Source organism: Onychomys torridus, chromosome 9 (genome assembly GCF_903995425.1).
Source record: "Onychomys torridus chromosome 9, mOncTor1.1, whole genome shotgun sequence".
In the NCBI taxonomy this organism is placed as follows: domain Eukaryota; kingdom Metazoa; phylum Chordata; class Mammalia; order Rodentia; family Cricetidae; genus Onychomys; species Onychomys torridus.
The window spans coordinates 57536322-57608410 of record NC_050451.1 but is presented as its reverse complement, the minus strand read 5'-3'; the positions used below and the strand labels follow the sequence as shown (position 1 = coordinate 57608410).

Sequence of the window (72089 nt, the reverse complement as noted above, 5' to 3'; positions counted from 1 at the left end):
CCTGCTCTTAGCTGGGTGTTGGATACATTTTCCATAATTCTTCTGAGTATCTCCTTCTGTGTCCTCATGTGTTGATCAGCATCTTTGTGAACACTGGAAGGGTTCCTTTCCGGCTATCCAGGGTTCTCTCTTTGTGCGACCATTTCCTTTCTGATGGTCTGGTTTGTGAATTAGAACCCCTTTGGTCTCTCAGCTTGTTTTCTTTGATTCAGGCAATCCTTAAAGCTTGTCGGCCTCTCTTTCCTACTCTAGTTGGAAAAGGAGGGTGGTTCTGAGCAACATCAACTAAAAACCAAGATGAAATCCAACTTCAGGACTTGTGGACAGCAAAAGTCCAACCAGACCTCATCTCCTCCATGTGCTATTGCATCCTTTTCCCAGCCTGGTTCCTGTATCTTCGTAAACTTCCTTTAAAAAATTATTCTTTTTTCTTTTATTGCAAATAGATTTCCTTCTCACATAATGTATCCTGATTATGATTTCCCTTCTCTCCACGTCCCCTCAGTTCCTCCTCACTTCCTCTTCCGTATGGATCCACTCCCCGCTGTGTCTTCCACTAGAAAAGAACAGGATTCTAAGAGACGATACTAAAATATAAGAAAATAAAATATTACAAGATAAAAGAAAAACTATCATATCGAAGTCACAGAGCAAACCAACAGAAGGAAGGGAACCCAAGGGAAGGCACAAGACTCAGAGACCTACTTATTTACACACTCAGGAATTCCATAAAAACCCAAACCAGAAGCTGTACCATATACACAGAGGACCTAGCGCAGAGCCCTGTGCATACTGCCTCAGTTTCTGTGAGTTCACGTGGGCCTTGCTCATGTTGATCTAGAGGGCCTTGGTTTCTTGAGACCCTCCATTCCTCTGGCTCTTAGGCTCCTTATGCCTCCTCCACTACTGGGTTCCCTGAGCCCTGACAGGAGGGATTGGATCCCCTTTAGGGATTAGTGTTCTGAGGTTTCTCACTCTCTGCATAATGTCTGGCTGTGGGTCTCTGTATTTGTTCCTGTCTGCTTCTTTGACAATGGCTGAACAGGGTCTGGAACCATGAGTATAGCAGAATATCATTAGGAGTCATCACTATATATTTTTTAAAAATCCTTTTATTTTCTTCTTTGATTAGAGAGAATTAGTTTTATTTTAGGTCCCTGGGGATCTAATCTCTGGTTCTTTGTTACCCAAGCAGTGTTGGGCATGGGATGCATCTTGTGGAGTAGACTTTAAATCAAATCAGTCATTGGTTGGTTACTCCCATGAGATTTGTGCCATTATAGTCCCAGCATGTCCTGCAGACAGGACATCATTGTAAATCAAAGGGCTTGTGACTGGCTAGGTGTCTGTGTTTCTCTTTTGGTAGCATGCAGAGTACATTCCTATACTAAAGATGATAGGACATAGGGGTAAAGGCTATCTCTACATAGGCACTAGCTTGACCTCGCCATGTTCAGTGAGCTCTGCAGGTGCTGTCCTCAGCAATGGGGCTCCACTGCCAGTCTGGAGAGAGTGACCCACTGTTCGGGGAATAGCCTGAGTTGTCTGGGGATTCCTATGGGACACTGCCCCTCCAGCTAACAGCTCAACCAGATGTTGCTCAATGCTAGACCTGGAAGATTCATTTGGTGACAAGAGATGTCTAGTTGGAACTGTGTCTCCCCATTATTTGTTGATTTTATTTAGACTGCCTTCATAGTTGTATATATTTTAGGAAGTTTCTACTGTATTACATTTCCATACTACCCCTCAAATGAACCTCAGATTTTAGCTGTTTCTCTCTGTATTCCCTCCCTCAATCCCATCTCCCTTTCCCCTCTCCACTTGATCTTCCCATTCCAGATCCCCTATCCACCAATAATTATTTATTGTATTCCCCTTTGCTAATGAGATTTATCTGTTCCTTCTAGTCTCTTTCTCTAGACCTACCCTCTGTGCAGATTGTAGCTTCATTATCATTGCCTTAATAGCTAATATCCACATACAAGTGAATATATGCCATATTTGTCTTTCTGTGTCTGGGATACCCCACTTGGGATGATCTTTTCTAGTTCCAGCCATTTGCTTGCAAATTTCATAAACAGAACAGCAGTGACCATGGTTGAACAACTGTCTTTACAGTAGGATCAAGTGTCCTTTGGTTATATGTAAGTATTTTACTGAATATTTTAACATCTATGTTCATAAGGGAATTGGTTTGTAATTTTCTTGGTTGGGTCTTTATGTGGTTTGGGTACCAAGGTAACTGTGGCCTCATAAAATGAATTGGGAAATAAATGTTCCTTCTGTTTCTGTTTTGTGGGATAATTTGAAGAGTATTGACATTAACTTTTCTTTGAAAGTCTGATAGAATTCTCTGCTAAAACCATCTGGCTAGGCGCTTTGATTGGTAGACTTTTAATGGCTGCTTCTATTTCACTAGGGTTATAGGTCTGTTTAAATTGCTTATCTGATATTGATTTAACTTTGGTAAGTGTTACCTATAGAGAAAATTATTCATTTCTTTTAAAGTTTCCAATTTGGTGGAGTACAAGTTTTTCAACTATGACCTCACGATTCTTTGGATTTCCTTGGTGTCTGTTGTTATGTCCCCCTCTTCGTTTCTGATTTTGTTAATGTGTGTATTCTCTCTCCTCTTTTTAGTTAATTTGGGCAAGGGTTGTCTATCTTGTTGATTTTCTCAAAAACCCAACTCTTTGTGTCATCCATTCTTTGTAGTTTTTGTTTCTATTTTATTGATTTCAGCCTGATTAGTTCTTGCCATCCACTCCCTTTGGGTGTGATTTCTTCTTTTTGTTCTGGAGCTTCCAGGTATGCATAATTTGAAAGTATGAGATCTCTCTCTCTCTCTCTCTCTCTCTCTCTCTTTCTTTTTTGGTTTTTCGAGACAGGGTTTCTCTGTGTAGCTTTGTGCCTTTTCCTGGAATTCACTTGGTAGCCTAGGCTGGCCTCAAACTCACAGAGATCCACCTGGCTCTGCCTCCCGAGTGCTAGGATTAAAGACATGCACCACCACTGGCCAGCCCCCCCTTTTTTTTTAATGTAGAGATCTAGTGCTGTGGACCGTGAGTCGGATTCCGATTTCAGATAGCTCATCCTATGTTTGTCTCTTTCTTCTCTCTTTCCTCAAGGAGTTGATCCTGATGATTTCAGCCCATGCATTAAACAGGAAACAATAATAACTGTAGAACTGCCTTCATGGTGTCTCATAAGTTTGGGTATGCTGCGTATTCTTTTTTTTTTTTTTTTTTTTTTTTTTGAGACAGGGTTTCTCTGTGTAGCTTTGCGCCTTCCCTGGATCTCACTCTGTAGTATATTTATTTTCATTCAAGTCTAGAAAGTCTTTGATTTCTTTCTTAATTTTGCCTTGATCCATTTTTCATACATAGAGAGTTGTTCAGTTTCCATGACTTTGTAAGCTTTCTGTTGTTTCTGTTATTGTTGCTATCCAGCTTTGATTAGCAGTGGTCATGTAGGATGCTGGGTGTTATTTCAATTTTCTTGTTTCTTTTGAGACTTGCTTTGTATGTGGTTAACTCTGAAGAAAGAGGTTCATTTGGCTTATAATGCCAGTTAGACACAGCATTTCTTTACTCATGTAATTTTTGTCTGGATGGCCTGTCTTTTGGTGAGAGTTGGCTACTGAAGTCTCCCCCTATCAGTGTATAAGGGTCAGTATGTGATTTAAGCTCTAATAGTGTTTCTGTTACAAACTTGGGTGCCCTTGTGTTTGGGACATAGGTGTTAAGAATTAAAGTGTCCTCTTGATGGATTTTTCCTTTGATGAGTATGTACTATACTTCCCTATATCTTCTGATTAGTTTTGGTATGATATCTATTTTGTCAGATATTAAAATGACTACACTAGCTTGCTTCTTAGGTCCATTTGCTTGGGATATCTTTTCCTCCCTTTACCCCAAGGTGATATCTATCCCTGATGTTAAGGTGTGTTTTTTGGGTGCAGCAGAAGGATGGATCTTATCCATTCTGTTAGTCTGTGTCTTTTTATTGGAGAATCAAGACCATTCGTATTGAGAGATATCAGTGACCAGTGGCTGTTGATCCTTGTTACTTTGTTGTTATTGTTGTTGTTTTTGGTGTGTGTGTGTGTTTCCCTCTTTTGACTTTGCTTGTTTAAGATTATTTATTCCCTGTATTTTTTTGGCTTTTGTTAATCTTTTTAGGTTGGAGTTTTCCTTCTAGCATCTTTTGTATCTGTAGCTAGATACTGGCTAAATTTGGCTTTATCATAGACTATATTATGTTTTCCATTTATGGTGACTGAAAGTTTTGCTGGGTATAGTAGTCAGAGCTGGCATCTGTGGTCTCTTAAAGTCTCCAGCATAGCTAGCTAAGCCTCTCTGATTTTTAGAGTCTCCATGGAGAGGTCACATCTGCTTTTGTATGTTATTTGGTCCTTTTCCCTTGCCTCTTTTACTATTCTTTCTTTGTTCTGTACACTTAGTGTTTTGATTCTTATGTGCCAAGGGAATTTTGTTTCCTGGTCTGGTCTTTGTAGTGTTCTGGATGCTTATTGTACTTTGATAGACATTTCCTTTTATAGGTTAGGGAAATTTTCTTCTATTTTTTTTTTTTTTGTTGTTGTTGTTGAAAATATTTTCTGTGCCTTTGCCCTGGGTTTCTTTTCTTTCCTCTATTCCTATTATTCTTTTATTTGGTCTTTTGATAATGCCCCAGATTTCTTGAATGTCTTGTGCCAGGAGTTTTTTAGACTTAGCATTATTTTTGACTGAGGTATCCATTTCTTCTATTGTGTCTTTGATGCCTGAGAGTCTTCCATCTCTTGTATTCTGGCAGTGAAGCTTGCCTCTCTGGTTCCTGTTAAAGTTCCTAAATTTCATTTCCATATTTCCTCCAGTTTGGGTTTTCCTTATTGATGCTCTTTCTACCTTCAGATCTTGAATGGTTTATTATTCATTTCCTTCCACTGTTGGCTTGTGTTTCCATAGATTTCTTTAAGGGATTTCCTCATTCCCTCTCTAAGGACCTCTATCATATTCAGAAAGGCTCTTCTGAGGTCTTTGTCTTGTGCTTCCGCCATGGTGGAGTACTCAGGGCCTGCTGGAGTGTGGTTGCCTGGCTCTATGGAGACATGTTGTCCTGGCTGTTATTGACTGTGTTTTCACACTGGCATCTATGCATCTGGGTTCAGGGTGATTATAATTCTAGGAGCTGATGTCTGGTCTTGTCTTTGTTGGGTGGGTGTTTTGTTCCTTAGTTTCTGTTTCCTCTCTGGTTCTCAGGAGAGTGTGGTGGCTGTATGTTGCCTGATATGAAATTCTTCTGGGGTTCTGATATATGTGGTCAGTAGGGGTTCCAGGCAAAATGTGCTTTTGGATATTAGGGAGCTGACACTTAGGAATAGGGATGGACTGGGTTGGGCTAAGGAGTCCACAGGAGCGAGGATAGCTGGGTGTTCCACCAGGATTTGCTTAGTCCTTTGGGAACAGGGCCAGAAAATGAGGAGAACTACAGTAGAACATCTGCTACAGCTCTGGGGTGAGACTGGGGGTTTGGACTTGGAGGGATGGGGGAAGAGATGAGATCTGCATGTAGCTAGTCCACTTTATTCCCTGGCCAGAGTGGTCCTAAACTTCTTAAAAGACTTGGGCTGTGTATAAAAATGAAAATGAAGGCTGGAGATAAAGCTCAGAGGACTTGCCTATATAGATGAGGCTCAGGGATTGCTCTTCTATACTTTAAAACAAAACAAAAACTAAGGAGATTTATAAAGACTAAGTCAGTAATTCTCAACCTTGGATGTCCATTAGAATTACATGCTGTTATGGTTTGAAGATGAGATGTCTTCAGAGGCTCATAATTTGAAAGTTCAGTCTCTGGCTTATGGCATTGTTTGGTGGCCTATGAAGACTTTAAGAGGTTGGACCTGGCTAGTGGAAGTAGTGGTGAGCCTTTAAAGGTCATAGAGCCCTAGTTCTGGTTTGGGACCTGTGTTGCCTAGTCTGCCGTTATGTAAACCCCTTGTTTTACACATTCCCATAAATGGAGTCACGTTCATTGCCATGTCTTCCCCTAGACTGTGAACCAAAATGTTTTTTTCTTCTGTTCATTGTTCCTGTCACAGTGATACAAATATAAGTAGTACAGGGGAGTCAAAGAAAATGCCCCAAGTGATTGATTGGCCTGGGTGTGACCCCAGCTTTGGAACTTTGAGTACTTCCTTGATTCAGATGTATACCTGGGATTGAAGAACTGCATTGGGCTCTGCACCTCATTGATTTAACAGGAGGAGGCTAGGATTAAAGTTCATGCTGGGGCAAGAGAGGGTTCCCTTGGTTTTCTGTATGCTTTGGCATTCACATATGCTGTTTGGGAAGGCTGAGTTGGGATGGGATAAGGAGACATGCTTCCATTCTCTAAACTTTCCATTGCCACAATAAAAAAAAAAAAAAAAAAAAAACAAAAAAAAAACTTAAACATATTATGAGATAAATCACCAAGGAGGTACTTTGTTTCCAGAAAGAATGGAATTATAGCTGTTGATGCCCTGTCTGCTGTGAGGGTGAGCATTGCCATATTAAAATTTTTTGGGTGTAGGAGACAAGAAGTCAGTAACATGGAAAAACTACGGTTGCCAGATGCAGCAAATAAAAATATAGAATACATTGAATTTGGAATTTATGACAAATCAGGGAAGCATTTTTAGTGTAGTCAAGTCCTATGTGTGATTCGGGACACGCTATAAACATATACCAATAAACTGTAAAGTAATTTGTTGTTTATCTTAAATTTAATATCATTGGAAACAGAGTAGCTTTTAGTTTTTGGCAACCATAGGGTAAAACTACTCATTAAAGAGGAGGACCTGTAGCTAGTCAGAGAGCCGCTCCAGGAATCAAAAGTCCTGTTTTGACTATCCCCATAAATGGGCTGCCATTGGCCTTCCTCCTTGGGATTAATCTGGCTTTTAAAGAAAGAGCTGAAAACTAAGTCTCTCACAAAGCTGTTTTAATGATATGATCTCTTACATTGGCATCACACATGTGAGGTTCCAAAGTGCCTTCAGAATGCATTCCCTCACCTCATCTTTCAAGCTACCAGAGGCGAGCAAACAGAGGCTGCAATTTGACAGTGGGAAAAATAACAAGGTCTAGAGAAAAGATGCGATTCTAAAGTTACCAAATCAGTTACTCTTAAAGCAAAAAATGGAGTCTTTTTCTTTTTCTGTTTCTAGTCCATAGTCATCTTTATATAAACAGTTAACCATCATTTAAAATGGAGGTGGAGGCCGTAGAGGCGACTCAGTGGTTAAGAACACTTACTGCTTTTGCATAAGACATATGTTCTGTTCTCAGCATTCACATGGGGTGGCTCACAACCACTTGTAACTCTAGGTCCAGGAGATCTGACACTTCTGGTTTCCATGGGCACCTGCAGTCACACACACACACACACACACACACACACACACACACACACACACTCATAATTTAAGTTCCAGGCTGGGGTAATGGCTAAGTTGGTAAAGAGCTTGCCTTGCAAGAAGACTTGAGTTCAGTCCCTGGAATCCATATCAAAAAGCTGAGTGTGTGGTCCAGGGAGATGGCTTAGTGTTTACAAATGCTTGTTGCTCTTGTAGAGGACCCGGATTCAGTTTCTAATACCCACATGGTGGATCACAGCTGCCTATAACTTCAGTTCTGAGGTTTCTGATCTCTCTCTTTTGGCCTCTATGGGCTCTTGCACACATGTGGTATACATCAATTCATACACACACACACACACACACACACACACACACACACACTACAAAAATAAAATCTGAGTGTAGTGGTGTGAGTTTGTAATCCCAATGCTGGAGCATGTAGACAGATCTCTGGGGTTTGCTGACTGGCCAGCCACCCTAGCCTGCTTGGTTCTGAGTCAGTGAAAGAACTGTCTCAAAAAAAAAAAAAAAAAAAGTGGATGACATCTGAAGAATGACGGCTGTCCTCTGGCATCTCCGTGTATATGCATGCACCTCCATACACTAGTACACCTACTCTCACCCATCAATACATACAGAACTTAACAATCACAAAAGAAATGCCTAAATGTTTGGATGGTGTATGTGTGCATGTGTGTGTATGTACCTGTGTGCACGTGGACTCCCTGTGCATGGGACAAGTAGTTGAGTTGGTTTCCCTAGAATGGAAGGAATGGTTAACCTGCTTAACACATGCCCATGCCTGCGATTCTAAAGTAGACCACTCTTCCCACCTCAATGCACAGCTGGGCCACCATTGAGGCTGGTCTTGGGCATCATTGTTCTGTTGAAAATGTTCCTTCCATGTGTGACTGGCTCCAAGTGTTGACCCACTACAGTTTCATGACTGTTATACCCTAAGGCCTATTTAATTGTCAAGCTACTAATAAATCTTATTATTCAGTACTAATACTTCAGTTTTATTTATATCTCTTTTTCCTTGCCCCTTTCCCTCTCAGCTTTTTCTCTCCTTACTGCTTTTTTCTCATCTTGCCTCTCCTTTTCCCATCTTGAGCCATTTGGATGGAAATAAGAAAAAAACCCAAAAAACCCATGGAGGATAAAGCTCCACCTTGCAATATTTCACTCTTTTTCAGTTGGTGTTGATTGTGCCAAAAACTCAGCACCCAGCCAAATCTGGAGATGTCCCTGGTAGGAATGCATTCTCATCAATCATTCTGAGCTAAGGATGGAATGAAGTGGCTGATAGAATTGGCCCCGACCCTGAGGAAAAACCCAGACTAAAGCTCATCATTGGTCATCAGGCAATCAGTTGTATAATGCTAAAAAGATTCTTGAGTTGGTCTCTTCAGGCGCCCCTTCTGGAGAGAATCTTGAATGTCAGCTAAGGGGTCTGGACTTAGCTCAGGGTAGAGAATCAGCCTGATTCTAAATGAAGAGCTGGTCTTTCATTTGTATGTTCCCATCAATATAACTACATGACATTATTCTCAAACTATTCAAAAAAATCCTCTTAAAAATTTTAGGAGAAAATCAGGTCCCCAAACAGATTTTCTTAGCACATATTTCTGGGTATAAGCAGAGCACCAGGGACTCAGAGATGCTGAATGAAGTGGTCAGGACAGAGCATCACTTGGGAACTTTGCAATGAGCTTTGGTTAGAGTCTACTTATTCTTTTTTAAAAATATTTTTTTATTTATTTATTTACTTATTTATTTATTTTTGGTTTTTTGAGAGAGGGTTTCTCTGTGTAGCTTTGGAGTCTGTCCTGGACTAGCTCTGTAGACCAGACTGGCCTTGAACTCACAGAGATCCACCTGCCTCTGCCTCCTGAGTGCTGGGATTACAGGCGGCGCCACCACCGCCCGGCTACTTACTCTTTTTTATTTGTTTATTTACTTATTTTTTGTTCTTTCTCATTTCACTCAGTGATGTTCGGAAGTTTTAGGGAGATTGGTGGAAATACTCAGTGGAAAGTCTGTGTTTATATCCTATTTTGGATGAGGTTGATTTTCCATCTGGGGGCAAAATCTAGATTCCAGAATGTTCTCAGACTAGCCACTGCATGCTCACCATCTTTAGTACTGATGGTGCTGTCTACTTGGTCAGTCAAGTGCCCGACTGCTCACTGAACACTGCCATGTTGTGCTACTCTGAATCTCTCCATGTCTTTGGAATGGGCTCCTCATGCTGTTCTTTTTACATCTCAAACCTTCTCAAAATTCTGTCCAGATGCTGACTTTTTAGTCTTCAAACATCTTCCGGTCTTCTCACTGCTTTTGCCTATAGTGTTCCTTGAAGATGTATTACACATATTCCAAATTCCAGGGTGGGCTTAGGGGATGGTTCAGTGAGTGAAGTCCTTCCACACTAGGACCCCACATAAAAGCCGGGTGCATATCTGTAATTCCCTATCTCTCTCTCTCTCTCTCTCTCTCTCTCTCTCTCTCTCTCTCTGTGTGTGTGTGTGTGTGTGTGTAGGTGAAGATAGGTGGATCTCAAAGCTTATTGGACAACCAATCTAGTTGATTGGCTCAGTGAAAGTCCTTGTATCAGGAAGTAAGGGGACGAATAATTAAGGAAGACATTTGAAATCAATCTCTTGTCTTCACATGTACACACATACATGTGCACATGCACATATACATGCAAACACATGCCTATACCACACACATGAACATGCACCTATAAGCCCTGCCCCCACAGACCCACAGGGCCCCGAATGATCCAAAGGTTGCTGGCTGTTGTGCTAGCACAGGGTTCCAAGAGCCCCACTCTGTGAACAGAAAGAAAGCGACACAGCATTAGGGTTTCTATTTGCTACCAATAAAGAGGTGTTTTGAAAGTTCGAAGTTGCCTAGATATAATAGCCCATAATAGGTAGAAGCCATTCATCCATATATTGTCTTATTTTTAAATTGTCATCACATGTGTAAGTCCTCCATAGTTGTAGGGTTAAATATTTATTTTAATACATACATACATAAGACCATCCAGTCTGGGGCTTCTTAACCTAGTATTTGTGCTCTAAGGGAATTGATAGCTTCCATCAGATCTCATATATATGGGAGACACACACATACACACACACACACACACACACACACACACACACACACACAAACAAAAACAAAAACCAACCCCCCCCAAAAAAAAACCCAAAAAACATGATTTATTTGATTGTTTTATGTGATTGGAAAAGTTGCGTCATCCTGCATCTGGAGAGTCAGAGAACCTGATGTCTGCTCAGTCCAAGAAGCTGGAAACCACAGAACTAGAGGACCAATGATTCAGTCCTCATCTGAAGCCGAAGGCCTGGAAACTCCCTGGAAGCTTACTCTGAGCGTCCCAAGTTGAAAAGCTGGAGTCTGCAGTCTCTGGGCAGTGACAGCGACAGAACAAGTTTTAAAGGAGAATGGAACTTGCAAGTGTTGGCTAGCTTCCTGCTCCTTCCGTGGTCCACCCAGGCTTCCAGCAGATTTGACTGTGCCATCAAATTATCCCACCTCCAGTTGTTGTACACACCTTTCCTCTCCAGAAACACCCTCACAGACACCTAGAAGTAAGCTTTACTTCTCCTAGACATCACTCAGTCCAATCCGTGTATAATAAAGATTAACCACCATAGGGACCAGTGATCGCTCCCATTTACACTCTGTGAAACTATAGCCAAGGAAGGTTGAGCCTAGGTGTTGTCTGCTGCCTGCTATTTGGTTTTTTGTTTTCTTACTGAAAGTACCCTGAAGGTGCTGTGTGATGCCATACTGACTGGCTGATTGAATCTCTCCTGCAGGGAGCCAGTGACTCTTGCCGAGGAAAAGGCATTTGGTAGGGTAGCATTGGCAAACTAGTGGAGATGATCTCTTCCTAAATTAGTAGTTGAACTGGCATATAGACTTATCCATCCTTTAAGAAGATGGATTTAAAATCCAAATGCAAAGACTTTAAAGTGGGTAGGCAGACCAAGGAGAGAGTTTATTATCTGAAGAGGCCCTCTGTATGATCTATGTTTTGTCTTAGTTAGGGTTACTATTGCTGTGATGAAACACCATGACCAAAGCAACTTGAGGAAGAAAGGGTTTATTCAGCTTACACTTCCACATCACAGTTCATCATGAAGTAAGTCAGGACAGGGACTCGAATAGGGCAGGAACCTGGAGGCCGGAGCTGATGCAGAGGCCACAGAGGAATGTTGCTTATTGGTTTGCTCCTTGTGTCTTACTCAGCCTGCTTTCTTATAGGTCACCAGCCCAGGGATAGCACCACCCAAATGGGCTGGTCCCTCCCTTATAAATCACTAATTAAGAAAATGCCCTATAGGCTTGCTTATAGCTCAGTCTTATGGAGGCCTTTTCTCAATTGAGGCTTCTTCTTCTTTGATAACTAGCTTGTGTCAAGTTGACAAGAACTAGTCAGTACATGTTCTTTAAGTTTTGGGAGAGTTTTATGAAATAGGAACTACCATCTCTCATTCTATACATAAGAACTCAAGGTCCACAAGGGAATATCTATATCTATATCTATATATCCTTTGTCCAAATTCCTAAGACTGAAAGAATTCATATCATCATAGAATGAGGTTCTAGCCCCTTTATTTCCAACTGCTATATCTGGTTCTCATGAATTGGGTTGTGAAGGGGGGAAGGGGGAGGCAGAAAATGAAGATGTTAAGGGATTTTTAAGAGGGAGCTGTGTGGAAGAGGCTACCAAATGCCTCTGCCATGTGTTGATGCCTGTGGCTGGGTTTGTGCAGTGCAGTCCTGATGTTCTGGACAGATGTAAAGAGAAGTGTTGGGATGACAGATGTCTTAGAGGTCTAAAAGCAATTTTATCATTGTATTTATTTTTCACTCTTGTATACTCTGTGGTTGGCTGGGGATGGAGGAGACACTTGCTGTCTAGTAAAGAAACACGCAGTCCTTCCAAAAACTACTGAAAACCAAGAGCTCTGCAATTATCTTTGGAGTTACGCTCTCTTCTGAGCTGTTCCTGTTTCTTGGTTCTTATCTCCTCTCTCCCTCCCAGAGCTCACTGCTTGCATGCTTTCAAAATTCTGTTCCTCAGAAGGGAAAGGACATCCATTTGGAGTGAAGTTTACTTATGAAGGGTCAGCATACTATTATATTTCTTGGATACAATTTTTGTTATATTTTAGAAATCCCCACTTATCATATTGAAATTCAATCTCCATTGTTAGATATTAAGGGACAGACCCAGCTGAGACCTTCAAGGGGTAATTGTGTTATCCTCTCATGGATTATTGAGTTATCAGTAAAAATAGCTTTTAAAACAAAAGCCAACTCTTTCTGATGAACTTGGTCTGTATTTCCATGTTGTAGTCTGAACTTCATTGGAACTTTGTAAAGTCCCCACCAGGAAAAAGGTGGGTGTGACCAAGTGTGGCTCTTTGACTTTGTATTCCTCTAGAATTGTGAGTGGAATAAACTTTCATTCTTTATAAATTGGTTGGTGGCATTCTGTTATGCTAAGAGAAATGTTCTAAGGTAAGTATGTTCTGCCCAGGTCTTCGCTTTTAAGTTTTAGGCTCCCCAAATGATCATAATGTCAACACAGCACATGAACAAGGTCTGTCATGGTCACTTGTACCCATTCCATGTCAATATAGCTAGCTGACAAAGCAACTTCAGAAAGGAAGGGCATGTTTGGTTCACACAGCCCATTATTGGCAATCGAGGCAGCAGGAGCTTGAGGCAGCTGGTCATATGGGGCCCACCATCAGAAAGTAGAGAAGGATGGATGGTGCTCTCTGCCTCGATAAATCTAATCAAGAAAATCCCTCACAGTCGTGTTCAGAGGCTAGCCCAATTGAGACCATCCCTTATTGGCATGTCTAGGGTCTCCTTTTTCCAGGCAACCCTAGGTCTTGTCAATATAAGCCATCACAGGGGTTGAACACGTTTGCCACATTCTCAGACTCTATCAGGAACATTTCCTAGAACTGGTCTCTTGCTTTGTCTGCTGTCATTGTGTCTGTACCTTTTAGGTGTGAGGTCATCTGTCTTTCCCCTGACATTACCCGGCTGCTGTCCTGGATCCATCCCCTGTGCCAGTTCTTTTCATGTTGCTGTGACAGAGTACCCAGCAGAGCAGTGTCGGGGGGGGGGGGTGTTCAGCTCACAGCTTTAGAAAGGCTACAGCCCTTCATGGTAGGGAAGGGATGGTGGTATAGTCTGAGGTGGCCATCAGCAGTCAGCAAGCAGAGAGTGGACAGGAGGCAGAGCTGGGACAGAAGGTCTCAAGGCCCACCTCACCCCCAGTGACTTGCTTTTTCCATTGAGGCTTCTGCCTCCTAAAGGTTCTACAACAATCTTAGTTAGGGTTTCTATTGCTGTGAAGAGACACTTTGACTGCGACAACTCTTATTAAGGAAAACATTTAATTGGGGCTAGCTTACAGTTCAGAGATTTAGTCCATTATCATCATGGTGGGAAGCATGGTGGTGTGCAGGCAGACATGGTGCTTGAGAAGGAGTTGAGAGCTCTACACCTTGATCTACAGGCAGCCGAAGGAGACTGCCCCATTAGGCCTAGCTTGAGCATATGAAACCTCAACGCCCACCTCCACAGTGACACAATTCCTCTAATAAGGCCACACCCACTCCAACAAGGCCACACCTACTCCAGCAAGGCCACACTTACTCCAACAAGGCCATACCCACTCCAAGGCCACACCCACTCCAACAAGGCCACACCTCCTAATAGTGCCATTCCCTATGGGCCTAGCATTCAAACACAGGAGTCTATGGGAGCCATACCTGTTCAAATGATCACAACAACCTTCCAAATCAGTCACCATCTGGGGACCAATTGTTTGAGCACATGACCCTTGGGTAACATTTTACAGCACCCTACAACACCCACAAAACCATGTCAGAATTCCTAGGCTCACCTGTGTTGGTACAGCTACTAAAATGCCTTGAGGTTCAGAAGAGGCAGAGATGAGGCTGACTACTCCCTAGGCTCTAACAGCCCTTTACTCTTGACAAATCTTTGTTGTCCAGTCTTAGCAATTATCCTGCATGACCAGTGTGAGTGACCTCATTTTTTAAAGAGGAACTTAGAGACCGAAGGGTTCCTAATAACTTCTGTAGAATTGGGGCCAACTTTGCACTCCCTGAGAGTCACCCCTTATGTGAACTCTCCCCTATCCTCAGAGCACTGCTCTTAGAAATCTAGTCCAAACTAGAAAAAAAGGGGCGGACATTAAACAGGAAAGATGAAAAGGTAAAAGTTGAATGAACTGAAATGGAAAAAGCTAGGAAAAAACACAACAAAATAAAATGAAATTAAAACCAAAAAAACCAAATAAAGGACCAGGCATGGCCAATTGTAGATGTAACTGTCTTGTTAAATAAGAAACAGAGAGCCAATTGCAAAATTAAAAGCCAAGAGGTCAGAGCAATAGCTGAAAACCTTACCCTTCACTGCTGCTCTGTCTTTCCTCTCTGCAAGAGAGCTACTTCTGGGTGTTTTTTCTTTTTTATAGACTTTCTGTCCTGCCTTCTCATTGGTTATAAACCCAACCACATGACCTCCTCGTCACTGCCTGTCTGTACAGACCTCCAGGTCTTCTATGGTTGGTATTGAATTAAAGGCATGTGTCTCCATGCTGGCTGTATCCTTGAACACACAGAGATCCACCTGGCTCTGCCTCCCAAGTGCTGGGATTAAAGGCGTGCACCACCACCGCCTGGCTTCTGCTATGGCTTGCTCTGACCCCAAGGCAACTTCATTAATATACAAATAAAATCACATTTCAGTACAAATAAAATATCACCACAGTCAATGGCAGTCTGGGGAGGGAGGCGTGGATGCTTACATTTTTTCTCTTGTGGGTTTGGGTCCCATGGTTTGTGGGAGGGACCCTGACCCAGGAACACAGAATGTTTTGAGTGTTCTATAGTCATGGTGTAGTCTCCACTGTTTGATGTGCTCTACTTGTGGAGACTTCTTCACCCAAGCCAGCTCCAGTTCCAGCCACAGGAATTCATCCCCAGCCTCAGCTATCTCTCAACCCAGTTCACCTCATCTTGTGCCACTGATAAGGACAATAAAAACTGGAGTCCAATGGACAGAGATGGCAGCCTGGGTTTTAGACAACGGTGGATTTGCAGAGAAGCCAAGTGGCATAGGGCTTTTCTATGCCTCTTCCCATGAGGTGGGCAGCTGCCTGTTTCTATAATCATGGAGCTGGCCTCACAGAAAGTTATGCGGGTGAACGTGGCCCCACAGACACTTGCATTTTTGTCTTTACACTCTTCTGCAGTTCTTTTCTAGGGAGAACCCCTCCCCTCTCTTCCCACATCATGCACTTCCTGATTGTGACCAGAGATAGAGTCTGCAGGTGGCCTGGAGACACCCCAGTGGCCTCAGGCTTTGCTCAGCAGCAGCAAGTCCTGAAAGGCTGACTAAACCCAGTTCAGGGCAAGGGATCGAGTTCTTCCCTGCCTCTGGGCGAGAGGCAGTGTCTTGAGAACTGCCTGGCTGAGAAAGAGGAAACAGGTGGACTCCATGTGGGCTGGAGGAAGCTGGGGGTCAGCCACCCACCCTGGGGCCTGCAGCCAATTGCTCCCCTTGGAGCTTGGTGTGTTAATCACAGAGTGCTCAGCTGTCAGGCAGTGGAGAGAACAACTTGGAGTCGGTTTAGAGGCACTTCTACTGAGCCTTCACAATAAGTTAGACACGGTAGAGAATTGAGCATGATAATTTATGCCAGGGAATTGCAATATATGTTTGCTTCCAAAGTGCCTTTGTGGAGTGGTGGGACTTGGTAGCTGAAGAGAAGGACTCTTTTAGGGACTGGTGACTGATTGGCTGTCATCACTGTCATTCAAATCTACTAGATTTTGTAGCGATGAGAATGGCCGGCCTTCTGTATAGTCTATTAGATCTGGTAGAGACCTGGCCCTAGTTGACCAGAACTCTTACCTATATGGGGACTACAGAGCTCTGAGCTCTAACAAGCCCCATCATGAAGATGGTGATTCAAAAGGAACTTAGTGGCAGAGGAGGGATGTCAGGATGAGGTTTCCCTATTGCATGCTGTTTTACTATTGTTGGCTAATTTCACAGATAACTTATTAGATATATTGTCCTTCGTACTAATAAGCACTTAGAAGTTTTCTAAGCCTTCTCGCTAGCTGCTCTGGCCAGGTTTATTTTTAGCTTATACCTTATGTTTAATATTCTACAGTCATTCCATGAGCTGTGGGCTCTGTATCTGTTGAAGGAGGCAGTCTGGCTTAACAGACTGAGGCGAGAAGCGAGGTACTCCAGAGTACCCACAGAGCTTCCAGCTGATCATTTTATTTCTCAGAATTTGTTTTAATATCTGTAAAATGACTGCTAGGGAGAAGCCCCCACCCAAATGGGCTACTCCAGATTAACCGAGGTAGAAATGCTTAGCATGGTTCCTAGCACACTGTGGGACCTCAGTAAAAGGTTATTGATATTTAAATGTTAAACCAAGCAATTAACAGTTGTTTTTCTTTCTTTCTTTCTTTCTTTCTTTCTTTCTTTCTTTCTTTCTTTCTTTCTTTCTTTCTTCCTTCCTTCCTTCCTTCCTTCCTTCCTTCCTTCCTTCCTTTCTTACTTTCTTTCTTTCTTTCTTTCTTTCTTTCTTTCTTTTTTTAAACACTCACAGGATGTATTGCTTCCAGTTTAGAATCTTTAAAAAAAAAATACCCAAATAATCACGGCCTGGTGAGGCTGAATGTTCCCTCATGGAAATGGAAGCACACATCTGTATTTTAAATTAGATCACCTGGCGTTTATCACATCTCTAGGGTATATGAGGGACTTTTACATCAGTTTTGTTTAGGCTTTTTTTTTTTTATATGCTCATTCATTTTCATAGCATTCTTATGAGACAGGGACTAGACATCCTGTTCATGAATGAATGAAAGTACAGAGAGATTTAGGCACTTATCCAACATCACAGAGAAAAAGCCTGACAGCCAGCAATAGTATTGATAGCTCTGGCCTGCACACTGGCTGCTGGCTTGCTCTCAGCTGTCACTGTGCTGTGCAGGTGTGTGTGTGTGTGTGTGTGTGTGTGTGTGTGTGTGTGTGTGCATGTGCATGCATGTGTGCATGTGTGTGTGCACCCTATCTCCTCCAGTTGGGTTTTGTGGTTCTTATGGTCTCTGTAGTCACATAGACGGCTGCAGATTTATTTAATGAGAGAATGGCTGGGCCTGATCCACTGAGTGGAAAACATGCTCATTCTGTCCTATTTCCCAGTCAAAGGTCTCACAGTGAGATGGTGGTGGTGGATGTTTTGGGGATCAGCAATGCAATCCCCAGTGTCATGAAAACTGCCTTGTGTAGGTGGGTAGCATTTCTGTCTCTGGGTGAGGGGCGCTGAGCTGTCGCTGTTTCTAGCTTCTGGAATGGGGACAGAAGCACCCATAGTGGCAAAGATCTCTGCCTCTCTAAGGAAGCTGGGGGACTTTGGATTTGGCCAATGGACATCCATTTCAGATTTGTGCTATTAATTCTGGCCATCTCGAGCCCTGCACTGACCCTCTTCAAGTGCACACTTTCTAACAAGTGTTACGTCTTCTCTCCCCTTGCTTGCTGGCTAGTCTTGGGACTAGCTAGCCCTGTGGTGGTTTGAATGAAAAATGTCTCCTATAAGAAGTCTTGGATGTTTGAATAAAGCAGGTCACAGGGAGCCAGACTTCAGGTTTCAAAAGCCTCAAGTTCTTGCTTCCTCCTTGTGGTTTGAGGCATGAGCTCTCAACTGCTGCTCCAGTGTTGTGGCTTCTTTTATTGTTTTATTAAACAGCAAAGCGCCAGGAAGTGGTGGCGCATGCCTTTAATCTCAGCACTCGGGAGGCAGAGGCAGACAGATCTCTGTGAGTTCGAGGCCAGCCTGGGCTACCAAGTGAGTTCCAGGAAAAGGTGCAAAGCTACACAGAGAAACCCTGTCTCGAAAAACCAACCAATCAACCAACCAACCAACCAACCAACCAAACAACCAAACAAACAAACAAACAAAAAACAAAAACAAAACCCCAAAGCTCAGGAGTCAGATATTAGAGAATAAACCTGCTAATGCACAGAGTGATGGAGAAACGATCACCCCTTATTCACCTTCCCACATCGAAAAGGCCACGCATCTTCTAAGCCCCTTCTTAGTCTTCTCTGTGCCCCTCTATCTTCCTCTGAGCAGCCAGAAAACTCTATGGTCCACCCCACTGGTGGTCATGAAGCGGCAACACTCCAGTCCTGTTCTTACCTGCCTATTGCAGTGCTCCCTGCCATGATGGTGATGGACTCTTACTCTTCTAGGATCATAGGCCCCTAAATAAACCTTTCCTTCTATACACTCCTTGGTCATGGTATTTTAAAATATTTTTTAAAGATCTTTTATTTTTGTTTCATGTGTATGAATATTTCACCTTCATGTATATATGTGCCCACAACACATGCATGCGTGCTTAGTGCCCACAAAGGTCGGAAGAAGGCATTGGATTTTTTTAGAACTGGGGTAACAGACAGTTGTGACTTGCCATGGGGTACTGGAAATTGAACCTGGGTCCTCTGCAAGAACAACACTGAGCCATCTCTCTAGCTCCTGTCATGTATTTGTTTGTTTGTTTTTAATCACAATAGAAAAGTAACCAATCGAAGCTCCAGCTCTCTTTGGGTGACCTCACTGTATTCCTATTCCTGTCTTCATTACTGGGACCCTGACCATGAGCCATCTCTGGCATTGGCCTCAGCTGTGTGTCTTGGTGCCAACCATTTAGTTTTGTCCCCCCACCCCCAACCCCCAGCCCGTTCAGAATATCAATAGGAAGTGGCTGCTTCATAGTAAGTTTCCTCTTGGGGGTGGGAACTGAACCGGGTCATGTTGCAAGTGGAGAGAGATGGAGCAGGGGCTGGAGGCTGCAGAGCTGGGAAGAAGGCATGCAATATAGTGTCACGGGGAAAAAAAAAATGGTTTCAAAGTTGAACAGAAATGGAGTCAAAGCATAAGTGGGCGCTGGCATTTACAAGATGTGAGAGTTTAACGTCTCTGGATCTTGTCTCTGTTTCCTGTAAGACGACCATGACACAATTTACTTCTTGGTGTTCTTGGGGGCTCTGGGCACAGCAGAAAGCAGCTAGCACAGGGCCTGACAGATGTTCCGTCAACATACTGATTTTACACCATTTCTTGCTGTTGGCAGTGCTGGTTTCTCTAGGTAGTCAGGAGACGAGGCAGAGAGGGGAAAGGCCCCTCATTTCTGTTCTCATCTCTTGATTGGCCAATTGCTCAAAGCAACTAGAACGCTTCTTTCACAGTTGTTCAAGTGCCCTGGGGCAGGGGCTGAGTGGCTGGATTTCAGAGCTTGCACACTGAGCTAGTGAGTTATCTTCACACCTGTTCAAGCTTGGTGTGGGGATGTCAAGTGGTTCCTTCTCCATGAGGATGGATTCAGTCCTCCAGGGCTTTGTGCATGCAAGGGAGACACTGCTAGGAGCACCTCTGTTACACAGAGTTCAGCAATGACCCTGCTCCCTCTTCGGTCATTTGTTCTTGTTCATCAAAGGCACTGTGTGAAGATTTCTCTGCTCATGAACCATGGAGTCTTCTCTTATCTTAAGGTGCTTCCTTGAAACAGCTTGCTAACTCTATTATGTTCCCCTTGCTGTTGACCATAGCTCATTTTAGATTTAGGGGTCTGCTGCTCTGTCTCTGGGTCTGACCTGTGGTAGGGAATTCCCATCTGCAGGTTAGAACCTCTGCTAACAAGATGGAGGCACTGTTCACAATCTACTGTCTATCCTCATAGGCACAGGCATTTGGACACTTGATATCTGGTCTAGAAGACCCATCAGCAGACTCATTCTTTTCCCTTTAGTGTAAATACCACTGGCCTTGAATCAGCACGTGGATCTGGCTCCAAATGGTCAGGATTATTGACTTTGCTATTTACCCAAATCTGGACCTTTCAGAGGTCAACTTCTATGTGTCCACCTATGTCCATGGAGTCTTCTGGAAATGCCTTGCTTAAAATTGGTCCCAGACTCCAGACTCATCAGTGCCAACAGGGATTTTTGTTGAGAAGCTTCACCAGGAAGAGGCTGGAGTGATGGGTAGTAGATCAGAAGGAGAGCTTAGGACCTGCCTAGAACTGCTAGCACTGACAGAGATCATTCCAGAGTCGTACATGCTAGGAAGCCCTGGCCAACACTGAGGGCTCTGGATCTCTGGCTTTTATGTAAAACGAAGTTTCTTCAGGCTGGAAAAGAGGCATTTAAAGCCACAGGTTTAAGGCCAGGCAAGGATGACCTGTTCAAACATCAAAGCTTCTTAAGAGATTGAAACAACGGAATTTCATAGGTAAACTAACCACTCACCCCTATCTGTCTCACACATACATGTCACATGATTAGCCCGCTTCAGAGGGAACCTGGAGGTGAACTTGAGGCCATGCTCTGCTCACTCACATTACTTTAAAATTCAAATTTGTTCAAGCTTGTGTTTATAACCTGTGACTGTGCTTCCGAAGTCTAACGCGTGTTCCCACCAGGCTCCATTGTCGACCCTCCCCCACCCTGCAGTCCTTCCCGTTAATCTCCCTGTGCTCCCCCTGGGGTGGAGAACCACTAAATGCTAGCCATGTCTTTCTGATAAGTTCTTCCTGGGTGATCTTTCTCTGAGCTTTGTTTTTAGAGGGAGAGATGAAAGGAGACTGAAAAATTACAATCAAGATAAGCAGTCTCCCCCCCCTGGAACGTTACTAGGAGGATGTGGTCATTTAAAAGTGTTTTCCCCTCTCCTCTTCAGAGTTTGACATCTGAAGTCACAGGAGATGCTATCGCACCTTGCTTTATTAGCATGGCTGAAGTCACCTGTTTCAAAAACCCCGGGAGCCCGTAACCTAAAATGAAAAGAAAGTGGCACAGAAAGGAGATTAAAGAGAAGCTAGCTCCTGGCAGCAGGAGGTGCCGGCTCCCTGCCAGGCCCCTGCAGCTACTCTGTTAAGTGGCCCCATGAATTTATTTTACAGGGAGATCATTTCCACTATCTGAGTGTGCTGAGGCTGTTGTTCAGACAAGCTTCAGAAAACCCAGTCAATGTTACATAATGTATTGCTCTTCCAGAATAGGGAAGGGGTAAGGATGCCGGGGGGGGGGGGAGGGAATACTCCCACCCCCACCCCACTCCATCTCGAGGGTGATAAGAATTGGCTTTTGGTGTCCAGCAGGTTTTGCAGAAAAGGGTCAGGGAGTTCAGGAGAGGTTGGACTCAGGAGGATCATGCACATTAATGCTTCTGCTCAGGAGCCTCAGGCCACGGGTGGGCGTGTGCTGGCAGAGCAAGCTGTAGCTGGAAAGTCGAGGTGCAGAGCAGCTGGGAGGAGCCTAGGAGCAGGGCTCTAAGCTCAGGGCTTACTCTTAGTGTTAGAGATGGAATATTCCTGAAAGGTGGAGGGGATGGGGAAGTACGGGGGAAGTCCTTGGGGATGATAAATTTACAGTCCAGAATTGGGGCACAGGACAGGTTTCCAGGTCCTTCTTCTCACTAGTTTCAGGGACCCTCTGAAACCAGATGTCCTAGATTTAGGAGTGATGACTCCTTCTGTTTGTGTTCTGTTGCTCTGTCACAAAAAAAAATTTTTTTTCTTTTTTTCTTTTCTGGTTTCCGTGAACCACCCTCTCTTGTCAGCCTGCTATTCCCCTCGAGCATCTAGCTTGGCCAGTGACTTCAGATCATTAGGACATGATAGTAGTTCATTTTAGTCAGCAGAACATGAGGCCCCAGGAATGGCTTTCATCATGAGTGGCCAGTTGTTTGATTCTCAGGCTTTTGAGAACAGGCAGAAATTGCCACGAAGAAAACACTCAGTTTGGTCCTAGAGCATAGGCAGACAGCAGCAGGGAAGATCAGGGCTAGGAATGGATTTGCCTATGCGGGAAACCACTGGCTTCACCATCTTGTAGGAGGGGTAGGCTTGTAGCCTGGTGGGAAGCACTCTCTGCTGATTAAAAACTGAAGAAAAGATGAGTAAGTGTTGGTTTGAAAAACACAACACTGGTTACTGTGCGAGGAAAGGTCAGAAGCACAACAAAACCCAGTATCAGAGCTTTATTAGGAGGAAGAGGGGGACAGACGAGAGCGTGGTTAGGCCTGGGGCAGAGACACATACAGGAAAGGATGGGGGGGGGGAGGAAAGAACAGAAGAGGAGGGAGGAGTCTGTATTTGGCTTTTTAAGGATTCCCCTGCGCAGGTGGGCTTACAGAGCTATGCCACGCATACACTGATTGTGTGACTGTGCTGCGTGCATTTGCGCAATCATGCAGCGTACTGATGACTATGACGTCAGATGCCTTGCTTAGCTAGCCATTGAACTGTGCATGTGCAGTCATATATATAGCTGGAGTGGCCGAATCCTAACAGTAAGCCCTTACATTTTGCAGGATTGAGGATGCTTGTCAATCTTGGCTTGGCATTCAGTAGGAGCTGCACAATTGTAGTGTGTGTTGCTTGAATCACTGAATCACCTTGACCTTGACTTTGAATAATTTAGCAGTTTTCTTGGACTATACAAGTGTCTTTAAATGTTGAAAGAATCATGCTCTCCAGAGAGTGGTGGTGGTGGGGGGATCACTAACAAACACAAGGCCAGTTTGCTACCTTCTTGAGGTTTTTGATATACATTCATGGGAGAGCATTCTTTCAATGTTTCAGATCCTTAAAGGTCAAACTAGAATAGTTTGATACTAAAACTCAACTGATTTTTGAAGACCTGTTTAATACTTCTTTTACGACTATGAGTGATTTGCTTTCATGTATATCTGTGTTCCACATGTCTGGTACCTGTGAAGGCCAAAAGAGAGTGTCAATTGTCCTGGGCCTAGAGTTACAGATGGTCATCAGCTGCCACCTGGGGGCTGGGAACTGAACTTGGGTCCTCTGTAAGAACAGAAAGTGCTCTTATTTGTTGGTCCATCCCTCCTGTCCCTCAAGGCCTGCTTTTTAATCTGTGATTCTTCAACATTTTGCCTTTGTCTTATTACAAAACTATAGTGCCTTGCAAAAATATTGAAAGAAATCCTCTCAAACCCAAACTCAGAACGGCATGTCACATCCTGAGTGACCAAGATACCAGGTACCTACACAACAGGGTATGGATCTTTCTTCTGAAAGATTTTAGTCATCATTTTTTTTTTTTAAGTAGAAGAGTGACCAAATCTAGTAGCCTGAAATTGGTGAATAGAGTTGGGGGTAAAACATCAAAATCCTAGAATCTGAGAAAGAAGAATTGTGGCTATTGAGAGTAGGCTCTAAATCAAGACAATGTCAATATGAATGTGAAAAAAGCATCCAGAAGATAACTAGTGATAAAAATCTAATAGATATCATTTGCTGAGAAGAGGAAGAGGGAAGAGTCAAAGGTGGTACACAGTGATGCTATTTGGTGACTGGAAAAGGGCTGGGTCTGAAGTGAGGGGGGTTAGAGAGTTCACTCTTGGACAATTTAAAATTGTGGTAGCTGCCATGCATCAGAATGCCTGGCCTCCATCTAGTTCAATAAGTAGGTCATAAATGGCAATTGAAATATGGAAGTAGACAATAATATCAAAGAAACACATACAAAAATGAGAAGAAAAGAAAGGCCAAAACAAAGTTGAGGAATCCAGTACCTAAGAAATAGGAAAGGAAAGGAAAAATTGAGATGCAACATGTAGAGATAAAAGTTGTCACAGATAGTCTTTTGTAGAGGAAAACATGAATATTGGTGCCAAGTGACACAGATCAATCAATTAAGATGAGAGATATACAAAGCCTTTCTTCGGATTTAGTCACCACATTTTTTGCTTGTTTTTTAAACTTAACTATAGTTGGATATTTCCTGTCCCAACTGCCTATTCCCAAATATCCATCAGCTTCTTCCCAAATTACTACACAGAGACTTATATTAATTATAAATGATCAGCCAATAGCTCAGGCTTGTTAATAGCTAATTCTTACACTTAAATTAATCCATATTTCTATGTATGTTTAGCCACCTGGCTTGGCACCTTTTCTCAGTATGGCATTCTTATCTTGCTTCTTTGCATTTGCCAGCAACTCTCTGACCCTGCCCTTCCTCTCCCCAGAATTCCCCAGAATGCTCAATCTCTTCCTGCCCAGCTATTGACCAATCAGCTTTTTATTAGCAAATGAGAATAATACATATTTATAGTGTAGAAAAGGATTGTTCCACAGCACTTAGCTGATAAGCATTTCAGTTTAGGTAAGTGTCAGATTCTTAAGGGTGGGTAGGAAAGAGAAAATGAGCACAGTTATCTCTTTTGTGTGTGTCCATGTTTGAGTGTGTGTGAGGGTACATTATGTGGATGACTAATCACAGGCTGTAGGTCACGGATGCAGGCTGTGGCCATGGTTGTGAGTGTAGGTACTGATGTAGGCTGTGAGGGTGACTGGAGAGTGTTTGTCATTCATATTTACCTACCAGGCAGATGACACAGGTGGATGTAGAGATGTGCTGCTGGTGGTGAATATCTAACAGCTTTGACATTAGGGAAAATATGATGCCATTTGGGAGTTTTTCAAGGAGCTTTTCTTTGAGATATTGGATTTCAGCTAGGACAGAAAATGAGGAGAAGATAAAAAACAGAAACTGAAGATGTCCTACTGGCTCTCTGAATCTTTACCTTCCACGACCACAGATTAAATGAACAAATCAAAAATATTCCCATTAAAAAATGGTGTCTGTTCTGAATTCTAGACATGTTCTTTTGGTCTTTATTTCCTACCTCATACAGTATAATGACTGTTTACATATGTAATTTATGTTGTGATCTAGCTATTGTAATTATTCTAGATATAAGAGAATGGGCATAGGCCATGAACAGATGCTACACTGTTGTCCATAAAGGACTCCCAAAGCCATTTCTTTGTGGATGCAGAGACCACTGTAGAAGAATTCATTTACCCTGGGATGGGCAGATTCTGGAAGGAGGATGGCAGTGGGAGATTGCTTCTGTGAGTACTAACAGGAAACAAAAGGGGAGAAGGGCAGAGGACAGGGTCTGAATATGGAGAGGCTCACATTTGGATATGAGGTATGGAGCAATTAGTGCTATGCAAGGCTCCTAGAGCACAGGTCCCAGCATTCTCTGGTTGACTAGCAGTGGGAGGACAGGAGCACGGCAGGAGAGAGAGGGAGCTGTGGCCTGAAGTGCTTGTGTTTCCATCCCAAGCCATCATTGGGACTGGTTCCAGGATTTTGACCACATGTTGGAAACAATGACAGTGTCTTGTGGGACATATGTTGTTTCTGGATTTCCTGTAGCAGAGGACACCTGCAGTGCAATTTAATTGTGTTAAGAGTTGAGAATACCATACTATCCTCATTGGAAGCCACAAACCCCTTAGGTACAGAGTGGAAGCCGAGACATATTTAATTGACAGACAAGGATCAGAATTAGCGAGTATACCAGATGCTGGCCTCTGGGCATGTGCTTATCAATGCCAGATATTGGCTAGGTAATTGGGCTTCTGTTAGCTCTTTGCAAAATTACAGTGATAGACATTACTCTTCAGATTTTAAAGTAGAATAATGGGGAGGGACTAGGTGACATCTCCCCTGGACCTCTGGTTCTTTCTCGGAAGAAAAAAGTGAAAAGTGCAGGAAGAACACACTTCATAGCAGAGCTTGAACATAAGCCATGAGTTTAGCAGTGTTATAACTGCATTACAAAACAACCAGGACTTCAAGGAAACAAGATGTACATGACACACCAAAGGTCACATTCTCTCTATGTCCCTACTTTCTAGTATGATATTATGTGTAGTTTTAGTAATACTGAGACATGTTTGTTAATGAGTCCTTTATTGCTCAGACCACCACAAGAAAGTATTACTAACAACAGCTGTCCACTTCTAAGCAGGAAAGCAGGACATACAGAATGAAAGGTAAAAAGCCCTGAGGCAAAATGTAGATGAATAAAAACAGGTTAAATTAAGTTAAAAGAGCTGGTGGGACAAGCCTAAGGTACGGCTGAGCTTTCATAATCAATAATGTCTCCATGTCTTTATTTGGGAGCTGAGTGTTCTCAGCTACAGTGTTCTCCATCCTCTGATGGCCATTGTGTCTTACTGGAGCAAAAGTCATGGGTTAGTTGGTGGTAGCAGATAGGAAAATTCTTCCCATCTCTTCTCAAGAGTGTTTAGTGCATGCTGGCTTTGAGTTAAGCATCAATAATACAAGGAGGATATATGTGGCTGTATTGGAGAAGGCTTCTTGGGGGGTTCCATGGCTTTGGTGAATGATAAGGAGTTTAAGGGGGAAGACTGTTTATTAAAAGTGATGGTAGCATATGTGAAGATAATGTGTAAAAGTAACAAGGCAGAAGTGTCCCAGTGTCTTTGAGAGGATTCTGTCAATAGCATTTGGAGTACACACTGAAATGAGTTTGTATTTTCAAAGGGCATACACTTGATGTCAACATGCTTGATTTTCATCTTTGAAGCAATGGGGATCTATTAGGATGAGGAATGGATATGATCAAATTTGAACCAGGACAGCATCCCTGTTGTGACTGTGTGGAGGAGGGCGTTGGGATTAAGAGCTGACTGTGTTAGGCCATCTGATCCAGGGGAGTCTTGGCCCTGGAGGAGATGGGAATGGAGGGGAGGGGCTGGGGGGCAGGTGGAGGTGGGGGCGGGAGGGGGGAGGACAGGGGAACCCATGGCTGGTGTGTAAAATTAAAACACAAATATAATAAAAAAAAGTTAAAAAAAAATAAGAAAAGAAAAAGCTGACTGTGATTCATGGCCAGGGCTATGACCTTGCTACTCAGCATACTCTTGGATGCAATGCAATCATCACCCCTTGGGGAGTGCTAGGGATGTGGCTTTCAGGCCCACTCAGACACTCCTATCATTTTATCATGATCCCCTAGACTGGCATGTACAATAATTTCAAGAAATACCAATGCAGGATCCCTTGGCTCCTATGACACCCGTGTTGACTCTATAGGAAGAATGGTCTGATTTTTCCTCCTTTTTCTCTCATACCACAGACCTACAGATCATTTTATGATCTTTGGAACTTCTCTTTGGAAATGCTGATAAGAACATTTTTGTTGAAATTAGTTTTTTAACTCTCTCTCTCCCTCCTCCCCTCCTCTGCATTCATGTATGTAGAGATTGGATGCCAACCGTGCTTGGGTATCCATGGTAACCTTCCACCTTGTTTGAGGCAGGGCCTCTTTCTTGTCCACAGATATGATGTACATCAAGTTAGCTGCCCGCTAAACTTTGGAGAATTCTGTCTCCACCTCCCACTTTTTATTAGGAGTTGCTGCAGTGTTCAGCTTTTATGTGGGTTCAGGGGTTCAAATGAAAGAGTGGAATTATCTCTCCCAGCCAAATGTTTCAATAACAGAAGAAATTCTACCCTTTTCACCCATGGCTCTTGAAAATACCTTAGAGCCATGGGCTATTAAAGTGTCAGCGGTCTTGGGGAGATATTCACAGGACGCTGTGTAATCTCTTGTTTTATTCCTTTAGCTTGATGATGAGAGACAAGTTCATCATTGTATAATTTGGCACTTTTGAGGGTTTTCATATCTTAGAATTCAAATTCATAAAGTCTTGACTTAACAGTAATGAGTAGTGATCTACAAAAGGAAAAAGAATAAGAAAAATAACCCTCCATCCAAGAGGATATCGAAACTCATGTTGGGGTGAGAGTAGACACTGAATGGTGATGATGACCTGGATGTAAATGGTGATAGTTAATGTTTGTTGAATGCTTAATAACATAGTATTGCCTCTATGACAGGTACTGTTTTAAGTGCTTTATATGTAACATATTTAATTCTCAGCCACTTTTGTAGGTGAGACCTATTATTTGATTCTATATTGTATAGGAATAATTTTATAAATACAAAAGCTGACCTAAGATGAGACCAGACCTTTGGCCCAAAGTCACAGAGACAGAGGAAGGGAGTTGTATTTGAACTCAACTATAAAAATTCCAGGTCTAAGTTCTTTACACTGCAGCCTACAATGCAACCTTTCTGTACAAACACATACTGAAAAAGGCTGAGGATGAAAAACCAAAATGGCCACCCTTTCTGTGGCCAACGAGAGTTGATGCAACACATTATTTTGTAGGTTCACTGTTGGGTGAATCTCTGGACATGGGGGAAATGCAGTTTAGAGTTAGAAATGATTGGGACAATATCTCCATTTGATTTCAAACCATAAGGAGAATTTATTTATTAATAATGATCTACGATCCCCATTGAAAAAATTCCGTCACCAAAGTCCTCCTTTTCCCATGACTGAACTCAGACCCCTCTGACTAGACCCAAGCTGCCTGCCATGCTCTTGTGAATCCTTTTCAAGTTTCTGAAATGGGGTGAGCTACTCTCCTCTTCTCTACCCATAACAGCCATAGTGGACTCTCACTGAGTTACCTGTGTATGGGACTGCTGGTAGCAGCTCACTTAATGCTCCACAGCAGTTCCACAGGATCTCCATCCCATGAAAGGAAGAAACAGATGCCCTTGGAAATTACTGACTCATCTGACATCATGCCTTTTGTGAGTGACAGAGCCAGCTCTTCAATCGCAAATGTCTGATCTCCTGGGAGCAGAGCTATTTGCTCCCCTTCTTTCCTTGACCGTATTCAACCATCTGCACCTCCTCTCCTGATGCATTCAAAAATCTTTCTCTCTAATAGCAAAGGGGCTCTATTTCTGTTGGGGGATATGCCTGTCACCCAGGTGCTCCCAGTCTCTGCAGAGAGGAAGTGTGAACAGCATATCCACCCGGAAGAGGGGGCGGAGCATCTACCCACTATACCTGCATCACTGCCATGCAGAGGTTATGACTGATGAGCATGGATTATTGCCTTGTAGTTATAGACCCCTAAACTTCTTCCAGATTTGGAAGGAGTTTGGGTGTAGGTTTTTTTTTTTTTTTTTTTTTTTAATGTATGTGTATTCATGCATCTGTGTGAGCTCCAGGTTGATATTGGTTTCTTCCTTGTTCACTTTCTATTTTTTGAGACATGACCTCTCATGAGCACCTTAATTCCCTGGTGCACCCTAATTCATGCTGTCTGGCTAGTGAGCTCTCTAAGGATCCACTTCACCAGTGTTAAACTATAGGCACATACTTCCATGCCCAACATTTTTACAGGAGTGTCTGGGATCTGAACTCAGGTTTCCATGTTTGTGTGGCAAGCCCTTTACTGTCCGAGTCATCTCCCCAGCCCCTGGTTTTCAATTATATCACGAGGATATGGGTAGCCACTGAATGAGTGTAAAGATGTTTGGCAAATGCTGATTTAAACTGCATTTATAGTCATATTGACCCATAATTAGTGACTTTAAGGAAAATGAATAGGATAGTGACTTCATACTTAAATTTTCATTCAAGAAGTTTTAAAAAAGACATTCTTCTTCTTCTTCTTCTTCTTCTTCTTCTTCTTCTTCTTCTTCTTCTTCTTCTTCTTCTTCTTCTTCTTCTTATTTGTACATGCATGTGTGCATACATGTATGTAAGAGTATGTGTGTGTGTGTGTGTGTGTGTGTGTGTGTGTGTGTGTGTGTGTTTGTGTGTACATAGCCTGGGTAGAGGTTGGAGGAAAACTTTGTGGAGTCTGTTCTTTCTACGTTTACATGGATTCTGGGGATTGAACTCAGGTCATCAGGTTTATGAGGCCAAAAGTACTTTATTCAGTGAGCCATGTTACTGGCCCAAGAAGTTTTTAAAGAATAACAATGAAAAACGTGGAGGGAAAAAAAAAACAAATAAAACATAACACTTTATTATTATTATTATCGTAGAAGGAATTCACCAAAGTCTTCAACTTATTCTATGGCATCTTTAATTATAAAAATAAGCAAATAAAATAACTTGCATCTGTCATTACCATGATATGTTTCATAACTTTTATATGCACATGGAGCTTAAAAATGTAATTTAACAATAAATAATGACATATACCAGATATGCTCACTGTTTATTCCAGTACTCAGCCAAAAACCTAAATATCATTTAAATTATAAATACATAATGCAAATATAACGGCACAAAAATGTTCTAAAGTGCAACCAAATCACAAGAGAGGAGATCATGCAAACTGGTCTAGGTTAGCCCCCGAAACACTCTGCAGCAAACATGAAACAAAGCTTTGGAAGTTCAAGGAGGAAGTTGGTGGGGGGAGCAGGGCAGGGGGAAAAGGAAGCAAAAAACTAGCAACATTGTGAGAACTGCTTTTTTCCATATGTGTAGTAGATATATGTATTGTTGACACATATACCAGTATCACTGTGGGGAGAAAAGAGGCTATACCACGGCTTGAAGAGGTCACAGCAAAAATAAAAGAAAAAAAAACAAGAGAAAGAGTGAAGAGAGAAAGAAAATCTACCGAACTAAAGTAAGAGAGAATTTTACTAGGAATTCTCATAAGCTACTTGCCACTTTGGGGTTCTGACTTAGTGGGTTTGCAAAATGCACAACACACACACTTGATTAGCTTTTCTGGTTCAGAGAAGTCAGCCTTGCCTGGGGTGGGACGTGGGGGAGAGGGGTGAATCTAGCTTAGAATATGTGCTACCTGATTTCCAAGAGGCTAAGGCAGTGTCCATTTGCTTGGGACCTGGGGATGGGACAGTTCTGAGTATAAAAATGCCCTTCACAATCTGATGTCAGCACGCTTAGAGGCGGTGTGGGGACGGAGGCAGCAGCGTTTGTGCTGCTGCAGCTGCCGCTGCGGCTGCGGCGCTTAATATTGGTCCTTGAGCACTATGTTACTGGTTTTAAAGGCTTTGTGGTAAAGTTGTATTGCTTTTTATTTCCCTGGAGAGGTGCCCTCCCTCCTCCCACCAGGGTCCCTATCACTCAATTTGGTCAACTCTGGGGTGTAGCCTAGTGAGAGTCAAGCACCAATAGTTTCTACCCAAGTGACTTTGGAGCAGCCCCTCCCGCTTCCTCTCTCAGCATTGACCTTTGGTGAGCAGTGACACTCATAAGGGGCTGTTGGGTTCAAGGACAATGACCCTGAGAAACTACTGTTGTTCGTAGACAGGTTAATCATTTGGCTTTGGTGGCTGCCATCTTGTAAACATTACAGCGGAAATGATCAAACCACCAGCTCTTATGCCCTCCTTCATTCTCTCTATATTTTTTCTTTTTTTTCTTTTTTCTTTTTTTTTTTTTCTAAAGATCCTACAGAGATGGTCCAGCTGCCAGGACTACTTTGGCAGGCAGCGTGATACAGGACAAAAATGTAAGAGGAGTCTATTAAGGCTGGACATCCCAGGGTTATTTATACCCCCTCAAGCCCAAGTTCCCCCAACTAAAGACCCAAAGGCTGATTGACTCATTCCTGATTGGCTTAGTGGAAGAATCTCCAACACCATCATTTACCATAGTGCCAGGCACTGATGGAAGATGATGAGCCAAGAACTGCCACTTCCAAGGGGACAGTAGGTCTTGTCACACTTGGTGTCCAAGCCCAAAGCGATGATCTTTTTGATTCCTGTAATTCCCAGTTGGATGTGACAGAGTTGTTTCAGGATACACCTAAGTCAAATGTAGCCTCTGGGTTGAGGTGGGCTAGGAGATGAACATTTTCCCTGGGGTCCTTCAGATAACCTGTTGGGTTTTCCTATCTCATATAGGCCCATCTTAAGTTCTGATGTTGAGTTAAAACTACTTCTACCCCCTTTGTTATAAAAAAGGCCACAAGGAGCATGAACGCGGATATCTGGAAGTGAGATAGTTATTTCATTCCCAGGAAAAGGAAAATAAAGCTAAGGTACAAAACTAAATCTATATGCAATAAAGTTATTATAGACTGCTTTGTTAAGCAGAGTCCTCTGGAATTTATGTACAGTACAATAGTTTTCAGCTATTTATATTCCACAGTTAGACCTTAAGATTCTCTGTTTTTAAGACAATTGTTAAAGATACTTTTAAAGCTCTGAGCAGTTACAGTACATAAAGATGTTAGCTTTTTGTTTTTCATTAGATGCAAGAAGATGCTGGCTCAAAGTCTGGCTGGAGACCCAGGCTTGAGCAATTTGGTAAATATGTCAGAAAGGAAATTAGACATTGGAGGATAGAGACCATAAGAGTCATTAGAGATCAAGAATTCAAACATGACATTCATATTCGTCCATGGCCAGCACAGATTCATAACACGAATTCTATTTAACACATTTATGAGCACTTAAGACATGCATTTAAATAAAGTTGTTTTGTATTGGCTAACTCTACTGGGTGACCATTCTAAAGGGCTCTACATCTTCAGATTACAATGACTGGGCAGTTACATGAACGTTTTGTGTTTGAGAAGCATTGATAGGGATCTGGGAAAAGAATCCATAGAGAGAGGGGATGAAAGAGGCTACATTCTCTCAAGGAGAGGATGAATGATCATCGCATGTATTCTGTTGGTAAGAATGCTTTCATTGCAGAATGTTGGGATATTGATTACGGAAGCCTAGTTTCATGCAATTTTCTTTAAGGGGGGATAGAAAATAGGGCTTACTTAAAAAAAAAAATCAAACCAGGCACAGTACACTCAAAGTTGGTGTGCCAACACCCCTAAAATGCTATTAGTTTGTTGAGGCTGTGAATACCTCTCCCTGGTTACGCACTCTCATGGGAGGTACGTTTGATGTGGGAGGGAGAGTCCCCCTCACCTCGGAGGTTCCTGAGGAGGACTTTCAGCTTCTGTGGCTCATTTGTGCGCCTCCTGTTGAAGTCAGCTCTGGGGTGTGTCTGGGCACAGTGGTCTGTCTGCAGGATGTGGAAGAGGCTGGCCATGTTGGGCCCAATTTTCTCCATTAGGCTGTCTCTGATTGTGCGGACTGTGTCTTCATCACATTCCAGAAGGCTTCGGACAAGTCTGTTGTAGTATCTGCATTGGGAAAATGTTTATTAGGGAAAGCCATGTAAGGATCAGGTCCTGACATCAGTGCTCAAGCTATTCAAAGCTGAAGGTGGCTTTCATTTCCTTCTGAGCTCTGGGTTTACCATACAATATCTCCAGGTGTATACTTCAAGAGGTGTAGACCAAACTGAATAGTAGTAGGCTAACTGTAATGTCTGAAATTCTGGGAAACAGAGACTGTTAGGGAGAAATGGAACAACACAAAATGATCTCCTCGTGTAGAGAAGAAACTAGGATGTGCGCTCAATGTCAGACAATGAATTAATGGCAGAAGCGGACTTTGTCGTGTCCACTGTACTATACCCGTGTATTATACTCAGGTAAAACGATTACAACAGGTAGGTCTGAAACTCAGAGCTTGTGTTAGCACTGAATCACTGCACATGGACTAGCAGTTATTTGGATGTCTCTTCGCAACTCACCTTTGCCTTGGTGTGTGTGCTAAAGAGTATGTGCACATGAGTGCGCATTCTGACTGAGTTTTGGTCTAAAGCCAGGCATTTTCCTGTGAAATCTTTCCTTACACCCACTCGGGCAGTCTGAGTGAAAAGGCTGTTGACTGACTGTGTCTGTTTTAAGGCTTCCTTCAAAGGCATACAGTGGCCTTCTGCAGCCAAACACTAGTTAGCAAGGGTACTTAAAAGAAAAGATTAATGCCCCTTTCATGCTTCTGCACATCCATGAAACCCTCTCACATTGTTCACACTTTGGGGACCTCTTTCTTCTCTGGCTTCCTCACAGGCTTTAGTTATCACCTCAGGTACCACCATTGATGGCAGTATGACTATTCCTTTTCCCCTGGCTTGATTTTGAAACATCTCAAGGGCAGGGTGGATGTCCTTCTTTGTATCCAAGTGGTGGAGTGTCATCAGGCAGTATTGTCTGCGCAATAATTCACTGTTAAATGTTATATTTTTTCCCCCTGAGGGAACAGAACTTAAATAACAGGGTGACTTCCTTGCCTGAGAAGACCACATCCATCTTTGCTCTCCATGCATAACACTGACCTTCTTTTAGGTCTCATGGTCTGCCCCTATGCTTATATTTATACTGAAATATTTTCTTAAATATCAACTGAACTTTAACATCAATGAAAGAACATAAAAAATATTCTTCTGTTATAAAAAAAACCCCTCAGTTTCCTGAAGAAAAATGATCTGTGGTTCTGGTAGATTTGTATGCAAACATGCAAAAACCCTAATGACAAAGACCTTTGTGTTTGGTATAAGTGACTGTTATGTATGCAACAGTTCTCTGAATGTCCCAAATAATGCTGCCAAGTGTTATGGCTGTGAAAGGATGGGACCATCTATATTCAAAACCTCTAAACAACTTGTACAGTTCAGGTATTTTCCAAACTGATGAAGTATTTCTGACTCAATGGTTGTGTAGACCTATTAGCTCTGTGCTCACTGACAGGAGACTCTCCTGGTGACAGTGACCTGCTGTATTGATGTGGAGAGACCATTTTCTAGGAGTGATCAGGATGCCACTGGGGCCACAGGATCATCAGCGGGGGAAGATTCCTGTTTATTTTTAACACAATACCAGAACACAGGATCAAGCATCTTGCTGGAATAACTTGACCTCCTAGAGAGGTCCTTTGAAGGATGGACGGTAAACAGGGCAGATCGTGAGTGATGAAGCAAAGTGGTCACCCTTCTTTGGATGAGAGGGTGAAGTTGGAGATGGAGAGAGAGGAACAGTGTCTGGCTTACCCATAGTCCTGCCTACAGCCCTCCTTTCAGGGACAATTATATCCAGCTGTGAGTGAAATTGGGCTGCTCTGGCTCAGAGGAACATTTTCCAACCCTTGGAATTACAAAGCACATGAGTCAAGCTGAGCTTGCTTGGATGGAGAAATGGGGAGAAAAGTAGTTTTGGAAAAATTGAGAAAAAACAAAACAAAACAATTGTGCCCTGACAGCTTCAGCCATCTATACCCTCATTCATCTCTAGGCATCTACTAATTCCTGGGCTCTCCCAGGAATTAGCTCCCCTACATCTTGGAGTCTATTTTCGAGGGCAATTAGTCCTTAGACAATACAGTTCCATAAAGGACTTTATAACTCAGAGAAGTTAACCCTTTCACATCTAGAAAGAATTCTTCATGACACATGGGCCCCTAAATGGGCTAGAAAATGTGATTGCTATTTAGAAACAGAATGGATGGAAAGTCCCTTCTTTGACAGAATTGGGAACTCTTGTCTGGACGGAGAAGTCTAAACTCCTTAAAGAAACTGAATTCATCTAGCTAGCCTGCAGCCTGGAGGCTCCACTGGTGTCTGATTCTGAGGGCACCTACCTTTGCTGTTGCCTTCTCTGATGGGCTAAACAGAATACCTGCTCTTGGGTTTTCTTGGCAATGACCTCTGTCAGCCTGCCTGCTCTTCTGCTTCCCTGAGGGGGCTTTGGTAACTCAGTGGAGTAGGCTAAGGGAACATCTTAAAATAAGAAATTATACATGGATCCATGAGGAGCTCCTCAAAGGCTGAAGCACATGCCAGGCTTCCTGATATCAGTTCAGCTAACCCTATTGTTTCCAATGAGACTGGAATGCAGCATTCAACTCTGGACTGTGCAGGCCAGTGAGAAGACTTTTACTACAGGTTGCTAAGCAACACAGATGCTTTAAGAGGTTGTGCCTCCAGCAAAAGTTGACTTAGCAATTGCAATTGCCATGTATTTATTGAACACACTTTTGTACTAAGAACATATAGTTACTCTAGCTATGAGGAAGGATGTGCCTTTTCTTTTAGGAGAGAGCACACACAGAATTCCTTGCTGAACACCATGGTGCTTATATATTTAGTTATTCATGGTATTCTATTTTTGGGTTGCGGGAACTTCTTGCAGGGTTTTTCTAGCTGCTTTTTTTTTTTTTTTTTTAAGTAGAAATCAAAATAGCTTGGCTCAAGGCCATGTGAATTCTGGATTCTATTTGGGGACTCATAAGCTGTGAGACCTTCAGCAGGTTGCACATCTCTCTGAACCTCTGTCCTTCAGTCAGCTAGATGGGGGCAGGAGGATCTGGATAACTATTATCTTCAGCTATGGTATTTGGTTTCCAAGGATTCAATGTACATTTTCCTTCTCAGGATAATAAGCCAGTACAACTCAGCAGAAGATACCTCCTCTGCAGGGGGAGTTGAGGCAATTCTGTTCTTTAGCCTGACGGCCTTTATGGCATGAGGCTACATAGCGCACTGGGGTAGCAGATTAAGCCTTCTGGGTCTCACAGCCTGGAAGGACCTTTTACAAAGCACATATCTTTCTTCTCATTTTGCAGATTCTATCCTCAGCACCGCCCCCTACCCCCCCTCGCCGCCCCCTGGTAAAGAATAAGATCAGATATTCTCCATAGCTACAGTTTCAGCCATGCTTACCCAAATACACGCATTCTGCCTAGGAACGTTCTGTGTGAGAGTTTATAAATAGTCCTTTGTTTCCCTTGATCAATATTATTCTTCTGTTTCCTGTTCCCTATCCATGCCCTAGAGAGCTGGACGCTTTGCCAGTTTTCCCACTTTGGATCCGTGTCTCATTGGTTCCCAAGCTTTGTGATGCCTTGTCCACCTCATCATTTCTCCCTGCTTCCCTCAAGACTGAAGGTGTGGGTTGCCCATCAAGGCAGGGGGCACTCCCAACTACTTCCTCTCTTTGGATGCACCTCTGTCATGTACACATACTCCTGTTCAGCCTTTCAGTCCAGTCACAGGGTTTGGATTCTCCCAGACCTAAAATCTCATGCTAGACAAACCACAGGAAGGTGGAATGAACCTGTAACTACTTCCCTTTGCAGTTTGTTGCCAACTGGCAGGGACTTTGCATGTGTCTATGTTGGGACTGAGGCTGGGAAAGCAGGATGTTTTAGGCGGGTGAGGAGCTGAAATAGAGCAAGCAGATCAAGCCCCTCCTGGAACGGAAATCATTCCAGTCCTGAACACTGGAGTGAAATACTTGGGAAAAGGTAAGAGCTGCATGAGAGATTCTGGTGTTTAAGAGTGTGCCACCCTTTCCCCATTGACCTTTTCTTCTGAACGTGAGCAAGAGGAGATAAGGAGACGGTGCCTGGACCATTTTCTGAAGGTATTGCAAACAAGGCACTTTGTAAAAAAAATAATGGTCTGGCTAAGGACGCCTTTCCCAAGTTTCCTCTTGGGTAATGGGAATCGTTGGTCCAAACTCTGTAGCTTCCTTTCTACAGTGAATCTCAAGAGAAAATGCCACTTTAATTGAAATAGCCAGCTCAGTATAGCTTTGAAATCGGTCACCTGACATATTATAGATCATGTGTCCTGGGATCTTTAACAATCTAAACTTGTACTAATGAGTCTGCTAATCCTCCTTCTTTTAAAACTATGTAAGGACATCCTTTGTCCCCAGCCATCCTCCTACCAAGAATTCTTTATTTCTTTCCCCCAGGGCAAAGGGGTGGCCTCTAACAAATGGCCAAGTGTTAACCCTTTCCTCCTTCAACAAAAATATTTCTAGGAGAATTTTAAAAATTGAGGTTGGTCTCGAGAGAAAAGTCATTTGAGGAAAATGGAGTTGATTTTTTTCCTGTTCTGAGAAAAATCAGTAAGAACTCTGGTAGAGTTGCAATCAAAGGCTGCATGGTAGATTTCTAAGATTTCTATAAGTGGTTCTGTAGGCCACTAGCCTGTAGTTAAAAATGGTTCCTATATGTCACAGAAGTTTCATGTTAGGGGTAAAGCTCAGATAGACTTGACCATTGTTACTCTCAGAAAGGATAGGGGTATTTGGCTATGAAATTTATCAGATTAAGTGTGTGATAACTCTTAGGGACCAGAGTAACACAACTATTGCTTGTGAATGCATGCAGACTTGATGGGAGAGTCAGAGAATTATAGGGTTTCATCCAATCCTAGGATTTGGCTTTAATCATCCACAGGTTATCCTTAACTAGCTTGCATTACTACTGATTCTATCTGTCCATGTCCTCCAAAGCTGCATCCCTTACCTCTTGCTAGACACCTTTCCAAGATACCCATACTGGGCCAGGATGCCAGGTCTCTTATGCATCAGGGGTTCATTCCAGTCTGGCAAAGACTTCAAAGTCAAAGACCCAGCAAAACCTGGAGCTCAGATGGTGTGAATCCAATGGCTTTGGGTCACCTGAGTTACAAATGTGATCTGGGTAGCGACCAGCTTTTCCTTCTAGGGAATCTTGGGCTAGAGGGATGACATAGGGCTTTGAAGAGAACATGAGAATGGTTCCCTGAAACCTTGTCACTTTTCTTAGAGAAAACTCCAAGTTCTGGGGAAATGAGATGACTTGCTCTGGATTAGCCACTGAAACATTTGGCTTTGGGACCGATTTGAAAGCTACACAGATTTAATAAAAGTCTGCATTCTGACCTTTGACCTGGAAGGGGGGTTATCATGGCCTATTGTTCTGTTGAACTGTCATGGTTTCAGTCAAACCTGATGTCTCAGAAAGGTGTTTTCCAGAAGCTTCATTGTTTGCTTCAGGCTTATGGTAAGAATTGGACAGAGTTGCATCCACCCAGGGCTCCTGCAAACCAGCTTTCTGCTAGCTGTGTGGGAAGATTTTAACACTGGAGGGAAACATTTCTTCTCTGGCTTGGATGGCCAGTCCCCCTCCATATCCCTGATAGTGAAGATGAGGCCCCCCCCCCCCCCCCCCCGTACCTGTTGGAGAAGTGATTGGGCAGCTGTATGACTTCAGTGATGGCTTCCGGGTTGCGCTTGGCAATGCTGCAGACATTCAGCTTGCTGTAACACTCCTCCTGCACCTCTGAGATCATCCTCTGGAAGGTGGAACACCTCCGAATGGCAAGGAAAACCTTGGAGGTGATCCCATTGGCGATGCATTTTAAGCTCTCTTTGACAAATGCTTTTCCCTGTCAGGGACAAGAAGATAAGTGTCAGTGTGCCCTGTTAGAAGAGGTCTGGATCTATGTTGCAGGGACCTTCAAGGAGACTTGCTTCAATAGCGAGGCCAAGAGCTAAAATAGCAAAAGGTCATCTCCCTAGGACTTTCTTGAACACTCAGCTCCAAAGAAAGGAGATGAGATGGGAGGAAGCCATCATCAACCGTTCTGAGGTGTAAAGATGGTCCTAATCAGTTTTATGTTCTTGGCAACTCAGAATTTCAGACAGCATGCTAGAGCATTCAGAGAAAAACATTTTTATTTCCTCTCAAAGCAGAAATGCTTTTGTGCTAGTCATCTCCCCTGTTCTAAGCCAGCTTTTATCAACTCCTTGCTCCTAGTCTAAACTGCCCCCCCCCCCCATGTGTGTGTGTGTGTGTCTGTCTGTCTGTCTCTCTACACCATGGGATGGGCCTTTTGAGTAGGAGGCTGGGAAGCATGTCTGTCTCCCTGCAAGGTAGGCTCCTAGGAATAGTCCCGAGCACTTTGTCAAATGACAAGCAGCCAGTGGGAGCAGAGGTCAAGGTCACGTTACCTGAGTGTCAAATTTAGCAGCACTGTACAAGAAGGATTTACAAATGTCGTACATCCCATCTGTGTCACATGTGGAGTTTTCCAGGCATGCAAAAGCCCCACATCCAACCTGCAGGGCGCTGTTGAGGCAGCGAACCACTTCAGCTGAAAGAGACAAGCAGAACCAGTCTGGGTCAAGCCAAAGGGCTCTGGATCCAGTAGGAGTAGAGGCCAATACCCAGGGCACGGGATCTGAACTTATCCTCGAACTTTGACCTTGGGTTCCAGGAGAGAGAACAATTTGCAGAAAAGCGTGGGGAGGGGTGAGAAAGGGGATGGGCAGGTTCTTTTTGCTTCTAAGAGTCAGAGAAGAGAAGATGACTTTGACTTCCCCCTCAGGTACATGCTTTCTGGGGCTCACCCTTCTGTGCATTTTGGTGGCTTGAGAAGTAAGGTTAGAGACCTTGTCATGCACAGTGCCTTCTGGCGGTGACAGGAATCAAAGACTGTCACTTGGAACTTGAAAGCATGGGTAGGCTGAAAGCAATGACTGAAGGTCAGACTCACGATGGGGTCAGGGGAGGACCAGAGAATCCAGCTGCCTTTTGAAAAATGCAGTCTGGAGTAAAAAGCATGGGTATGTTAGTCCAAACGGCAGAGAATAATTTGCTGAGTCCACTCGGAAGGAGACCCTTCCCAAAGAGGGCTTTTAACCCATGATGGCATTGACAGAAAGGAATCTGAGCCCTTTGTATCCACCCTAGCTCCTCAACCACAGCCCGGTGCTTAGAGGTATGAATAAGCTCTCATATTAAAAGGCTTCTTTTCAAAAAAGAGAAACACAGGTGTGGAGTGACAAGCCCAAGGCTCCCCTTGTGCAAGGCTGGAAGAAAACCGCAAAGAACTTGCACCAGGCTTTCTGCATTCTGGATAAGATCTGCCATAAAAGTAATTTCTCTCCCACAGAAGGAGGGGTGTTCTGGCAGGCAGCTCGGCAAGCAATGATCTGTAGCCTTCATACCGTAGGATTCTCCTCCCAGATCAAAAGCGTGGTTTGGTTAAGGCTAGGCTTCCCCGCCCCCCCCTCCCACCACCCGCAGCCTCTGGGATGTTACAAGTCATTTCCCTAATTATATATTTCCACGGGTTCAAATTATAACTTTGCTCTAAGCAGTTTTAATATGCATTAGGGCTGCTATTGTTTTAGGGTAAGCTTGAATTGTGAATCACGGCATCGCTATAGCAACTAAGTACAAAAGGAAGCAAGGCAAGAGGTCTCTCGGCAGGGACCTGCGCTCTTCCAAGGGAGAGCATCTGCCCCATTTTGACACCTGCGGTCCCATCTCTGTGGACAGTTGGGGAGAGGAATGAGCGGGGAGCCAAAAGTCAAGGGGCAGAGGGCTCGTAATGCCTCTTTGCCTCCAGAGGCCAGGACCGTATCCAGTTAACTGGTACTGGAGTCAGGCCGAAAGTAAGACCTTCCCCTTGGAGAAAGAACTGATTCGGTTCACAAATGCACTTCCTTCTAGGGACCGTAGGCTGCCCTGGGCGATTGAATGGAGCCGGTTAAAGCGAGGAAGGAGACAGGCAGCCCTGTATGGAATGGGGTATGTGGGTCCCTCTCCCCCAACCCCCTTTCTTTCTGAATCCGCCCTGGATTTTTTTTTTTTTTCCAGACTTGAGGACTATGGTTCCACAAATCACTGTGGAGAGGGGGCTTGCCTGTGTGCTCTCTGAAGAGGTACAGAAGTCAAGTTACAAGGTCTTAAAGGAGCAGAGAGAGGGACCGCAGCAGGTAAGCCGCGCATCACCTTAAGACTGGCTTGTGGAGTATAGAGAGCTGTGAGGCATGCCAACATTCAAGCCTTTCCCCGCCCCCTCCCCCTAACAAGAGGGTACGTGCCAGATTTCAGGCAATCAGGCTAGGCTTATGCAATGAAATACCCTCAGCAGAGCGCCCAGCTTCTTCGTTAGTTGCATGCAATTTATTAAACAAAGGAACTCCACTTCCTAAGGCTATTGGATTACACTGGCAGTTCATTACCACCAGTCATGAAGCACATTTATTACCAAGATCAGCAGTCACAGACACACATGCAAAAGTGAGAGAGGCAAATGAGGACAGCTCTTTGGGGGAGAAACCAGTCCTGGGGTTGCTGGCTTACCTGAATTTTGAGCCGCCACCCGGGATTTTCTGGGGCTCACAGAGTCATTCTGTTCCGCCTCGTGCGTGGCAGCAGCACTGATGACCAGCACCAGAATCACTGCTGAGTTTTGGAGCATTCTCTGAGAAGTTTCCGCTAAGTTGTTGGCTTTTTTTTTTCCTCCCCCCCTTTCCTCTTTCCCTCTCCCGGCTTGAGTTAAGATGTGGATCTGGATATACTGAAAGCTTAGGTGAGGATTTGAGGAAGAATTTTTGTGTGTGTGTGTGTGGCTGGCTGGCTGGCTGGCTGGCTGACTGGCTGCTGCTGCTGCTGCTATTGCTTCTTCTTCTTCTTACACCTCTGGCTTTTGCAAACTGGGGGCCCAAGAGCTGCACCCAGGGATTTTATAGCCGTCTTATCGGTCCTCAGGATCAGAGACCAATCAGATCCTTCAACTGGTCCGTTTAGCCAATAGGCGGGCACGCTTATTCAGCTGGAGCTTTTTGACTTCTTAGAAATATTTTCCAGCAAATTGAAAGTACCTGCTGCCAATGATTTATATGTGTGTGTGGCTGTGTGTGCAGGGATGTGTGAAAAAGCTATTTTCACACACTGAAGTGATAACTCTGTATTGATCAAACTGAAAGGAAAAAAATCACTTGAAAAGCTCTTCAAGGTACTTGTGAAATTCATCTTATTTTATTTTTTTTAAGTGAACCACTAGAAGGAAATGGATGTTGGGTGCTTGATAGGGAGATGTGATGCAGATTAGAATTTAATCAAACTATAGCAGCTCTCTAATTTTAGTAGGCTGTTCTCTGTAAGAGCTCAACACCTTTTTAAAAATTTTTTCTTTATTTTTTTATTTGTGCGTTCACTTGTAGTGTGCATCTTTGATTCCTTGCTGTGATCTGGAGGCATCTTGAATTCTCACTGATACGTGTAAGCCACGGCAGAAGGATGTATGTGAGTGCAAGAGCATAGTGAACTGAGATGCTCTGGTTCCAGCTCCCAGCTATTTCCTTAGCTCCCTGGGGTAGTCATTAAACCTCTGACCTTGGCCGTGTTCTTTTACCTTGCTGTCCCACTTCTCAAATCTTATTCCACACACCTCTAAAATGATATGATTCCCGGGTAACATAAAAATTTGAAACAAGGTCTCATGTAGCCCAGGCTGAACTTGATACATAGCTAAGGGTGACCTTGAACTCCTGGTTGTCTCCCTGTCTCCATCTTTCTCATACTGCAATGACAAGAATCTGCCACCATGTGGTGCTGGTGTTCAAATCTACAGTTTTCTGCATCCTGCCCTGTACTGTATTAACTGGCTGCATCCCTTAGTCCTAGATCACCCATCAACACTGTCTTCATAGTCACCACTGGCCCTGCCAACTCCAAGAGTGTTGGTTACTGTCTGTGCACCCAGTCTCACCTACTCACTCACACCACACTCCACTGAGGGACACGGCAAATGCCTGAAAATTAATAAACTGTGTATTCAAGCCCAGCCGCTTCATAATCACCTTGAAACAATGAGCTGGTCAAAGCAAGACTAACCCTGCTGGGTAAACCAGTTCACTTCTTGGAGGTTGGGGAAGAAGGGGGCGGGGGACTGGGAAGAAAGGGTAGGGAAAGACCAGAATGTGTAGGAGAGGAGACTGATAAACTGGAGACTTAATGGGAAAATTATAGTGGAATCACAATTCATGCCCAACATAGCAGCTCATATTCTCTTATAAGTGGAGTGTGGGTAACAAGAAGGTTTGTCCGTAAGTTGTGGAGGAGGTTAATGATCCATGAGAGGACTTCTCAGGTTAGGAAGGTGGTCATTAAGGGCTGGGGGGAGGTGAAAGGATTCAACAATAAAATCGTGAGTATTTTTCAGGAGGTAAGTGAGAGAGCCTTTGGCAATTCTACAGACTTGGACAGGATGGTCTTGCAAAGACACAGAGCCAGTGGCTTCAGGTTCAATCCTGGAACTTCACACGAAAGCCAAAACAAACAAACAAACAAACAAACAAACAAACAAACACTAATTCTGTCCTCACAAGTCAAGCCAAGAATCTGGTTTGCCTCTGAGTGTGTGATTGTGTGTGTGTGTGTGTGTGTGTGTGTGTGTGTGTGTGTGTGTGTGTGTGTCTATGTGTAGGGAGGTAGGGAGTGGGTTTGCTGAAATAACTTATAACCCATCCTTTGCAAAAAATTTCTAGGAAGCAGGGATGTTTGCTATAACCAGGGCTAAAAGGAATAAAAGACACAGAAAATATGTTAAAAATTGGAAAAATTTCCATGTTTCAATTAGTGAATTTCATCTTTTGATTGATTAAATGTGCAAACTATTTAACTTGTCAGTCCCGTTTTTGTTCGTCAAAGGTATTGTTTCTCCAGTACCTTCTAGGTGTAATAGTGTTCAGTGTCTCAGGGAGGATAAAAGTGAAGAAATCTAGAAGGTGGGGGTTGGGGATTTAGCTCAGTGGTAGAGTGCTTGCCTAGCAAGCACAAGGCCCTGGGTTTGGTCCTCAGCTCCCGGGGTGGGGAGAGGGGGAGAATAATCCCTGTGGCTGCACATGTCAGTAATTTAGTGGGGTGTGGGCGGGTGGTGGTGGTGGTGTTTAAAAGCTGGGTGGTGATGGCACATGCCTTTAATCCCAGCACTCGGGAGGCAGAGGCTAGCCTGGACTACAAGAGTAAGTTCCAGGAAAAGCACCAAAGCTACACAGAGAAATCCTGTCTCGAAAAACAAAAAAACAAAAAAACAAAAAACAAAACAAAACAAAACAAAACAAAAAACAAAAAAAAAAAAGAAAGAAAAGAAAAAGAAATCTAGAAGGCAAACAGAATTCTTGACCTGGGGCACTTGAAATTTCTTTGGGAAGATGACCAATGCTAGGACACTTTCTATAAATTCAAAATGTCATGACTTTGAGAGCCAGCTAGAGATTTGAGGGGGGTTTCATACTTCAAGAAGGAAGTGAAATTTTAAGTTAGAAAAGTGGGGCTAGCTTGTGTTTAATAAAATTCTTATTCTAGAAAGCTCTGAGGTTGGTTGTTGATGGCTTGAGGCAGGAAAAGAGCATGTATGGCATTGCAGAGTAGATCACTCAGTGTTACCTTTCAAAGGGGGAATAAGAACATAGGTGTAGATTCTACCAGAAGGTCTTGACTTCCATTTCTGAGTAGCCTTTACTTCCTTAGCCATTGTGCACTGGTCAAGGATCTGCACTTGACCTCTGGCTGGTCCACCAGCTTGGAACGGTGATGGCTTACCTCTGATAATAACGTTTCTTTTTCCAGCTCTCTGAAGCTCTTACCAGAACACAATGTCCTACAAGTATCAGGATGTGTTGTGCTCGTGTGTGTGTGTGTGTGTGTGTGTGTGTGTGTGTGTGTGTGTGTGTGTTTGATGTTGAATTTTCACTCCTTATTTTGCTCACTTACAGCGCTATCTATGTATTCAGAGGTTAGTGCCAAGTGTTTCACAATGGCAGGGGGGGCTGTCATTCAAAGAAATATAATGGTGATCAGCCACACTAGTTTAATGAAACTAGTGTGCAAGCACCACTGCAAAGTGGACAAGTACCACTGCACTTGTCAAGGGAGGGAATTGACAGCAAGCAGAGGTATCCAAGCCACGTTCCTTCCCATAAACCCATAGCTTGAGGATATCGGAACATCCACCATCACCATGCTGTGCACTGTACTTTGAAATGGCAGGGGCAGAACTCTTGGCAACTCTGGGGGTGATATATAGCTCCCTTTGCAACTTTCCCTGGGCGGGGCAGGGTGTTGAGAGAAGCCGGAAGAATCTGGAGGTCAGTTTTCAGAATCTGAGATTTATCTTATAACAGGAGGCATCAAGACTCTTTAACAGAAAGATTCTGCTCAGGGTAGGGCTTGTCATCATACAGACAGTGGCTTGGAGAAGAAGGGTTGGAGCTTCATGGGCATTTGTGTTGCTGAGATTGCTATGGTGATGGGAAGGAAGGAGGATCAATATGAGAGGTGCTTTGAATAAATTCATCATAGGAACGAACCTAAAGACATTCTTGGAAAGGACCCTTCCCACAGTTAGGTAAGTCATGCACATCAGACTTTTCCTGCCCTAGTTTTGGCTCTGATTTTTTAATTGCAAGAAAGATCTAGCATTTCCATAAGGCAGGCGTTTTCTGGCATTCACATAGGGTTGTAGATTACCTAACAAAAGTCTTGACTGTACTTTCAGTGGGTGGGGAGCCTTCCAAAGCCAAGCTACACAGTTGGAGGTGCCTGTGGGGGCAGTGGGTGGGAGGAGAAGGTACCTCTGCTTATTGCCCCCAAGCCAAGAAAGTGCTAAGAAGCATGAAGGAGAAGTTGCCAACAGCGAAGGCTGGTGACGGTGCCCTGGCTGCACTCGTGGAGTGCTGGCTTGTGTTCAGTGAGAAGATTAAGCCAAAAATCTCTAAGGCTTTGTTGGATTTGGCTATCTGCAAGCTAGGCAGGGAACAGTTCTTTGCCTTTTTGGTGAGAGGAGTCCAAGCCTGCGCGCGCTTGCGCGTTTCTTGGTGAATGTTCTGTTAACAGGATACAAAGCCCTGCAAGATTGGTCAGACATACTGACCAAGGTTGGATCACTTTCCTTTGGCGATTCCTGGTCTGTATGTTTTCTGTTGGATTGTTAACTCATGCCCTCCTAACCTCAAGATAAGAAGGGGACATGGAAGGAGGAAATTGAGGGGAAAATATTTTTCCTCCTTTCTTCTTCTTTAAAAAAATTTTTTTCCTATATATTCAGTGTTTTCAGTGTAGACCTTAAATTCCCAAATGAGTCTGACTCTTGCACATCACAGATTACTTTAAATTTTACCAAGGATGACAGAGCACGGAAGGAAGAAAATTAAGAAGGCAAACTCATTTGATGCACCTGCCCCTTCACCCGCCACACCCTTCATCCCCACCTCTGCTGGCTTCTGGAGGGTCACTGTGTGCCCAGCTCTAGTCAGCAATAATGGAGAATGCAGACTGATTTGGTCTTTTCCTGTGCTCCAGGAGATCCAAAGCTAGTTATTAAGGGATACATGTTGCAAGTATTTTCTGGAAATGCTATAAGGCAAGTGGCTTGGAGCAAAGCATATAGATTTGGATTTGTTTATCATTTACTGGGTTATTTTTTTTTCTTGTATGCCAGGCATGGCTGCAGAGGCGTATTGGCCAGGAGAAAAGAGGAAACTTGGGACCCAAAGAGAACATACTAGGGAAGAAGCATGGCTTACTTTCACGATGCTGTGGATGTGGAAAAATCTGAGATTTGCTTGTTATAGTAGCAAGGACACCAGAGTTGCAGAGAAAAGCATTCATGCTCGGATCCCTGCTCCTCAAGGTGCAGTGAGTTGGGATAGGGGTAGGAAAGAGAAAAAGACAAGATGACCCGACAGGCTTAAACCAGAACAGACAAGTTGAAATTGGCCTCCCTCTTCTTCTCATTCCTTCCAGGTCTAAGTTGTGATGTCAGTTTTTTTCATGGGGGACATACTCCTCACAGACCCAGGAGAGCCCATGAATCTTTAGTCCATGCAGAAGCTGGAGAAGCAAGCTTGAAGAGGTGTGTGCCATCCAACTTGTCCTTCAGAAGAACCAGTTTAAGACCTTGAGTGACATTCCTCTGTTGAGACGCATGAGGGCGCTCAAGCCAACTGACGATGTGGATATGGTTTGTATATTGAGAGAGAGAGAGAGAGAGAGAGAGAGAGAGAGAGAGAGAGAGAGAGAGAGAAGAAGAAGAAGAAGAAGAAGAAGAAGAAGAAGAAGAAGAAGAAGAAGAAGAAGAAGAAGAAGAAGAAGAAGAAGAAGAAGAAGAAGAAGAAGAAGAAGAAGAAGAAGAAGAAGAAGAAGAAGAAGAAGAAGAGAAGAGAAGAGAAAAAGAAAAAACTATGAGCCTTGGCTCTGTTTGACTGGCTATGGTCTCAATGCTGGAGAATGCTTCACAGGGTGGGAGATACGCTTGTTTGCTGAGGACCATCCCCTGAGACCTACAGTGAACGTGCAGTCCATTTGCTTGCATGTGTCCCAACATATGCCATCCCAGTGCTGTCCTCTAGAGAAATAAACCTTAGCACATTTAAGTGCTTTTCCTCCATCCCTATGTCCAAACTGTGTAGGTTGGTTGAAGGGGATATATCAGATATCACACCCGCATGCTTCAACTCCTCAATTTACAAAGGAGATTCTAATTCAAGGTGGGAGTGAGCTCTGCTTTCCCAAACCGAAGGAAAGAAAGGCCCGTTTCTCACCCATTTCTCTGTTTAGTATTTTATTTTTCTTTTAGCCATTTCTATTTGAGGCTGAGTAGCCTGTCATGGCACTGCTGTCATCTCCTGGTGTCTTAGATGTCTTCCAAGGGGGTACAAGAAGCAGCCAAGGGGCACAGTTGTGTGCTCACCTATGACTTTACAAAGGGATTTGTATCTCGCTGGGTGCAGGAGTCCATTTAGAAGCCCCAGAAATGGGGCTGACTCTCATGCTGCCTATATTTGAGAAGACGTTGTACTCAGAAGTTGCTGGAAAATTCTTACAGTGAGACTATCAAGTTTTATCACGTGGCATCACCTACTCTGTCTGCCAGTGTATGGAACTGTGTTAGTATTGTGAGATGATGGTGGAGTTGTGGGGAAGGGCGTGAATGCTCAAGCCAGAGTGCAAAGCAGCCTGTGCCCATGGATCCCATAGGACAGGGCTGGTTAAAGATGTTAAGAGTTAGTGAAATCGAAAGAAAAGGAATGCCCGCTCTCACAACTGGTGTTGAAGTATCATTCTGACATCTTTAGTCTTAAGCCAGCTTGTCATTTGCAAAATGCTGTCCAAATACAAAGGAGAGTCTTGCAGCCGTTTCTGAGTGCTAGACACATATATTATTGCTAGTTTATTGGCCAAGAAAGGAGGTGTGTGTATGTGGTGAGGTTGGCGGGGGGATGGGCAGGCTTTTGTACAAAGTCATCTGACAAGTCGGCAGAAGGGCCAGATTAATAGAGCAGAGATTTTTACTTGATGTTTGCAAATCCTGCCAAGAGGTTTATTGAGGTGATTCAGACTAAGCTGCATTTAATATACTTTAGGCGAGAGTATGATTAAGATACAGCAGTTGCTGGCTCTAGATGGGTATTAACGGTGTATTGGTATTTCCTGATTACTTGATCAATTATTCTATTAGAGCAGCAGAGTTCAGACTGCCCAGTGAGATTTCATATGGTAGGGATTTTTATCATGGTGGCAAGAAATGGCCACCAAGTGCCAATTCATTTTCTTACAACAGAACACATTTCTTGTCAGTTGTTCAGAAAATGAACTCTCTCGTTCCCTTTAAAAATTAACTGTAAGGAAATTTAGTGGGATAAATGAAAATCCAAATGCAGAGGAAACCTGCTCTGCCCTCCAGGTTAGCATTTTAGAGAACTTGTCATTCTGTACTCTCCAGAGACAGTCGTAGGGAGGGGGAGAAGAAGAAAGAGGAGGAGACGCAGGAGAGGGAGGATTGTAGATGACCTGGTGCATCCTTCCTTCAGTGCAAAAAATGTCATCAACGGATTCACTAGGATAAGAAAATTTAGCTAAAAAATAAAAATAAAAAAATAAAAAAAATAAGTTAAAAAGGGCAGGGGGCGGGGGCACTGGAAACATAGTCCCTTTAAATTTAAAGATAATTCCGTAGTTTCTCCTCTTTTTGAGCAAACAATAATTTCTTCAGGTAGTCATCCTCTACTGCGTCCACTTTTTCTTATTAGATTAACAAAGGAAGGGCAGACCCCCCATGTGTGCACGTGTATGTGTGTGTGTGCATGTGCTCATTTGTTTGTGTGTGTGTGTGTGTGTGTGTGTGTGTGAGAGAGAGAGAGAGAGAGAGAGTATGTGTGTGAGTGTGTGATTATGTGAGTGTGTGTTCATTTGGTGTTGAAATCACTCACAACAGACTTTGGATTATGGGAGACAGTGAGAAATGAGTCATTCCATTTAAAATCAAACATGAGAAATGAGAAGAGTCTAGTTCTTGCTGTGATATTTAGCAGAGTTTAGGTTGTTTGAATGAGCTTTTGTAAAAGTCAGAGTCTCTGTCTCTCTGTCTTTCTATTTTTTTTTTTCCTGCAAAGTAGTACAGATGTTGACTGAGAGCTGAAGCTCATCCATGAGCCCAGCATTTTTCCAGATGACTTTGGAAGGAATGTGCAGGGAGAGTCATCTCCCTGGAAACCTCCACTACCCTTGGTCTCATCCAAGTGGCCAAAACTCTGAGCATGCCTACCTTTGCATAGCATGAACATATCTTTTCAGATAAATGCCATTTCTTTAGAAGAGCTTTTAAAGCCATGGGATTATCCTTGAGTCCCTCTCCATACTCCTGAAATGCTACTACTAGCTATCTCTGTGGAGGGAAGCCAGAGAGCCCCAGCTTCTTTAAGAAGGTCAACAGAGAGCCATTGGCTGTAGAATAAGTGCCCTGATGGATTTTCACAGGGAGGGGTCAGCTTACTGAGAAAGAGCTGAGCTCTGCTGCAGGGTGCAGCAGCTATTGCAGAAAGGGAATACTCAGTGGTGAAGAACACAAAGTGCAGGGAGTGTGGGCATGGAGGGCCATGGAAGATGGAAATGAAAGATTTCCAGCCTTACCCCACTGCTGGGTAAACTAAATGGATTCAGAAACTGCCCTAGTGACAAGGGTGTGGCTTGTGTCTTGGCTTTTTATTGGTTAGAAATTCTTCAGCTCTAGGGTGTGTGTGTGTGTGTGTGTGTGTGTGTGTGTGTGTGTGTGTGTGTACAGTTTAAGGGGACAGTCCTTATCAAAACCACCACTGTCATTTCTAAGTTCTAGGTTTTCATCTTTTCTTTTCATTTTCTTCTTCATGCTAAGCAAGTATTCTACCATTGAATTTTAACCTCAGACCTTTCATACTTTTTATTTGGAGACAAATGTCTCTCAGAGTTGTCTAGGCTCACCTCAAGCTCATTCTGTAGTCAATGCAAACCTTATTTTGGAATTCTTTTGTCTCGGCCTCCTGGCTAGCTCAGATTACAGGTGCTCACTAGGCTAGTAAGCTTCTGTCATCTTGATACAGGCTAGAGTCACCTTATGAAGGGAGCCTCAACAATTTCTCAGTTGTTGGCCTGTAGGAATTGTCTTAATTATTGATTGACATAGGAGGGGCTCAGCCCACCATGGGTGGCACCATTCCCTCGGCAGGTGGTCCTGGGTTACACGAGAAAGCTAGCTAAGCCATCAAGCAACATTCTTCCATAGTTTCTTCCTTTAATGATGGACTGTCACCTGTAAGATGCAATGAACTCTTTCCTGGCCCATGCTGCTTTTTAATCATGGTATTTGTCACAGAAAAGAAACGAAATTATAACAGTTGGACTTCTAGGTTTTCATTCTAGTAGATCCCCAAATCACAGCTTACCAATTAGGTAAAAATGTACTTAGGTGCTGGGTTAACTATAGTTTTAAATGACTGTATTTACTATATTGAATGACAGTTAAATAGTTAGCAGCATTACATTTTAGGTAAATATCTATTTGCCTAAATATTTAGTGCACACTTTTTTGCAGTTTTCTTCGGACCATTTTCCCCTCCTAAGGAATCAGTGATTTTCCTTCCAAATCTCAATTGCTTTTAAGTCTTTAAGAAGCTTGTAGATGCTGGGCACCATCTTACAGTGTCTTGTAAGTAGGGAGGTCCCAGGTTCTGAGTTCAAGGAGTCACGAGAAGGGAGCCAGAGGCCCCTTCATCCACATTCACTTTTCCAGAGTGCTCCCGTAGTCCTATGACATGAACCAGAAAAACAGACCTCATGCCCAAGTTCATCCCAGTATGGAGTGTGCTAGAAGCATCCATCCCTGTACAGAAGTCATCTAAGAATCCTGGAAGAAGGAAGCTTTTATTTTAAATCATGGAAGCCCATGCTCACCAAATGTATTTGGTTTAGAAAGCCTTGTTTTGAAAACAGAGCCATTGCTTATTGAAGTTCTACAGAACTCATGTGCCTTGGTACTGACTTTGGGAAATACTGGCTTACAGGCTTACCTTCTGGTAAGTCCTTTGGGGGTTACATCAGTGTTTCTCTGGGCCAGATTTCATTCCTACAGTGGTGCTTGTTCTTCTTGACAGTCCTACTCACAATTAGCTCTACTTGATCTAAGTGTCTTCAGGGAAACTGAACCAGTAGAATAAGAACACACACACACACACACACACACACACACACACACACACACACACAGACACAGAGAGAGAGAGAGAGAGAGAGAGAGAGAGAGAGAGAGAGAGAGAGAGAACTAGAATGGCTTACAATTGATAGAACTGAGTAGCCCAGCAATGTCTGTCTGTCTACATGTGGTGGGGGGAGAGGCTGAGAAACTCACTGATGTTCAGCCTATGAGACTGGTACCTCTGCAAGCTCAGTCTGATGCCAAAGGCCGGGAAGATTCCTGAAAAGAACCCAAAGAGTCTATAGTCTGAAGTCAAAGAAGGATGCAGCAGCAGCAGCAACAGAGATGCATTCACCAGCAAGAAATGAAGACAGGCAAACAGGCTGCATTGATTTTTTTCCTTGGACCTCTTTATATCAAGGACGCCCACCTGCTCTGGTGGAGGATCTTTCTTATTTAATCCATCCTGCAGTTTCCTGTCAGGTTCCAGATCCCATCAAATTGACCCCCACTGGAGTGCCTAAACTTTTCTATTAGAAAATATGCAATAGATGATTATTTTACTAGAATTTGTTATTCCAGTCTGTGTTTTGGTACTTACTAGCTCTCCTTCTTCTTTGCATCCTCCTTTTTAAAAATTTAGCTTCTGATTACTTTGCACTAATTTCCTTCTGGGAATTTACCTTGTAAGGCTTTCACATGTGAGTGAGAACATGCAGTATTTGTGTTCTGTATCTGGCTCTTTTTATTTACTGTTATGACTTACTATTCCATAGCATGCATGTGCCAGGTTGTCTTTACCTCATTCGTCCATTGTTGGGCACGTGGGCTGATTCCTACTTGGCTGCTATGAGCAGTGCTGCAGCAAGCAGGGAGTTGAGGCATCTTGTTGGCACATGGAATTCCTTTCCTTTGAATGTATTCCCAGTAGTGAGATTGCTGGGTCATTTGGGAGTTGCACTTTTCACTTTTTTGAGGCACTGCCATGCTCTTCTCTATAATGGAGGAGACCAAGATTCTAACTGGTGGCATTGCACAGAAGAAAACAATGCACCAAATCCAGAGATAACCAGTGTGAGAATCTAGGATACACCAAAGCCCTGTTGTTTGTCCTACTCTCCATGCCTCCCAAATATGTCACCTATTGCTCTAGAAAAGCAGTAGTATGCTTCCTTTTTGGTCCTGGTAAGCCCTGACTTCAGCTAGGCAGAGTTCTTTCAAAGAGAGGGAATGAACCTCAGGCAAGTGCTTCTGCTCTAGGTGGGAATGTCCTCTGCTGCTCCCAATGATACGAACACACTGGAGTGGGCTTTGGAGTTTTCCTGCTGACCCTGCCACCCAACTAGTCAATTGCCCATCAGTAGGGTCCTTCCCCTTGTATGTAGGGCTTCTTATGCTTGAAATCTTATGCCTCTAATTGTTTGTTAGGGCTAATATAGGGGACATAAATTTGCATATCTCTATTCACCAGGCTTTATAGACATCTGATATGACAAATATGTTGAAAGGCAAATAATTGAGGTGAGTATGGTTGGGAATGATGGCAATTCGAGCCATTGGGAGCTTGAGGCAGGAGGATCTCTAGTTTCAGGTCAATTTAGCTGCATAGTGAGACCCTGTTCTTGTAGCTAATCTTCCTAAAGTCTCAAATAATTGGAATGAATAGGATCGTCTATGTTATTTCAGATTTTGCATTTACATTGTTTTTAAGACAAGATCATCAGCAGGAATAGGAAGGAAGTATGTGTTGTTAAGTACCACATAGGTATTTGATGCAAAATGAAGGGCTATCTCTGAGCACACTTGTAGCATGAAACGTAAAAGTTCTTATTAATAAAACTCAAACCCGAGGCCAGTTATTGGGGTGAATGCTGGAAGATCAGGGAAGCAGAACAAGCCACAGCTATCTCACCTTGCTAGTTCCTCAGGTGATCCTGTTTCCTCAGGCTGGAAGCTTTTGAGTCCTCCTCCACATGAATCTCAGCTGAACTGTATTGCTCCAAAGCCTGAACGCTTAACCAACCAGATGCTTAACTAACTACATGCTTTTCTCACTACATGCTTTCCTCCTTAGTTCCTGGTCCTCACATCTTACACACTCATACTTATTTATGTTTCATCTTTTAACGACACTACTAGTTTGACTATGCAGAAATTGCAGGCTAACACTGAACAAATGGTTGCCTGTGTGCTGAGCGCACATTTGGAGATTATTCAAAACTTTAAAATGTGATCACATATTTGATGTTGTTTGTATTACACTTATTACTGTGCGATTTATGTAAAATGAGATCAATTCCATTTACCTGTTGTGTCAACTTTCTGTTGTATCTTTCACTTCTCTGTTTGAACCCCACCGTTCAGGGTTATTACTTTTGCCTCAAAAAACAAACCAAAAAACCAACCAACAAACAAACTCCTCTTTGAACAGATCATCAGAGAAAGAGGACACACTTCCCATTTTCTCATTTCCTTGCCATTTTTGATTTCCTTCCTTCTTATAGATCTTGATGTGCAGATCTGCCATCATTTTCTCTTAGACCCAAGGTCACCTGCAGTCATTGTGTGTTTAGTAAAATTCTACCGGCAACAGAGTCTAGCTTGGGACCTTCTAGAATATCATATGTGACCCTCATTTTTAAGGATCGCTTTTTTTCTGAATATAACAGTTCCTCTTTTAGTACTTTGAAGTTGTAATTCTAGTAAATTCCTGCCTCACCCCCCTCCCTGCCACAACAAGAATCTTCTAGTCACTGTTATCTGTATTCCCTTGTTTAGAATTTGAGTCTTTCCCTTTCTGACTGATTCTGACAATTTTTGGTGCAATTTTATGACAAACATCTGAATATATAACTTTCTTTTTCAGAAAGGCTTAATTTTTTTAGGTTTTGAATTAATGTAATTACATCATTTCCCCCCATTACTCCTCTTTACTTTCTTGAAAATTCATGGCTCATGGCCTCTTTTTTCATTAATTGTTACATTCATATATGTATATACATATATGTATGTATTCCTAAATACATCCATACACCTTGTTTAATCTGTATAATGTTACCTGTATGTATGTCTTCAGGGCTGGATACTGGATAATCGGTTGTGTGATATTCCTTAGGTAAGACTATTTCTCCTGCTCTAACATCCTTTAGTGGCCTGTAGTTCTTTGTGTAAGGATTAGACCTCATGGGCTCTCCCCCCGCCCACTTCTGTTCACTGTAGCATATCTTTGTTATTGTTCTTGCTCAGCTAATATTTAAGCAGCTTTGTTGGTGAGACTTTATGGGTGTTAATAGGAGACAGAATCTCACAGTAAAGCTCTGGATCCTCTGGCTCTTACCATCTTCCCACTCCCTCTTCCACAGTGTTGCCCAAGCCTTAGGTGCAGAAGTGTTTTGCATGTGTATCCACTGGGACTGGGCTTAACAACTCTGCATTTTGATAGGCTGTAATGGTCTCCTGTTGCAAAGAGGGCTTTCCTTGAGGAGAGATGAAGACTTCAGTTGTCTGTAGGTATAAGGACATGTTTAGAATGTCATTAGGGATTATGCTAGTTTAATAAAGTGGTGGTTGTAAGTTCTCCTCCAAGATCCATGACTTCACTAGCCCTTGGTAGTTGGCTAGGTTTCCAGTAGCTGGCATGATTTCCCTCTTGTTGAGCAGGTCTTTAGTCCAATTAGAGAGTTGTAGATTACTGTTTTAGTTAGGATTTCTGTTGCTGTGATAAAACACCATAACCAAAAGCAACTTGGGGCAGAAAGGGTTTATTTCACTTATGTTTTTATATCGAAGTTCATCATGGAAGGTAGGCAGGTAGGAACTCAAAATGGGGCAGGAATCTTGTGGCAGGGACTGATGCTGAGGCCATGGAGGATTGATGCTTACTGACTTGCTCCTCTTGGCTTGTCCAACTTACTTTCTCATAGCACTCAGGACTAACAGCCCAGGGGTGGCACCACCCACAATGGGCTAGGCCCTCCCATATCAATCACTACTTAAGAAAATGCCCTACAGGATTATCTATGACCCAATCATATGGAGGCATTTTCTCAATTGAGATTTCCTCCTCTCAGATGACTGTAGCTTACGTTAAGTTGACATAAAACTAGCCATCATAGTTATTATGAAGCTATGCCTGGATATGGCTTTCTTTATAATTAATTCTTCTTTCAGTTTATTAAACTTCTTGGCCATGTAAATCATGGTTTTGCTTTTTAAATCAACTTGTGAAAGTTTTTGTAATTTTTCCCCAAGCATTTTTTCTTCCTGTCTCACCCGTACTCTATACCCCTGAATTTTATTACACGTAAAAAGACTATTTGATATTTCCCCTCAAGACACCAAGAATGTATTTAGTTTCTTTAGTATTAATCTCCCTCATCCTGTCAAATATATCGAATACTTTCTATTGCTTTATCTTATTCTGAGCTAGATATTCCAGGTGAAATATTCATATGAAAAAATACATGCCAGTTGTGAACTAGAGCCAATTTAGGTGAGGCTATTTTGGCTGGTTTTACTGTCAAGCCCAGCCCCTGCATGTGACATGTAGTCTCTATGTATTAATAGCTTATACCATGGTGGCACAGGTAGATACAGGACTTTTTATGACCTTGCCAAAGATATCCCATAATGCAACCTATTGGTCAAAATACCCCAAGACTAGACTGTTGGAGATTAATGAACACACTCTGGGAAAAGTCAAAAGGATGGGAGACAATATTGCTGTGATAATTACATAACACTTTATCCAAGTTTAGAGTCTTTGCTAAATACATTATATGGGTCATCTTGGTTTGGCTTTTATTTACGGGTTTAGTTTCTTTGCAGTTGCTATGAAGAGACCCCATGACCAAGGCAACTTGTAAAAGAAAGCATGGAACTGGGGGGCTTGATACATATTCAGAGGTAAGGCCAGTCCATGACCATCATGATGGGAGCTTGGCAGTGGCAGGCATGGTGCTGGAGCTATAGCCAAGAGCTTACATCTGATCCTCAAGCACAGAACACACAGGAGAAAGAGAGAGAGAGAGAGAGAGAGAGAGAGAGAGAGAGAGAGAGAGACTGAGACAGAGAGACACTGGGCCTGGCATGGTGTTTTGTACCTCAAAGCTCATCCCCAGTGACACACCTCCTTCAATAAGGCTACAGTTTCTATCCTTCTCAAACAGCCTACCAACTGGGAACCAGACATTCAAGTATATGAGCCTATGGTGGCCAATCTCACCTAGACCACCACACTGGCCATTCTTTTCCTTTATGATACATTCCCTGTTTCTGTCCGTGTTTACTGGCTTTTCATTGAGTACTGGACAATTAGAAAAATGCAATGTGATGACTCTGGGTTTTGTTATCTTTCTGTGAAGATTATTAATGCATATTATAGCAGGCGGTGAAAGGTGAAATTGGTGGCTTATCAATTTTGAACATGTGTGGACTTGGCTTCATGCCTGTTTGGGTGGATACACTTCTCTTGTCCCTAGTCTAGGGAGTTACCCAGAGCAGAAGGGATCTCAGCTCCTGAAGTTTCTCTTCTAGAAAGATCTTACCTGGGCATGAGTTTACACACCTGTGACTTTAGGCAGTCCTACTCTTTAGGAATTTTTTTAATTAACACTGATGAAGAAGAATAACGGTTTTCCAGCTAGGCAGGGTCAGAACTCTCCAATACTGCTCTTACCTCACCATGACCTGATGTTTGGAATTCCTGCCCCTTCCTCAGCCCTGATGCAGCTACCTTCTGGAAAGGCTTTCGATTGTGCAGGCACAGTCCAGATCTCACCTCAGGCTTGTAGACATAGACAGTTTCCAGCTCTATATGTCTTCCTTGCTCTTTTATGCATTTTCTATAGATTTCCGAATTCTGACATCTGCTTCCTCAACTCAGTGGAATAGTCAAGCTCCACTCACTTTATGAATTTTCCAACCCTCAGAAATTATTATTTTCTTCTGCCTGCCACCCAGTGGTTCAGAGGGTTTCTACACACACACACACACACACACACACACACACACACACACACACACACACTTTACAGTTTTATAATTCTTAATTCTTTATGGTGCAGAGACTGATATGGTACCAGCTAGACCTCTATGACCACAAGTCCCATCAATACTTTTATTTATGATTCTCAGTTTCTTGTTATATTTAGCCTAACTGTTGCTGTTCTGAGATGGCAATAAAAACCCCATATTTTTATAGCACTATTTATGATTTTAATTTTAAAAGAGTTTAATTTCTGGTCCCAGCTAAAATGATTTTGATGATGTATGCTATGAAATATAGAGTTAATTTCACCTCCCTCGTGATGGTTACTCTCTAGTTCCCAAACTGTTTCTTTAAGAAAATTTGTCATTTTTAACAACTTACATGAAATACTTTATATAACTTCTTACATTTTAACTTTTGTTTCAGTGTATTTCTGGGCCTCCTGCATTGTTTTATTGCTCTGTTCATGTAGTAGTATATTACTGTTTATTTCTGACTTTACAGTACATTTTAATGTAGGCCAAAGCAATTTTTCCATGATTATAGTACTATTTATCTTTTCTTTTCTATTAACTTTAAAGTCAACTTGCATTCTGTTTATAAATTTTGTAAGATTGCTTAACTTTTCAAGGACATTCTATTCAATATATGTATATGTGAATATATTGGCCATTTTATTTACTTTGCATTTGTTAACAGCACATTTCTTGTTAAATTTATATATTTGTACATCATTGTTGTGATATTTTTAATGAAGGTGTAGTGTCTAATTGGTGTGTGTGTGTGTGTGTGTGTGTGTGTGTGTGTGTGTGTTTATGCATATAAGGATTTAGATAAAACATCAAGTTGGAGTCTTTATGGAGAGGATCCATGTCTTGGAACTGTGGAACTGTGTATTTCTGGGTCTAGCAGAGAGAGCTTTGGGATGAGCTAAGAAAAAAACTTAATTTGTTAAAATACATTTTTTTTCTGATAAATTGGTAAATTGATTTAACCCTGAACCTTTGTGATGGTTCACTTTCATTGTCAATTTAACTGGGTTTGGAATCACCTAGGAGACACACAATTGGGCATGTCTTTGAGAGTGTGTAAGGAAGACCCACTTTGAATTGTGGGTGGCATCATGCCATGGCTTGGGCACTGTGCTGAATAAAAGGGAAAAAAGGAGAGGAAAACACTCATCTGCCTCTATGCCTCCTGATTGCAGACACAGTGTGACTAGATACCTCCCATTTCTGCAACCAGGACTTCCCCACCATGATGGACTGTGCCCTATCCTGTTGAGCCAGAGCAAACCCTTCATCCTGTAAGCTACTTTTGTCAGGCACTAGGTCATAGAGATTGGAAGAGGAGCTGATACACCTTCCTCAGAATTTCTGCTTATGCATTTTGTCACCAAGGTTTTTTTTTATAGCCGTGCATTGAAAGATGGCAGCACAGCTTCACAGCATTTTCAGGTAGCCCGGTAAAGCACATTGCCAATTAGCTGTGTACTGCTTCTTATGGATTGGGATATTTTAAAATCACACAAATTATCTTTCCTTGGCAATTTGAAGCTTTTATTGTCTAGTAAGAAAAGCCTCTTGGGGCAATGATTTTCCTGAGAACAATATCATCTCAGATTTTAGCTTAGTAATATTGCTTATATACTATTGTCTCTGGAGACCATTTGTAATTGTGGATCCTTGTTCTAGTTTTATATAGAAACTGCTGTACTGTACATCATTGGGTTTTTAATTCCTGTTTTTCCCTCATGAATTAAAATGACTGCTATAATTATTTTGGTGTGTATGTTTTAGAACTCATACTGTGTTGATAGGTCTTGATCTAGATGGGGCTGGGCAAGCTTCTGTGATGGATCTTGTAGGAGGTCTTTGTAGATACTTTGTGTCCATCTCTGTTGTCTGGTCAGGAAGTGACCATAGAGAACTTGTAAGCACATAAGCTATGTTGCAAGTGGTTACTTACAGTTAAACCTTACATCCAAAGGCAGGTGGAGGGCTAGCATTAGTCTGTGGGTTAAAGTTTTCTGACCCTTGGTCTCTACTACTTTGCATTTTTGCAACTAAATTTTTGTCAAACTTTGATGCAAGATTAACTTCATACATCCTCTGGTCACTGGAATAAGAGAGATGTTCTATTTGTGTGGGGGTGGTATGGGGTTTGAGCTCTTAAATTGTATCGCATAAGTTTTGATAATTGTGTTCCAGAGAAGAGTGCCAAAGGCCTTTAACAGATATCCCTTTCCATGTGTGTGTGTGTGTGTGTGTGTGTGTGTGTGTGTGTGTGTGTGTGTCAGTGTGCACTCACATGATGTGGTACATATGTGGAGGTCAGAGGATGACCTTGGGTGTTGGCCTTGCTTTCTATCTTTTGATAATGTCTTTTGGTCTTTGGCACTGTGTATCCCAGACTAGCTGGCCCAGGAGGCTTCCAGGGATCATGTCTTCATCACTCACCTCATTGTAGAAGTACTGGGATTCCAGAAGGGAGTGGCTATGCCTTGGTTTTTCATGGGTTCTGGATGTTCAGACTTAGATCCTCTTGCTTACATGGCAAACACTATAGGCACTGAGTCACCTCATCAGCTCCAAAGATGTTTTAAAAGAAAGATTGCAAACTAGTAGCTCACACATGCATGATTGATCTTGTTTGGCTTATAAAGGCCCAGACAGTGTTTGTTTTTGTTTTTTTTTTCTCTCTCTTTTTTTTCTCTTATTAACTTTTGCATGCACCCATTACCAACTTTTAGCTATCTGAAGATCTTGCATTCCATATTCCATAGCATCTAAGATGCTACAACCGATTAAGAGACACATTCTTATTTTATACTCTGCCAGGAAGAGAAAGTATGCTGCTAATTTTAATTGTTGGACACCATTGATTGTAAGATATGTCCTGATGTAAAAACTATGACAAAAAGCCAGATCATGCACTGAATCTACCAGGTCAAGCTGAATCCCCAGGGGAGACCTTGCCTTGGAGGAGGTGGGAATGGGGGGAGGACTGGGGAGAAGGCTGGTAGGTGGGAGGAGGGAGGACAGGGGAATCCGTGGCTGATATGTATAATTAAATTATTTATAAAATAAAAAAAAACAAGTGACAATAACGTATTCCTCAGAGTCAATGAATTATGCTCAAAATACAAGTCTAGATTTGTGGTTTCTTTTATCCATGGGAAGGTTTGACAATATCTTGTGACCACACTATCGTGTCACAAGAATGAGGCTGCTCCTGTGGTGGCTTGAACTTTGCATTTTGTAAAATTCCCTCCTGGCCCTCTCATTTATGTAAGCTGCCTGTAGGTATGACTCTTGTATCTATGGCAACAGACCCACTCCAGAGGTGTGTTCTTTATCCTCCATGGATATTTATCCAGAAGTGTTTGAACTGGGAGGATTTCACTGGAAACTGAACTTTCCCTGGTTAAGCATCCAGCATTTGAGTAAAAATGCTTCATGGCAAAGGACTCCCAGAAGACATGTTTCTATTGTCTTAGAGTAGCAATTCTGTTCTGACTTCCTACTATCAAATGACCAGAAACATAGACATCCTTTCTCAATATGCTCCATTACACAACCTGGGGCTGAAAAGATGATCAAATTCTCATATGTTTTTATGACTGGATGATTCTATCTCTCTGCGTGTGATATGTTGTATGTACATGTGTATATGCATCTTTGCACATGCGCATTTGTGTGTATGTGTGTGTGTGTGTGTGTGTGTGTGTGTATGTGTGTGTGTGTGTTCTTAGGTTCTGGTATAGTAAGTTCTCATCTTCCTCTGTGTCTGTCCTCAGTGGCAGATCAGAGGGAATTTGGCTTCCATTTTAACCAGGAAGTTTTGCACATTGTCCTTAATCAGTGGTTCCTACTGAGCTACGAAGGACTTATGAATTGTGGGTTAATGTTTCTTACTCCAATGTTTTTTTCTTCTTCTGTTTAACGTGAGCGATTTAGGACAAAACAATTATCTTCCTTTGGCTTTAGTATTTCCCTTTCAAGATTGATCAGCTACCCTATGACCATTAACTGTGGAACAATGTATAGTTTATTGGGGTTTTTGTGTGTGTGTGTATGTGTGTGTGTGTGTGTGTAAACACATGCTGGATAAAGTCATCAGAAGGTCATGTATAAGTCAGAATGGCTCTAAAAATGCTTCTGAGCTCCACTGATTTAAAACAGCTCGCTAACTCCATTGTTTGTTGAAGTGAGACAATGGAACAGAGTAGTAGCAGAGGGCGGCTTGGTTAATATTAAATGAAAGTCATCACTCTCCCACCCACATCAGACATGTCAAACCACAGTGAATTACAAGCTACACGGAGGCTTGGGAGCTGGCTCAGAAATCTTTGAATTGAACAAAAAAAAAAAAAAAAAAAAAAAAACCAGCATGAGTTTAATGGGAAGTGTCTTGCCAGGCTGTTGCCTATGACAGGTTGGATTCTCAGAGGTGATGTGGGGACTAATTTGCCAAATGGCAGGAGGCAAGCTAGCATAAATCTTAAAGAAGTGCTTTTAGGAAGATGGGGGAGAGGCTCTGTTGAAGCAGAGGGCCAGGCTCTGCTTCCCATTGGTGGAATTGTGCTATTTGCTTATTTGCTTTGTGTATGTATGTGTGTGCACATGTGCCACAGTGTGCAGGTAGAGGTCAGAGGACAATTTGTGGGAGCTGGTTTCTACCTTCCACCATGGGGTCCAGGGATTGAACTCAGACCATCAGCCTCGATGGCTGGCAGCCTTATTCATTCAGCCATCTCACCAGCCTGAATATTTACTTTTTAATGTTTCAAGATAGATCGAAACATCCAGTGCAAGCAGGAAGCCAACACCCAGGCCAGAAAAGACAATTTAGCAAGATGGAGACTCCTTGTTTGTTGTTTTTAAATTTTAAGGTTTGTTTTTATCTTATTTTTTTATTAAGAAATTTTCTATTCATTTTACATATCAACCACAGATTCCCTTGTCTTCCCTCCTCCCACCCTCAGTCTTCCCTCTCAACCCAACCCCATTCCCACCTCCTTCAAGGCAAGGTCTCCCATGGGGAGTCAGCAGAGCCTGGTACATTCAGTTGAGGCAGGTCCAAGGCCCTCCTCTCTGCACCAAGGCTGTACAAAGTGTCTCACCATAGGCACTAGGTTCCAAAAAGCCAGCTCATGCACTAGGGACAGGTCCTGGTCTCACTGCCTGGGGGACCCTTAAACAGTTCAAGCTAAACAACTGTCTCACTTACCCAGAGGGCCTAGTCTAGTACCATGGGGGCTCCTCAGCTGTTGGTCCACAGTTCATGTGTTTCCACTAGTATGGCTAGTTGTCTCTGTACGTTTTCCCATCATGGTCTCGATGTCCCTTGCTCATAGATGTCCCTCCTATCTCTCATCAATTGGATTCCTGGAGCTCCACCTGGGGCCCGGCCATGGAACTCTGCATCTGTTTTCATCAGTCACTGGATGAGGGTTCTGTGATGACAGTTAGGTTATTCAGCCATCTGATCACCAGAGTAGGTCAGCTCAGGCACCCTCTCGACCATTGCCAGTAGTCTATGGTGGAGTCATCTTTGTGGATTCCTGGGGACCTTCCTAGCACTCTGCTTCTTCCTATTCCCATGGTGTCTTCATTTATCATGGTATCTCTTTCCTCATTCTCCCACTCTGTTCCTGATCCAGCTCTAACCTCCTGCTCCCTTAAGCTCTCTTTCCCCTGACTCTTGCCCTCCATTAACCCCTCTCATCCCTAGTTTGCTAATGTAGATCTCATCCATTTCTCTGTTGCTGGACAATCCCTGTGTGTTTCCTAGGGTCCTTCTTACTAGCTAGCCTCCCTGGAGCTATGGGTTGCAGTCTGGTTATCCTTTGTTTTACATCTAGTATACACTTTGAGAGAGTACATACCATGTTTGTCTTTCTGAGTCTGGGTTACCTCACTCAGGATGATATTTTCACCTGTTGGTCCAATGAGAGTTGGCAGTTTTCTCCTTGTTTTTTTTTCAATTAGGGTGGCTAATATTACACATCAACTCCACTAGACCATGGTGCCCAGATGTTTTGTCAAGCATCAGTATTATTGTGACTATGAAGATATTCTATATGTAAGATTAACATTTAAATTGGTGGATAAACTTTGAGTAAAGCAGATTGTGTTTCACAGTGTGTGTGTGTGTGTGTGTGTGTGTGTGTGTGTGTGTGTGTGTGTGTGTCTTTACTGATAAGTGAGGTCTTGGAAAGATAATGACTGAGATTCACTGAAGAAAAGGGAATTTTGCCTTTGTCTTCAGGTTCAACTTATATCCATCCCTCCTTGAGTGTCTAGATAGCAGGACTGACTTGCCAAGCTTACTTTTCTCACAACAGAATAAGCTAAATGTTCTAAATTTAGCTAATTTTCTAAAACTTCCTTCTCTCTATGTGTGCATTCACTGAGTCTGTTACTCTGGAGAGCTGTGATTAGTATTGTTTTGTTAACTTTTCTGGGGAGATATGAATAACTGTCTGTTCACCAAAGATAGGGTACTGATGATAATCCAAAGTAATGATTCTGCCAAAAGTCAACTTGGTGAACTAGTGAGTTTGTTAGGCCTTCTTGTAGAGCACAGATCACTATCACAAAGCCCCCATTCCACCATGCATGGCAGTCTCATGGAAACTGCATTGTAGAATCCCATTTTCAGTTTACCTTCCACTTTCTATATTCTCTAGCATTTCCCAGGATCACTTGTAGCTGCTAGGAGGGACATAAAGAGATACTGGTTGGAATTTTAGGTAAGGGTCTGGTGATACTTTTTTCTAGTAGGGAATGTAAACACCTTCAGTACCATTACTATGAACCTAGCTACCATTACTATGAACCTAGCTACCTTGCTGTATTGTTTTATGTAATTGGTTACCATGACTACCTGGCTCGGCTAATCTCTACTTCAAGATGACACCATATTATGCCCAGAAGTAAAAAGGCCACATTGCTACAAGTACGTTTACTAAAGTCAAAAGGTTTGTTGTTCTACAGGCCACTTAGGCAACTGTTGGTTCGTTCTTCTTTAACAGTAGCAATTCAAACACACTCCTAAACCATGAAGTGAGTTCATGCCTGAATCTAAATAGCCATAACATGGCTCTACAATGTCCCAAAGTCAAGACCAGGTTCTTCTGACCGGGTGAGGACAGCCTGTGTGACCTGCCTGATCTCTATAACACAAAGCCCCCATCCAAGGTTGATTTTTTTCTCTTATTTACTTTCATTTGGTAGAAGAATTTCCTCTTCTGCACTTTTGGCAGAGTCTGTTTGTCATGTAAAAAATGTCCTTCTTTCTTTTTTTTTTCTTTAAATTTTCCCACTTCTTTAAAGTATAGCTCAAGTTCCACTTTCTTCATGCACTGGGATTTCTCAGTCTGACTCAACTCCATCTGTGTTCCTAGCAAGGCTCACACTACAGTTATTTACTATCTAATAGTAGCTGGAGTGCATGTATTAACTCAACCGTGGGCTCCTGGAGAGACTAGAACAAATTTTTGACTCATTCTACTTATCCCATGTTGCTTAAGGACACCCAAGCACACAAACCTGCCTTGCATTCCTTCACAACCCATTGTTTGGAAAATATTATCTCAAGTGATGCCACTCAATCATGTTTTTACAAGATCTAAGGCTACCTGATAAACTTTATGTTAGTGACTAGCTTTCTATTCAGATGAAATGGTCTGGTCTTTTTGTGACCTCAGTGTGAACAACTGCAATGACTTCCTGGCTGTTACTGTCCATGTCCTCATTGGAACTGCCTTGTGGTAATGTCTTTGGAGATTTTGGTTGCTTTTTCTATCCAGCAATGGCTCACTGTATTATATCTTATAGTGAAAGACTTTTGGTATTTGCTGATTAATGTTGCCTGTCAGTTTGATTGGACTGAAGGCACATAGGAGATTAGTAGAACATACTTTTGTATGTACCTGTAAGAGTATTCCCAGAGAGGATCAACTAAGAAAAGAAGACTTGCCCTGAATATGTGTGGCATCATCTCATAAGGTAGAGACTCAGATGAGATAAAGGGACAGAACTGGAGACTGTTAGCACGTCTCTCTGTTTCCAGATGAGAGCTACTATGCTATGCCACAGCCTTCTCACCATAATGAACTGAAAATTCTGAATCTGTGAGCCAAATAAATCCTTCCTCCCTTCAATTGTTTCTCTTAGGTGTTTGGTCAGAACAGAGAGAAATTCAGACAGTACTCTCGTAACCAGCATATTATATAAAAAAGGGAAATTGTGCCTTTTGCTGTACTCTTCTATCCCCGGCTCTTACCAGAAGACCTCATAGATGACAGTGGTGGGAAGGAACTCAGGGTTAGGAATGTCTCAAGCCCAGGAAGCTGCTTTGATTGTTGTCTGTTTTCAGCATCAAATAGTTGCATCTTAAAAGGAACACATCTGGTGTTCAAAAAGAAGCCATGCCTGTAGAACATTTCTTCAGAAAAAAAGGTTCTCTGTAACACCAGAAATGCATAGTGGCAGGTGACAGGTATGCTGGAATCTTGGCGCTCTGTTTTGATAACTGAACAGGTTGGTTCCTTGGAATGAGAATTAGCTTTGCATGTCAACTTGAATGAGCCATGGGGTACTCAGATATTTGGTCAATCATTATTCTGGGTGTGTTGGTGGGGGTGCTTTTGGATATGTCATTAGCTACTGTTCTAATGCTGTAAAAGAGATGCTTTGACCAAGGCAACTTAAAAAATCAAGCATTTAACTGGGGGCTTGCTTACAGTTTCAGAGGGTGAGTCCACGGTCATCATGGCAGGGAACATAGTGACAGACAGGCAGATAGGGAGCTGGAGTAGTAGCTGAGAGCTTACATCCTGATCAGTAGGCAGCAAGCAGAAAAAGAGAGTGAGGGGGGGTGAGGGAGAGAGAGAGGGAGAGAAAGAAAGAGACTAGGCCTGGTGCAGGCTTTTGAAAGCTCAAAGTCCACCTTCAGTGACGTACCTCCTCCAACAAGGCCACACTTCCTAATTGTTCCATACCATGTGTGGTAGTTTGAATGAGAATGGTTCCCACAGGCTCATATATTTAAATGCTCAGTCACTAGTTGGTGGAATTGTTTTTGGGAAGAACTCACCTCCTGGATTTGTAAGACCCAGTCAACGCTTGTATAAATGGATTCTATCATGGTGTTTCTTCCCAGCAACAGGAAAGAAACTAAGATAGATGCCATTAGCATTTAAATTGGAGAACATTGAGGAAAATAGACTGCCCTCCCTCATGTGGCTGGGCCATGTCCTATCAGTTGAGACCCCTAATAGAAAAAAAAAGGCTTTCTTAATCCATGTGAGAAGGAATTCTTCACGCTTGGTCATTTTAGATCTAGGACATTTGGATCTTTCCTGCTTTAAACCTGAAATGAGACATCACTGCTCTCTGGTTCTCGAGCCTGCTGACCTAAAGCCTACAATTATTTTCTCTCTCCCTCCTCTCTTTCTCACATGTGTACATATATATGTGTACTATTGGTTTTGTTGCTCCAGAGACCCTAATATGCATGGTCTCTCTCTATAGCCCTGAGTATAGTTTGAGACCTGGTGTTATGTCCGTGAGGTTGAGAAAGATGCAGCATTCCCAGAGAAGGTTCTCAGGCAGTGCCTGGGGTCCTGTCTGGTGCCTCATCATCACCTGTGTTGTCTTGTGCTTCTTGTTGGGTGGAATCAGAATTCTGGTCCTCAAGCATAGTGTGACTAAGAGTTGGATTCCACTTTGTGTTTCTCAGGTAGGACTTTTTGTGACCATTAGGGACTCTGTTATCTCTTAGCACAGGGCAGTAGGGTGATGATTCTGCTTAAGGATATAGTCCGTAGGGGCTTGCCTTAGGAAGTCAGTATAGCCTACTAACACAACAGGAATCTAACTGCTTTCTTGAAATGCAACTTTTGCCCTTCTTACAGTTCTTGGCTTTCTTCAAGCAGCATTGAGATGCTCTTATGACCCTGTAAAGGGTCAGTGGTCCAGGAACTTTCTAACTATGATCATATGGCAAAGTATGTGCTTTGAGGATCCTTTCACCGATTCATGAGGGTGAATGTCTTGCGTGTACTCAGGGCAGAATGAAGATCACTTTGTTTCTACTTTTCACTCAGGGTGTGGCCTTGGGAAAGTCACTTGAATGATCTTGGCTATGGATGCTCAAGTTGTCCTTGAACTAGCAGGCTCTATATCACCTGTAAGTAGAACTTTAAACTCTGGTGCTCCACTTGCTGAATCTAATCTCCATTTTTGTCAACATTTTTAGGCACAGTGGTGAATCTTCCCTGTCTACTAGATTTGGATTCACCATGTCTGCGAGGGTTTTCTAGAGAGGTTTTACTAGAGGGAAGATCCACCCCCAATATTGGTAGCACTATTCCAGGAGCTTATGCTATGCACCAAATAAAAAAGAAAAAAAAAAGGAGAAAATAAGTTGAGTATTAGCTTTCCTTAATTATTCTCTGGTACCTGATTTGCCCAGATGTGAGCAAGCAACCACCCACCATCATGCCTTCCTCTCCATGATGGACTTCAAATTATGAGCCAAAATAAAACTTTCCTCCTTTAAGTTGCTTCTTGTGAGGTATTTGGAACACACTGGAGGATAAAGTTTGATAACTACTAGTATGGAGACAAGAATAGAGTTAGAGGTTACTTAGAAACTACCATTTTCTTGTCTGGATGCTCTCTGTGTGACTTTGGATGGGTTCAACTTTCTGAGACTCAATTTTATGGTCTGAAAACCAGGAGAAAGGATTTACTTGCCATCCTCTAAAGCAACCAGTGGCTTCTGCATGATGGTCAAATGAGTTTAAACTTTTATCTGCATGTATCAAGTGAGTTGTGTTTGTGTGACCTCATTTATACACTACAGGTAATACCTGGCCCTTGTGCCCAGGAATTCAGCCCCTAGTACAACGAGAAAGTATGTATGAAAGCACTCCGGAAATGCACAGGGCCACCTAAACATTAGCTATTATTAGCATGCATGGAGATAATAATATTTGTCCTACTTATAAACGCTGCCTGCCTATGCAGATAAAGCACGGTAAAGCGATTTGAAAAGCTGAAATGCACTGACGTAAGAACTTATTATTAGTATTATTATTGCCATCAGTGAGTGAGTGATAATGAAGTTCAGTAGGGGAAAACCCAGACTTTAATTACAAGTGGCATAGAATCCTGGAGTTTAAATACCAAACCTGGGACTCAGGTTGAACAGCACCAGGATGCCCACTTAACTTTTGATTCTGCAGGGGAGCTGCGTCAACAATTAACAGTCTGTTAATACTTGTGCTATTTCAGACTATCTGATCATGGAAACAGGGATTTCTTTGCAGCTTATTGGCGGCCCGGTGAAATGCATCCACCTGGGAGGTGGAATGTTGTATCTGATGGGCAGCCTGACAATGGCCCTAGCCTGAAAACTTCAGATTGCTCAGGTGGAAAAAGCAGGTTGGTCATGCCCTGCAAGGTCCTCATCTCAGATGGACTCTTCTCTATGTGAGATGGTCTATGGAAACCATGATGTGATGCTGAACCCTTGAAGCTGAAGGCAGGCAAAGATCTTGGAAATCATCTCTGTTAGAGCTCCTCTTTGTAGAATTGTGGCCCCTAGATTTTCCTGTAAGAATACACCACAGGCTGATGGGAATGTCTGAACCTGAAGAATTCTCATGACACATTGAGGATGCTTTTTGCTTTGAGTGAACTGATAAGCAAGGAGATGGTCTTTAGTCTTAATTTGGGTATCTCCTTCATTTAAAAGTAGATTCAGTCCCCTCTTCTTCCATATCTCTGGTGTCTTCTCCCTTTGTCCAGTTATAACACGATCAGTACAATTATTTTTTTACATTTGTCAGTGTTGAATATGGGACTCAGAACCCTACAAGTTCTAGGTGTAGTTCTAGTTCTAGGCACTGGGCCATTGAGCTACACTGCAAGCTCAGGACTCATTTTCTTAAGCAATATTAATATTCCTGTCCAGGGAAGTTATCACACAAATTGTTTATTCTTTTGAAATATACTTCTTATAATCTCCTGAGTGGGTCACACTCTCCTGTTAGATTCTCATAGTCTAAGGCTCTGGAGTAGGGCAGCTCCACTGTGAAAATCCAGCCATGTCTTCCAGAGACTACACCATGTGACTTGGTAAAGTTATATCCATACCCTGAATCTCATTTTTTCCTGTTCGTAAATTAAGATGTTTTATTTGTCTCACAGAAGGTAAACATGAAAGAAACAAGCAAGAATGAGGGAGCAGGGACTAAAGGAGAAGGTGGAGGTATGTAAATGTGAACAAAATACAATGATATATGAGTATAAAATGTTACAATGAAACCTGTCATTTTGTATGCTAACTGAAAAAAGGAATAAACAAAAGAACGTATTAGAAGTCATTCCATTGTATTTACTCTGAAGGGTATTTCTACTCTCCCAGGGACATGCTGCACTAAAGCCAATCTTCTCCCATCTCCATACTACACCATCCAAATTGTCTCAACACAGGAGAACCCAAGAGTCTACAACTACAGGTCATTGCACCACCCATGATGCCACTGATTCTAGCTATTGGTCCTTTTGCAGGAAGGCTGTGCCACAGGCCATTAACTACCATTGCCTTTGACCCTTTGTAGCTGTGTATCTTGACTCTGATATATCTCATTCTCTCACGTCCAAAGCTCACTTCCATTTTGTTTTGGAAGATGAGCAATTCTTTCAGCAGAAAACCACCATGTGCTTCTCTGTGCATGCATCAAAATACCTTAAACTAAGAACAGTCAGATGCAACCTGACTTGAGACTCTTTGCTGAGCCTTGGGTTCTTATAGTGCATTTATAGTCACCTCAATATTATTTATTATTTGTATGGGTGTTTTTGCTTGCACACATGTCTGTGTACCACATGCATGCCTTGTGTCAGAGAAGGCCAGAAGATGGTGACAGATCCCCTGGAACTGGAGTTATAGATGGTTGTAAGCAGTCATGTAGGTTCTGGGAATCGAATCCAGGTCCTCTGCAAGAGCAACCAGAGCTCTTAACTGTGGAGCTATCCCACCAGACTAAATAGACTCTTTGTCCTGGAGCTCACAGAAGGAAATTACCCTCATCTCCTTAACCCACTGTTTCTCAACAGTGCGTCTCAAGGGCAGGGCTATCTTTCATTGATACATCTCCACAATAGTGCCTTGCAGCTGGTGGAAATGAACTACAGAATAGCTTCATGACTGTTTGTTGAAGCTGGTGCTCCTCCTTTAATTAAAATGAGCCAATGATTCTGTCTCACAGCAGGTGTCAGAATCCCTCTGAGGGAACATTTTGGTTCCTTTCCCAGGAAAACACTTTCTAAACCCACCTGGGGTAGAAATGGAACATTCTGGGTCAGTGCCCAGGTTTCAGAAAGAGAAAGATCATTTGAATAAGAGAGCGTAAAGTCTTTGGAACAGGAGGAAGGAGGGAAGGAATGGGTAGAGAAAAGGAAAAAGAGCCGTGCTGAGTGTGACAGCAGGTTCTACGCCTTTGGTGTTGTAACCTCTACTCATGTTTTGACTTCTCAAGTGCTCAGAGTTGCCTAGTGTGATGGACTCTTGTGAGGATGTGGGAGAGAGAGATTGCTTCTGTGGGTAGGTAGATCTGGGGTCTGCCCATCTCTGCCACATCCCTGAATCTTGAGGGATAAATGCAGGAAGCCAACTCTACACTTCCCCCAAACTGAGATCTGATGTAATGTGTGTGGAGTGTAGTCATTCAAGGAAATTAAGTTAGTGCAAAGGAGCAGGAGGTCCCTAGCTGACCTCTCGTTTAGACTTGAGCCGAGCTTGGCACAAACTCATGCATTTAAAATGATATCCTGCCTGGACTTTTTGTTTCCTTAGAAAGGGATATGGCAGAAATTCAAGGGGGAAACTATTGATATCAGAAAGCCACTTGGGG

At 42.8% G+C, this 72089-nt stretch overlaps 1 protein-coding gene across 1 annotated transcript; it reads right to left on the bottom strand.

The window, feature by feature from the left end:
* Positions 1 to 32910: 32910 nt before the first annotated feature.
* Positions 32911 to 42369, bottom strand: Stc1 (stanniocalcin 1). The gene is made up of 4 exons (XM_036198584.1): positions 42015 to 42369; positions 39872 to 40014; positions 39095 to 39306; positions 32911 to 33385 (listed from the first exon to the last, which is right to left on the bottom strand). The coding sequence occupies exons 1-4, from the start codon at positions 42130 to 42132 to the stop codon at positions 33115 to 33117; spliced, it is 744 nt and encodes a 247-aa protein (XP_036054477.1). The 5' UTR covers positions 42133 to 42369; the 3' UTR covers positions 32911 to 33114.
* Positions 42370 to 72089: the final 29720 nt, after the last annotated feature.

Excerpts from the sequence above, each read along its gene's own strand:
- Stc1 (XM_036198584.1), bottom strand. The coding sequence starts at position 42,132 with ATGCTCCAAAACTCAGCAGTGATTCTGGTGCTGGTCATCAGTGCTGCT. Across the intron at positions 39,307-39,871 it reads CTGCTAAATTTGACACTCAG|GGAAAAGCATTTGTCAAAGA; the intron begins GTAACGTGACCT and ends TGTCCCTGACAG. Across the intron at positions 33,386-39,094 it reads CCCAATCACTTCTCCAACAG|ATACTACAACAGACTTGTCC; the intron begins GTACGGGGGGGG and ends TTCCCAATGCAG.